A 72,089-nucleotide genomic window follows, 5' to 3' on the forward strand; every position below is an offset into this window, starting at 1 on the left:
AAAAAAAAAAAGAAAAATCCCTTTTCTCTTATCAAGTTGATCGTCTCAGGTATTTGTGTATTTGTGACAGCAACAGAAAGCTGACTAACATAGCATGTAATAGAAACTAGAATTCCTCTTCCCCAAGGCAGGTTGTAGGACTTAGAAATCCTTTTTCCTTAGGCAAACCATAAATCTAGAAATATAACTCTCTGACCTTCTCCTATCTCCCTGAAAACCCTCATGTGATGGGTATTCTGCCCCATAGCAAGAGAATGAAATGCTGCACAGAGAGGTCAAGAAGAATCTGAACAAATAGACCTTGCTGAGTGCTCCTCCCACCCCTAGGTTACCCTATTTAATTTCCTCCCACCCCGATGCTACCTCTTTTTGTCTCAGCCCATTTCTACCAGGCTGCCCATTCTTCATTGAGTCTAAGCGTAATATTGCACTTTCCTCTAGGTCTTTGGGTTTCCATTTCTGAAGACTCCCATGTCAGGCAAAGTTTCATTAAATATACTTTTGTTACACTTTTTATTTTGAACCTGTCTTTTGTTAGCCCTGACTCTTGTAATGAGTGGGGAAAAGATTTTAACTTTTTGCCCCTATACCGGCCATGCAATGTCCTTAAAAAAAGGCTCTGATTTAAGTGTTAGGAAAAGCTGAGAAAATTACATTCAAAAGAACATAGCTTGCTTCTCTACTGACTCCATCCTCACAAACCATACATTTGTTCAAGACTTTTGTTGAAAATAAAACATAATGAAGTAAAGCAAACTAAGTAATAAACATAAAAATCACCTCTCTCAACTCTTCATCCCCCCCAATCAAATCCTCTCTCTCTGATTTATCAGCTATACTTAGAAAAAATGTCAACAATTTTCACCATTTGGTGTCCTGTCCTACATTTTAAACTCACTGTAATCTGTCTCTTACACACATTTATCCCTGTATCAAAAGTGTTCTGCAAAAGTTAATGCCTACACAGTATCAAATCCAATGGATTCCTCTGTCTTCCTTTAATTATATCATAAAAAATTTCTATCATTCAGAAAAACTTAAAGAACTGTAAATACCTATATACCTAGAATATGAATTCCATCATTAATATCTTACTCTTTTTTTATTACATCCATCAGTTCATTTTTTTACTATAATTACAAATAAGTTGCAGACATCAGTATGCTTAGTACAAAGCATTTCCGCATGCATTATTGACTATAGGTCAGTGCATCTGTTTTTAATTTGTCATTGTACCTTGCTACATCTCTATGTTAAAATTCCTAAATCATCCTCAATCTCCCCTAACCTTACTATCCAAATGCCTAGTGAATAGCTTGAAATCAGTCTTCTAAATCTCTATTCCCTGTTACAGTTTTTAAAAACCTCTATGGTCTTTTTCTTTCAAATATTTTCTATCCTCTTTTATCCATTCCTTAAATATTGGTGTGTTTGATCTGTCTGGATTATGACTATATTCTTTCATTATCTCTTCCATTTCCCTGTATCTTAGGTTCAGTTCCCTAAGAAACAGATGATAAGATGGAATTTGCTTGTAGGAAATTTATTAGGGAGTGATCTTAGAAACAACAGAAGGTATAGTTGGTCCCAAGCAGAGCCCTGGAGTTTGGGTAGTGCTTCAGAAATGTCCTAAATCAAGCCAAGATGGCTAAGCCTTTCACCCTTTCATTGGTGGTCCAATATTCACCTTGGGCCTTTTTACTTAAGCCTATATGGTGTTTTGCTGAACTACAGTGGGACATGCTCTGCTGTGAACTGTGTATTATGGTTTACCCTAGTTAGGGATGTACTGTCTCAAACTTCAAAGGAAGTTTTTTTTGGTGTATGTATGTGTGTGTGTGTATACACTCAGAGTTACCAAAAGGAAACTAGAGGAATTCAAGAATAATTTGAGTCTGTGGACATATATTTATAACTCAATAGCAGAGAGACATTGAGGGTTCTTGGACTGGGAAATGGAATTGTCATATGTAATGATGTTGGATCTGTAACTGCAAAACTCCAGGGTTGTCTTTTTCATAACCAAACCTGTTACTGTCCCATCCAAATGATTTGTTTTCCCCAATTATTTAATGTGACAAGTCCACACTCCTAAACTTCACATTTTATTTTTCCTCATTTTTTCCATATTGACTTTTTATCTACTTGTTTTTATCAATTATGGAGAAAGGGTATGTTGAAATCTCTGACTACAATTGTGGGTTTACATATTTCTCCTTTCAAGTTCTATTAGTTTTTGATTATGTACTTTTAAATTCTTGTTTTAAGTGCATTCATATTTATGTCCTCGACTTCTTTATCATTATTAAATGCCTCTTCTTATCCTTGATATTTCTTGCTCTGATGTGTATTTTCTCTGATAAGATAACCTCTTCACACTTTATTATAGTGATGCATCTATGTACGTTTTCATCCTTTTATTTTTAACTTACACATTTGAAGTAAGTTTATTGGATTTTGTCTTCTTATCTAATCTGACAAAATCTGCCATTTAATTTAAATATTTAAACCATTTACATTTAATGTGATGGTTGTTATATTTCTATTTTAACCTATCACCTTTCTATTTTTTTCTACTTGTCTTTGTTTCCTGTTTATTCTTTTCTTTTGATTTGAGTACTTGGTATGATTGTGTTTCTTCTTTTATTGACTTATTGATAATAACTCTTCGTTTCATATTTTTGACAGTGGCAGTAAGATATAAAATGTGCACATTTAACTCATCACACTTCATCTTTACATAATACTATGCTATTAATATTTAGCATAAGGATGTTAAAGATAATTTTCTTCTCATCCTTTGTGGCATTTTATATAAGACCCACAATACATCATTGTTGTTTTAAACAGTTACTTATCTTTAAGAGAGATTAAGAAGTTTTTCACATTTGCCCATATGTTTATTATTCCAGGTGCTCTTTATTCCTTCTTCATTCATCTTGAATCCCTCCTGCATAAACTATTGTCAACTCTAGATAGAACACACATGCACACACACTGACACTTAGTATTCAGAAATAACACAGTCTAGTTCTTTATGAAAGGAAAGAAAATGTTCCTCAAGTCAATTTTATCTACCACAGCATCTTACATAATCCTGAGGGACTCATTCAATTCTTTTCTTCTTATATTATCTTACCTATTCATAAAAATTAGATAAATAGATAATAGACTTATCTTCTAACTTCTTTTTTTGTTTATAGTAAGAAGTGTCAATTTTTAAAAAATTATGCTTTTTCATTATATTGAACCACATTGAGTTTTTATTCTTCTCTGAATCAGAAGAAATGTGGCAAGGTTGTTTATTTTTTCACTTCCAATTACATTTGTTTGATACTTTCCCTTAAAGTTAGGACTGTTTAGTTTCTCCTTTGGAATCTTATTGTTCTCTGAAGCTCAATTATGATACCTATAACACTTCACTATATTTATTTACTTATACATCAATTTTTATTCTATATATCCATAAAAATTTATTTCTTATTTTTATATTTCCAGATCATTGCATAATTCATGAATACCAACTCTCTAAAGAATATTTGTTGAAATAATTAATTAAATGTTGAAATATTCTACAATTATTTTGGGGCAATCTTCTGAATCCTAAAATTATCAAGAATATGTGATGGCTAGTCTTGTCCAAAGAGTTTTAATTATAGCAATATTGGTATGGTTTCAAAGTATGCACAATCTATTTTGTGAAGTCAATATGAGTATTATATCAAGGAGACTGTTTGGAGAAATAAATCAATAATGTCTGGGGAAAATCTTTGAATGTAACAAAAAAGTGGAGAAATAATTCAGTATCTGCTTTTTGAGTATATCTTCAATTAAAAAATACATGAAAGATGTAGTAGGAATTGCATTGGAAAGAGTATTTCAATTATAATGTGTGAAAGGGGATTGGAAACATAGCAACAGTGCAGATCCTCTGAGAATTCAGGCCTATTTATATAGAACTCTCCAGACTGGAGCCAGAAAGGTCAGGAAATTAAGGCAGAGGAGTCCTTGCTGTTGCCTCTTTTCCATTGCAGGAGTCCAAATGGAATGCTTTGACAGAATTCTGGAGACTAATAGTTTGTCTAGTCTAAATATAAAGTTGCCCTTAGAAGTGAAAAATAGTCTCCTGACTCTTGATAAGTCCTCAGGAAATGTAATTTATTTGCTTTGTAAACTGGTAAAACACCCATTTCCAGAGTTAACATCAGAGAATCAATACAACAGAATATATTCATATAAAATCATTTGCAAAAGAAAAAAGTAATAGAGAACATTATTCTATGCATGTTGCCAATGGACTCCTAAGAGGATGTTTACTGGAGTAAATGGTGATGTTCAAAATTTTGTATAATTTATTTTTGGAGCTGTTTGTACCAAGAGAACCTTGGCAAGGACTACAAACAATGGACTCAGACTTAAATTTGTTTTTTAGAAAAAGAAGTCTTACATGATAATAGAGAAACAGAATTAACACTGGTTGGCCCATTTTTTTTTTTTTTTATCACATCTGTGCTGCAGATTTGACTCTCAGTTGAGTGGGCTTATTTCCTAGAACTAGATCTGGGAAAATGTGGTCACGAGTTATTATGATTACAAATATGATCTAGGTAACTGCACACATGTGTTTAAACACAATTGTGGGTCCCTCATAAATGGGGCCACAGTTCTTCTACAAGATAGAATCTGTACCTTGTTACTTGCATGTTCATTTTTTCTTCCAATGGTGACTGAAATTCAGAAGTTATTTATAAACTAGTCATAGCTAGAAGCAAAAATTCAGAAACACTGAGGATAATGTGTATTTTAATTTGGTGATCCTAACTTCTGGTGTGTATGCTTCAGTTTGTTATATTTTACTGCTTCAGGAAAACATTTCAGATTGTATTTAATGTGGTTCTTTGGCATATGCATCTGATATTCTCGCTCAAGTATCATTGATAGGACAGTAGAGGCCTTTTTGCACATAAAATCTGAGACTTCAACTGAGAGGTCTCAGTGATGGTTCTGTGTGTTCTGTTTGGAGCCATGCAGCTGTGCTTACATTAGGATGTACTTCCAAACATGAATCTGCAAGATAGAGCACACCTCATGATTAAATAAGATTCATTCCTTTTATTATATTTAAAAACATCTTTAGTCTAGAAATTCAGCTTCCTTCTTATCTGTCTTTTTTTTTTAGTACTAGGGTTTGAACTCAGGGCCTATACCTTATTTGCCTGGGCTAGTTTCAAACCGTGGTCCTCCTGATCTCTGCCTCCTGAGTAGCTAGGATTATAGGTATGAGCCACTGGCACCTGACTTTGTCTGTCTTTAAGAGACTAAATATCATGTTCTTTTCTTTTTCTTTGTGGAACTGGGGTTTGAACTCAGAGCCTCATGCTTGATAGATAAGCACTCTATTACTTGAGCCAGTCCACCAGTCCTTTGTGTGTGTGTGTGTTGGATACCTTTTGAGAGAAGGTCCTGCTTTTGTTGCCTGATCTAGCCTCAAACCATAAACCTCCTGATCTCTGCCTCTTAAATAGCTAGATTACAGGTGTGGGCCACAGGTGCCCAGCAAATATCATGGTCTTGACCTTGAAAAATTTGCATAGCTATTTAAAAAGGTGATTTTTTAGAGTTAGAGAACTTGACCTTGTGAGCTACTATTCTTACATGCAAGGTTTCTATTTTCTCATGTAACATGCAGTTATTAATAACATATACAATATAAGGTTATTTTGTGGAGCTTGTAAAATGTCTTCCACAGGGCTTGGTAAGAACTCAAATAAACACAAATATCCTTATTACAATTAAAATAATTATTATTGCACTACTGTAAGGGATTAAGTTATCTCTGTCATCCATTTATTCTAAGAAAGTGTTTAGGACTGCAAAATACTAGTAAATATTGAGCTTCATAGAAGACCAAGCAAGTGTAAATTGTACTTATATACAGCTCACATAGAGAGAAAGAAGCCAGATGTGGCCATAAATTTAACTAGAGCTTTACTTTTTTTAAAAGCATAATAATATGTGAAAGCTAAATAAAGAGCATTATGAAATCAGCACTATTTTAATATCACATTAGCAATTAAAGGGGATTATCCTAGAGTGATTTCCAAATGATTTACTCTATTACCCAAAACCAGTGCATTTTGTACACACATATGCAAGCATCCACTTGCATGTGAATATGTAACATCCAGTTATTGATTTAGGAACAAAGACTCCCTGAAGGAGTTTAAAAAACTCCACTTTGTCCCAGCATGCCGTTCTGTATTTTACATCCATTTCTGAGTCAGCAGAAGCATGTGTAGAATCCTATAAAGTCTGCTAACTCCTCTCCTAGTTCATAAAGTCAGAAGCCACACATGGGGGTGATGTGAATTACTTATCCTATCTTAGGTCTGGAACATATCATTACCACAAAATTCATTGCCTATGCAATCATCAGACCTGATGGTCATATAGGAATAGTTGGGCCATGAAACCACAGTAAATTGTCAGGATCATCTCACATATGGTGGATTAGACACAGAGGTGTTGCCTTATGATCTCTGGGGAAACAATATCATACTGTAGACTGGACAGCAGGCCACTAACTTGGGGGCTGAAAAAGCTAATAATTTCTTTGTCACTAACCTGAGCTATAATCTGCAGCTGGTTGCTTGTTTTCTTTCTATGTAGATTAACATACACTCAGAGGCTTAGCTAGATGGTTGCAGTTAGTTTTTAGTACAAGGTTAAGACAACTAGAGAGCCTCATTCAAGTCTTCTAATTATGAGAGCTGCCATGGTTTGAATATGGTTTACCTGTGTCCTCCAAGGACTCATTGTATTGGAAGCTTAGTACTCAGTTTGGTAATGCTGGGAGATGGTGGCATCTTTATGAAGAGGTAATTAGGTCATTGGAGCACTGCCCTCATAAAGGAAAAACAGAGATCTTGTGGTACCTGAGTTAGTTCCTTTGAGAGCAGGATTTTATAAAAAGAGCAAGACCAGCCCCTTCTCCTCTGGTTTCCTGTCTTGCTTTGTGATTTCTCTTTCTTATACAAGTTCCTGCCATCCACCATGAAGCCTTTGCCAGAGGCTGAGCCAATGGGGCTGCCCGGTCTGTAACTTTCAGATTTCAAAATTGTGAGCAAAATAAGCTTTTTCTTTACAATCACCCCAGCTTAATGTATTTTGTTGTAACAAAAGAAATGGAATAATATAAGGGCCAAATCAACAGAATATTCCAGTAGAGAGAAAAGATAATCCAGTCCCACCTTGCCTACCAAAATGTTGGGGCACAGGATGGTAAGCTGCTGCTCAATTCCATTCATACCGTGGAGTGACACTCTTGCAGATCTGCCTAGTTGTCATAGATCCTCCGGTCTCTCTCAATGGCTACTGATCTGCTCAGGGCAACAAAGGAATCATGGAAATCAGTATACTCTAATAGTAGTTGGAGTGTGCCCAAGGTCAGGCAATGATAAATGGCAGTTGGAATCCAAATCTTTGACCATGGAAAGTTACTTAATCTTTTGAAAACTGTCTATTCATGTATAAAATTGGAGAAATAATGGTATCTCCCTCATGGTATTATTATGTGGATCATATAAATGCTTGGCTCAATATTTATTTTATAATTGTTGATTAAAGGTAAGGATATGCTTATTATTATAATATATTTAAAATGGAAGGAGTCATTACCATTTTAGACTCTGGAACAATAGTCCAGACCTCAAAGGATTAATTCTCAAGGAATTCTAAGCTCTACCTATCAAGAAGAGTCCAGAAATGAAGGAAGACATAGCAAGATTTTGAGTCTAGTGAATAAAGTTAGTGTCAGTACTATGAGGTATTATGTAGAATCTTCAAATTTGAAACAGTTTTATATTTATTCCCAAAAGCTGCTGTGAAGGTTACATGATTATTTTCCTAGCAGTGGGGATTGAATGTAGGGTCCTGTGCATGCTAGGTGTTTTTGTGAAATTTAAATGATATAGGGTAAAATGTGACAATTACACTGCTTGGTATATAGATGCTTGACACAAACATTTTATTCTTCTTCTTTTATTTCTTGGGTGCACTTGCCTTGGGCCTTTGCAGCTTGATTTTGTCTCAGGACAGTTGGAACCACAACAGGACTGACTATATCTCAGGGATTTACAGCAGATGTCTTGGGATGGAGTTTACTTGGAGGATTGCTGGGATATTGGATTGACTAAAAAACTGTTTGGAGACTGGGATTCTGTGAGAAGGCAGCATGATATACTACAAAGAGTCCAAACAAAGTACTTGGAAATGTGTTCTGATCTAGTTTTACCACTTACTGGTCTGGGATTTGAGTGTTTTACTGATAGTCTTCTAAATTTTATTTTATGATCCTTAAAATGGAGGGAATACTCTGATGTCATAGGCTATGGTGATAATATTAAAACAAACTGTGAAAACGAGGCTGCATGAGAGTGCTCTGAAGATGAGAAAGCATAAATAAATGGATGGTGGGAAGGAATGATGATGGAATCCACCTGGTATCCCTTAAGTGGGACAAGGCTAGATTTCTGTCAGGTTGCATGAAGTAGTCAAACTCAGGTTTGTTCCTCCTGGGATCTCTACTTACCCATCTTATATGACTAAGCTTAGAAAGGAGTTCAGCTCAATTGCCATCTTCTCCACTTAGCCTCTTTTGATCCTCTGTTCCCATCCCCTCAATACTGGAAGTATTTTATAGGATCTCTAAACATCTATAATCCTTTAACCACATTAGCACTCTCCAACAGAAATACAATGTGAGCCACAGATGTAATTTTACATTTCTAGTAACCATATTTAAGTGTTAAAAATAAATAGGTTTGAGTATTTTTAATATTTTTTCCATTAAATAAATTAAATATTTTGTTTAATTTTAATATTTTACTTAAACCATTTTGTTTATCCCAAATATTATGATTTTGACATGCAATCAATATGAAACTTTTAAATCCATTTTGCATCATTTTTTGGTATTGTCATCAAAATCCAATGTATCCTTTGTATTTACTGCACCTATCTGTTTGGATAAGCAGCATTTTATTGTGCTCAGTGACCACATGTGGTTAACGGTTACAATATTGGCCAGCACAGCTTTAAAGCTTTTATAGGGTATTGAGGTGTGTCTTGTATTTGAAGTATTTATATAAATGTTATAGATAGATGTATTGCAGAGTTTGTGAATTCTTTGAGGATCAAATCTCTATAAGATTTGTCTTTTTGCCTTTAATAATGCACAGTTCAAAATTTTACACTTAAATAGTGGGTTGAATGAAATTAATATATTAACAAAGGAATAAATGAATGAACAAATAAAAGAAACAAAAACTTTTGAAAAACCAATTTTTTAATCCAATCTGGAAAAGTTGAAATCTGGTATTGGCCAAGAATTACTTCTTGCTACAGTTATATGAACTCTTAGTGTTAGACTTCTACCACTGGATTTAACCAACGTTTACTAAATACCTACTATAAATAAGGTATTGTACTACTGTAATATGTGCTGTAGGATGCACTATACTGGCTAAAGAATTAGTCACTGCTATAAATGATCTTAGTTTTAATGGCCCCCTAATTTAGGGAAAAATTATAATTTTCCATGTACCAGCTTTAAAAAAGGAAAACACAACTCATCATTCTCGTCAATAATCTTGGATCCTGCATACCTAAAGAAGTAAATGTATTTGCCTAGAAATTTGCCAGTTTAACTATGCCAAACAACTTTCATAAAAGCTGTGGATTTCCCTCCCATATCCCATCATTTTAGAGAAGAACAAAGTGAGAGAGCATTTTAAATTCACATTACTAACTTGCAAAAAGTTATCCCTAAGGGAATTAAAAACTGAATATTATTTTGTGCTTCAGGGAAAAAATAGACAGTGTGTACTATAAATATATCAAGAACAAATCCAGTTCAATGGTGTGGGCACATAAATTCCCCAAGGGAGTTTCAAAATCCTGTCCCTGGATACTTGATTGTTTCTTTGGAACTTTAGTCAGCAGGAAACGTTTACTTGTGTGGTACCTTTCCTGAATTAGGAGTTCTTTGAGGGTCAGAGTCGGGAGTATCCATCTGTCATCTATCATCTATCTGTGTATCTATCTATCTATCTATCATCTATCCGTGTATCTATCTATGTATCAATCTATCTATCTATCTCTTAGTTGTCTACCATCTAGCTAATTGTGTACCTCACCTAATTTCTCGCACATATTGGGAGTTCAAGAAATGTGTGTTGGAATAATGCAAAGTAAAATCCATGGTGATTTTTATTTATGATTCATTACATGAGTCCTCTGAGATAAGTTATCTCAGTAAATCTTTACCACAGAAGAAAATGTGAATGACTAGGATTGCCTACCCCATTATAGTCTCTCAGTCACTGACTAACCACGTCCACAGATTTGTGGTGTACTTTCCTATAATGTTTTTTATTTCCTCACACATTTTCCCCTTCATCTGACTCACTTTGTTACAATGCTTACATATTAATCATTTTGAAACCACAGTGCTCTGATTCATTGATGGGTTCTGGGTTTCAAGGAAATACATCCACTAAGACAAGACAGCACTTCTAGGAAATACCTCAGTGCCACGTGCCTATTTTGATAAGGTTCCAGGCTGCCAACCTGGACTCATCTAGAGCAAAGAAATTGAATTGAGATCTTCATTATTTGTGTAAGTAACTAAGAAGTGCAAGCAGGACTGGAGGTGTGGTTCAAGTTGTAGAGCACCTGCCTAGGGAGCCTTGAGTTTGAACCCCAGTACTTCAAAAAAGAAAAAAGAAAAAGGTCTTCCTTGTACCTGTAATGGAAATGGAAGAGCATTTATGAATACTGGTAGTTTCTTAAGGCTTTTGCACTAGAGTGAATGTTCTGCTTTTTAAATTTACTGTAATCACTTATGATTTTTACAGTCAAAGAGTATATAGTATAGGGTTGAAAAATGAGTTTTCATACAGAAACTCTACAGTAGACATCAAACTGTTTGTTTTTTCTGCTCCAGACTCATTTGTACGTCATTAGATGCGGAATTTCCATAGTTTGTTTGTAGACTTAAACTTGGTTGTCAAAGCCTCTTAGGCTAGAAGCCTTTAATCTTCCTATCTAACCATCTTAACATGGGTTATGTTTGTTTTTATAAACATACTAGTAAAAAGATTTTGAAGCAGTTTGGGCTTCATGAAAGACAAAAATGCTGACTGAATAACTGAATGGATTATTGGAGGCTCTGGAGTGGGTGTTTTTTGGTTGTGAAATCAAAAGCTGCATAATCTCAGTGTCATATACCCTGCCTGCAGACCAGGGAGGTTGCTCTAGAAGTTTGAGGCAGTTGAAAGCCCTATGTATGTCATTACTCACCATTAGTATTTCAGTACTTTCATTTTTTTCCAGATAAAGATGATTTTTTAAAGTATTATTTTACTTTTAAAAGGCATGTAAGAGCTGAGCCAATTCTTTGGAAATATTTATAACTTCTTCTGGAATTACAAAGCTCTATGGGATTTCAATATCCTCTCAAGCTAGTTTGGTAAAACAGTATATGATGCCAGAGTACTGAAAAGTGGAACTCATAAGTTTGCACACAAAACAAGGTTATCATTTTGCCATGTTCCATCTGAGCTCATTCTATAAGTCTAGTCCTTCCCTGTCCCTGGCCCCATATATTACCATTGTTTCACAGAAATCTTGTGCTTTGTCATACTTATAAGGTACAGCAGTAGATTGGCACTGATTTTCTGTGGTTGAGGCAATTACTTAAATCAAAGTCTTTGTCCTGTGGGCTTTCCAGCTATGGAGTTTCCAGGGGCAGTTGCCTAGATTAATGTAGCGTGTCACCTTCAGTCATGTGACCTCCCCATGCATTTATATCTCAAGTCTGTTTCCATAGAAATTTCTGGCCTAATATATACTCTCCAGGGTGGTGTTATGAGTTGAGTTGTGTCTGCCAACAGATATGATGAAGTCCTAATTCCTGATACTTGTGTATGTGACCCTGTTTTGGGTAAAAATTTCTTGTAAATACACTTAAAATGAGATCATTAGTGTGAACCCCGATCCAATATAATTAGTTTTATTATAAGGACAAATGACAGAGATAAATTCACAGGAAGAACACCACATGGTGACAGAAGCATTTTGGAGGAATGCAGCTAAAAGCCAAGAAACACCAAGAAGTGCTGGCAAGAGCTACGGAAGAGCCAAGGAAGGACTCCTCCCAGAGCCTTTGGGCGTATTCCCCACCAACACCTTCATCTTACATGTCCAGCTGCCAGAACTGTAATAGAATCTGCTATTTTGCTGCCAAAGCTTGTGCCACGTACTTCATTATAGCAACCCTAAGAAGCAAGCAGTTATTCATATTTATATAGATTACATCATATTCATAGTGTCCACTGACAGTCATTACCAGAAAGTAGGAAGATGCAAAGAAGTATTCTATTAACAGACTCAGTCTGTTAAGTATTCTATTAACAGACTCTTGACTGAGAGTCAGAGATTGACACTTTGATTCCAGACTTTTAGCCTTATCCAGAAGAATAGATTTCTATTGTTTTATGCATGCAGCCTGTTATATTTTATAACCATAGTTCTAAAAGAGAAATAAAGATGGAATCCTTTGTGACATGATAAAATCATGACATTTCCACTTCAAGTTTCCCAGCTGCTCTCTAGGTATTAAGAAATTTCGTCTTAGTGTGGAAGCATTAACTTCCCAGCTCTGCCACTGGAGTCTGTTTTCAAGAGTGAGTCAGGTAGCAGCAGTCCATTGTGTGTCCAAGGCTGCAAGGGGTATGGGAGTGGAGGGAGGCATTGATAGGAGCAAATACTCTTTCATTTCCAACTACTGTAACCTTTACATAGCTTCTCTTTGGTACTAGGCTGCAACTTACACTGTGCTACAAGGTCTGTAAAGTCATTGAGCACCTCACTTTGGAGACCAGGAATATTACATATGTTCTTTCACTTTCTGTAGTAGAACCACTGCCAAAAACTGAAGCAGAAATCAATCCATTGTAGCATTTCAATTTAAGTCTATATTAATTTTTACTAGATTATCAAGCTCGTTGATATTAAGTTGGATACAGTGTTTTAAAAAAACACTGTATTAAAAAATCTATATATTTGTAGTCAGGTTCCATTTATACATATATGTATATTTATATTCTATATTTCTCTGTCTTTTTTCTTTAATTTGCTGACCTTTATTTTGTATACCATGTTAATGTTTTCTATTTTATTGCTAATTTAACAAAATTGCATTTGTCAATTTCACTAGTTTTCATTTTAATTTTTATTAATTCTAATCTTTCTCTGGTTTATTTTGTTGTTGCTTAGCTTCTAGAGTTTGAAGCTTATTTAGTTTTTATTAAAAAATCTTTTATTAATCAATGCATTTTTCCCTGAGTATTAGTTTGACTATACAGTAAACATACACATCCAAAGTTCACCTGCCATGTTATTTCTTCTTTCCTCCTTTTTAAAAGAAGATTGCATTTGCTTAGGAAACTATGTACATCTAGAAATATAGGACTGGTCTGTTAGTTTTTTCCCAGTTTTTGTTTTATTGACAGTAGATTTCTTCTTTATTACGAAAGTTATTTCAAAGAGTTTGGTTTTGTGTTGATGCTCTGGAACTGCTGTAGGCTGCTGTTGTCAGCTTTTGGTTGTTGACCTTTTGATATTAACTTTGAACTTTAATTGGGGCTTACTTTATAGGATTTCAATATAATTTTTTTTATTTCAATGAGTTAAATGCTCTCTATAACTTCTGCTTTGACAATTTGTCACTATTTCTTTTATTTCCTAATACATGGTACATTTGTGAATGTTTCGTGTGTTTGAAAAGAACATGTGTCCTATTTGTTGGGCACAAAAATTTATATTTTAAGCAATTTAATTGTGTATTATAAATTCTCTATATCATTTTAATTTTTTAAAGATAATGTGCCAAATTTTCTGATGGTGGTTGTGGAACTGCTAATTTTTCTTATATTTTCTATGATTTGAATTTCAAAAGGAAGTTATAAGGAGTATAAACATTCAAGACCATAATAATGCTATAATGAATTTTAATTTCATCAATATAAGATATACATTTTTATCCCCCTTTAGTATTTTCATCCTTAATTCTATTTTAATTTAGAATTTTAATTATTACTTTCACTATATCTGCTATCCTTTTGTTAGCATTTGCTTTGATGTCTTTTTAATTTCTCTGTGTTTGTTCATTTTACTTGGGTTTCAGAAGAAGAACAAATAGCTTTTTTTCTTTTAACTACAGGTTGCACATCCCTAATCCAAAAATACAAAATACAAAATTTTAAACTTTTTGAATGCTGAGATGATGCCATGGTGTGGAAAATTCCATAGTATGAAACTTTATTTCATGTACAAAATTATTAAAAATCTTGTGTAAAATTACCATCAGACTATGTTTATTATGTGTATCTGAAACATAAATGAATTTCATGGTTAGACTTGGGTTCTATCCTCAAAATATCTCATTAGGTATATGCAAATATTCAAAAATTGAGAAAAAAACATCTGAATATGGATCAGGTACACTCAACCTGCACATGTCCTTAACCCAGAAATGTTATCATGATACACTGCAATCATGTATTTTTTGCAATCATATTTTATGGTTTTTTGTTTTGTATGTTTTCTTGCTATTTCTTTTTCTTTACTACTTTTTAGGTGATTTAGTTCTTTATGTTCTTTTTTTCCTCCAACTTGTTTGGGAGTAATAAGATTTAATTCTTAGTTGTCAACCTTGGATTTTAACAAACATGCTTAATCTTACAGCAAAATATCAAATGCTAATCGGCATCTACTTTCTACTTATCTTATGGCAAGGGCCATAAGATATCCCTCTCTGTTCTTCTTTGCCAACTTCATTTGCTTCTTTCACTTTCTTTTTTTATCCTTTGCAATACTCAACTTTCCTGTTAGCTCCACCTGATTTTTCTCTTGGTGGAGTAGGATAGGTAAGTTGGGTAGAAGTGATTTTGCTTCAGTTCCTCTGTGCTGCTGGTAGAGGTTTTAAGTAGTCAAAGTTCTTGAGGCTAAAAATAGGTAAGAGAAAACTTTTCCTGGACAATAATGGCAATCTTATAATATTCATTTGATGCATTATTTATTCTAAAATAATCTTTGTTTCTTTTCTCCATCTAATTAAAAATTCAGTCCCATGAACCCAAGAGGAGGGGACATAGAGGGAAAGAAAGGGGAATAAAAAGACAACATCAGTGCCACAGCATTTCAAAACATATATGTCACAAAATAAGCTACAAATAAAATGAAAACAAAAGGCGGAAAAACATTTTCATCAAAATACACATATTCTTGATATCAAGACTGCTGTAATGTTAAACAAAACTTTAGGAATCAACACATAAAATAAAAGGTTATTTGCTGAATTGGATAATTGGCCAATAAACTACAAAAATGATGAACAACAGTAACAAATAATGAAAAACAAAATTAAGACACAGTGAAATATCATGTTTTTATCAGATGGGCAAAAATGTTTTAAGTAAGTGAAAAATTCCTACATCCTTTTAATGAAGATGTAAGAAAACTATAACTTATTTGTTGCTGGAAGGACTGTAGTTTGATATAATTTTATAGACAGATTGAAACAAACTATAAAGAAATCATTTGCTAATTTCTAACAATATATTTTTTATTAATCTCAAATCTATAACATGAAAGGACTGGATTTCACTGCTAAGAATTGATCTATGAAAATAACACTGAGTAACAACATTCCTCTTTTTTAAAATAAGTGTTTTTGACTGCCATTAAATGTTAGGTGTATTTTATGCATTGGTGAATGTCTCTTGTAAGTTACTTCTCCATGGCTTTATAGTTGATAAAACCCATGTTGATCATACTTATTTTGACTAAATTTGGGATTTTTCTGCAAGAAAATAAATCTGGACTTAGCTGAATGACTTAGAAGCCATTACTACCTTTGCCATTAAGTTATATGATGGAGACATTCCATTTATTATATGATTAAAATGTAGCTCCAAAGATGTGAAAAATTTTAAATAAAGTATTTTAATAATTATATTTGAAAAAAATAATATAATTAATAATAAGAATTCATTTTCAGTCCTCTTTGTGTATGTTGTGTTACAGAAAAGGCCTTTACTAAAATGTGACCAATGCAGTTATTAATAACATGATAAATCTTGGTTAAAGGAAGTGAATGGCTCAAATAAATTGATAATAGATTTTGCAAATCAGGTATTTCCTTTTTTTTTTTCAGGTTCTGGTGCTTGAACTCAGGGCCTGCACCTCAAGCCACTCCGCAAGCCCTTTTTCTGTGTTGGGTATTTTCTAGATAGGGTCTTGTGAGCTACTTGCTCAGGCTGGCTTCGAACTGCAGTCCTCCTGATTTCTGCCTTCTGAGTAGCTGAGATTATAGCGTAAACTACCAGCGCCTGGCTGAATCAGGTGTTTTCAATTCTTTGCTTTCATGAGATCTTGATCAGATTGTCACCTATTTGATCAAATAATTTTTAGTAATGATCACTGTGAGATATTTGCTATTGCTAATAATGTAGAATTTTGATTTCTCCTTACTTAGAGTGACATTAGGTAGTGAATAAAAACACCATTACAAGTCAAGAACAAGGTCTCAAAGAAAGAAAAAGCGTGCACTTAATTGGCATACGATATTTTAATTGACATATTTATAAAGTGCAGTGCTATAATTTGATATGCAAACACAACATGTATGATCAAATCAGGATGGGTTAGCATTTCCAAGTCCTCAAATATTATCATTGCTTTGTGCTGAGAACCTTCAAATTCTTCTCCTCTAAGTCATTTTAAATGTGTACTTAATTGCAGTGGACTACAGCAACATACTGTGCTTCAGAGCATAGCAATCACTTTCCCAACTCTGGCTGTATTTCGGTGTACTCATTATTTACCTCTCTCTGTCTCTCTTCTCCTTCTCCTTTTCAACCTATAGTGACATCAATTCTACCCTGTATTTCTATGTGGTCAACTGTTTAGTTTCCACACATGTTAGAGTATGCAGTATTTCTGTGCCTGGATAATTTCACTTAACATAATGTCCTCCAGTTCCATCCATGTTGCCACAAGACAGAATTTTACCCTTTTTATAGCTGAATAATATTCCATTGTGTACCTATACTACATTAAAAAATCCATTCATCTGTCTATGGATATCTTATTTGATTCAAAATCTTCACTGTTTTGCATAGTGCTTCAAAAAGGATGGTTATGCATGTTCAGTATAATAATTTTATTTCCTTTGGAGATATAAAATCTAGTGGGAATTGCAGGGTCATATGGAAGCTTTGAAAAAATTTTGTTGTGTTTCCTAATAGCTGTACTAATTTACATTCTCCTCAAGAGTATATAAGAATCACTCTTTCTGTTTGTGTTGTCATGGCTCTGCTATACACTCCAGGGCATATTTCCAAAGGACTATAAGTTAGCATACAGTAGAGATATGTGCTTATAGCAGTACAATTCACAATCACTAAGCTATGGAATCATCATAAGGAAAATATGGTATGTATACACAATGGAGTATTATTCAGACACAAATAAGAATGAAATTATGTCATTTGCAGAAACAGATGGAACTGGAGATCATCATGTTAGGAAAACTGAGCCAGACTGAGAAAGACAAATATTGTATGTTCTCTTTCATATGTGAAATGTAGACTGAAAACAAAATGATTGATATGAGTGTAATATGGGGACTGTTTGAGGCGGGGACCAGTGCAAGGGAGAAGGGCAAAGGAGAGGGTGATGGGGTGAATATGATCAAAGTGCATTACATGAATGTATAAAAATAGAAAAATGGAATTCATTAAGATTACTTGAAAAAGGGGAGTGGAAGGATAAGAAAGAGTAACAAAGGGGATGAATTTTATCAAAGTGCAATATATGTGTGTATGGAACTATCATAAATGAAACATCTTTGTGTAATTAAATATGCTAATAAAATTCCACCTTTCTCCACATTCTTGCTAATATTTGTTATTTTTTGTATTTTGATAATAATTCTAACTGTGGTGAGATGATATCTCATTGTGGGTGTTTTTTTCCATTTATTTTTGCCATTTGTTTTCACATTTCCCTGGTGATTACTGAAGTACTTGTTCATATACTCATCGGCCATTTGCATGCTGTCTTTTAAGAGATGTCTATTTAAATCACTTGCTCATTTTTTAATTGGGTTGATATTTTTTGTATTGTGTTGAGTTTCTTCTATATTCTAGATACCAACCTTCTATCAAATGAATGGGGTTTGCAAATAATTTCTCTCATCCCATCACTGGATTATTTTCTTTGCTGTGCAGAAAGATGCTTCTTAGTTTGATATGATCCCATATTTTTACCTTTGTTTTTGTTGCCTATGCTTTTGTAGCTTTAGCCAAGAAATCTTTTTCTATGCCAATGCCTTTGAAGTGTCTCCCTTATGGTTTCTCTTAGTAGTTTCATAGTTTCAAGCATTGCATTTTGGTCCTCAATCTATTTTAAATTTATTTTTGTGTATGGAGAGACGTAGGGTTCTAGTTTCATTTTTCTGCATATGCATATTCAGTTTTCCAAGCACTGTTTATTGAAGTGATTGTCTTTTCCTCAATGTGTGCTCTTGACATTTTTGTTGAACATTAGTTGGCTGTAGACATGCAGATTAATTTCTGGATTTTCTATTTTGTTCCACTGGTCTACGGATCTATTTTTTATGCCAATACCATGCTATTTTGATTGTTATAGTTTGACAATATGCTTTGAAGTCAGGCATTGTGTTACCCTCCCTTATTCTTTTTGCTCAGGATCACTTTGACTGTTTTTGGCCTTTTGTAGTTCTATACCAATTTTATGATATTTTTCTATCTAGCCATGAAAAATCTTATGGGTATTTAATGGAGATTTAATTGATTATGTAGATTGCTTTAGGTAGAATGAATAGGTTAATAATACTATTTCTTCCAATCCATGATTACAGTATATCTTTTTATTTTTTGTGTCCTCCATCATTTATTTCATCAAGTGTTTTTTAAAATTTTCATTGTGTAGATTCTTTACTTCCTTCATTAAACTTATTTCTAGTTTTCTTATATTGTGATTGACATTGCTTTTAAAATCTAGCCAGTTTCCTATTGATGTATGAAAATGCTATTGTATTTTATATGTTGATTTTGTGTTCTGCAATCTTCATCAGTTTTAACAAAATTTTTTTACACACAATCATCAGCAAACGGGGATAATTTGACTTCCTTCTTTCTAACTTGGATACCCTTTATTTATTTGTGTTTTCTAAATGTTTTAGCTAAGACTTCCATAATTATGTGGCATAGGAGTGATAAAAGAGAACATCCTTGCTTTATTCTAGATTTAAAAAAAATGCTTTCAAATTTTCTCAAGATAGCATGATGTTGGCTGCGGGATTGTCATATATAACCTTTATATGTTCCTCTATACCTAATTTGTTGAAGGTTTTGAAGAGGAAGGTAAATAAAGTTTTATATATTTTTGCATCTGTTGAGATGATCATATGGTTTTTGTCCTTCAATCTGTTGATGTCCTGCATTATGTTTATTGATTTGAATTTTTTTGAGACATCTTTTATCCTGGGATGAATCCTACTTGATTGTGGTACATAGTCTTTATGACATGCTGCTGGATTTGGTCTGATTTTGTTGAGAAATTTTGCATCTGTGTTCATCAGATATATTGTTCTGTAGTTTTTTTCTGTTTTTGGTTGTGTCTTTGTCTGGTTTTGGCATCATGGTAGCATGATATCATGCTTGTTTTACAGGCTGAGTTACCTCCTTTTCAATTTGTTGAAATGGTTTAAGAAGAATTGGCATAATTCTTCTTTAAATGTTTGGTAGATCAAAGATCAAAGACTGGTTCAATCTTGTAGGTTGTTCTGTTTTTCTATGCCTGCATGGTTCACTATTGTGAATTATATCTGTCCAGAATTTTATCCATTTCTTCTAGATTTTCCAATTTGTTGGTACATAGTTGTTCATAACAGTCCTTAATAAACTTTTGTATTTCTGTGTTACCAGTTGTAATGTCTCTTTTTCTTCTCTAATTTTAGTTATTTGGACCTTCTCCCTTTCATTCTTGGTTAGCTTGACTAAAGGCTTGTTGATTTTGCTTATCTTTTCAAGAAAACCTCTTTGTTTCATTGTTTTTTGTATTTTTCAAAAGTCTATTTTGTTTATTTCTGCTCTGTTCTTTGTTATTTCATTTCTTCTATTAATTTGAGTTTGGTTTGTTTTTGCTTTTCTAGTTCTTTCAGTTGTATTGTTAAGTTGTTTGAAATATTTCTCTTTTCAAATAAAATGTAGGTGCTTAATCTTTTAGCATTGCCTTTGCAGAATTCCATAGGTTTTAGTATGCTGTGTTTTCATTTTCATTTGTTTTAAGAACTATTTTAATGGCCTTTTTGATTTCTTGATTGGCCTACTAGTAATTCTAGAATATGTTTTCTACTGTTCATGCATGTTTAGAACTTCCAAAATTCCTCCTGTGATAGTTGTTTTAATTCTAGTGAAAGAAGATGAATGATATGATTTCAAGTTTTTTGAATTTTTGTTTTGTGGATTAATGTATGGTCTATCCTAGACAATGTTTCATGTGCTGATAAGAGCACAAAGTATTCTATAAATGTCTATTAGATTATTTAGTTTGTAGTATAGTTTAACTTTTATTTTTATTTATTAACCTTTTTGTCAGGTGATCTTTCCATTGATGAAAATCCCCAACTACTATTGTATTGAAGCCTATCTCTTCCTCTAGACCTAAGAATGTTTGCTTTATATAATTGGGTGCTCCAGCATCAGATGTATGTTTATAATTGTTATTTCCTATTGCTGAAATGATTCCTTACCATTATATGTAGCCCCATAGAGACTAGTTCTGCTCTCCTGTTCTTCAATTTTGTAGAAGGAAAAAGAGAAAAGATAAAATGAAAAACATGCACTTTAGCTTGTATGAGGTAAAGGTACCTACACAGGGAGTTTCCTTGTGATATTTCCATATATATATATATATATATATATATATATATATATTATAACCCCAATTGTTTTATCTCCTCTAATTTTCTCCATTCTACTTTAGTCCCTTTCTTGTGGTAGTTTCAGTCATTTTAAGATTTCTATATTCATTCTTGTATAGAGAATATATCAACCATATTCAAGTTCTTAGTTTCTCTACTCCTCCCATGCATGACTTCCCCTTAGTGTGACCAGTGTTTCATAATATTGCTGCATTTGTATTAGGTCTATATAACACATATTTGAGAGATCATGTGTCTTCTGGCCTCAAAAGGTCTGGCTAACTTCACTTAGGTTGATGTTCTCCAATTCCATCCATTTACCTGCAAATGACAAAATTTCATTCTTCTTTGTGGTTGAGTAAAATTCCATTGCATATAAATATCACATCTTTTTAATCCATTTGTCAGTAGTGGGGCATCTAGGCTGTTTCCATAGATAAGCTATTATGAATAGTGCTGCAATAAACATGGGTGTGCAGGTGCCTTTGTTGTAAGCTGCCTCACAATGCTTCAGGTATATCCCTAGGGGTGGATTATATGGCAGATCTATTTTTAGTTTTTTAAGGAGCCTCCATATTGTTTTCCATAGTGGTTGTACTAGCTTACATTCCCACCAGCACTGTATGAGGGTTTCTTCCCTGTGCCCTCCTGCATCCTTGCCAACATTTGTTGTCATTTGTGTTCTTGATGGTAGCTCTTCTAACAGGAGTAAGGTGGAATCCTAATGTGGTTTTGATTTACATTTCTTTTATGGCCAGAGATGGGGAGCATTTTTTTTTTCATGTGTTTTTTAGTTATTTGGATTTCTTCCTTTGAAAATGCTCTGTTCAGTTAATTTTCCATTTCTTCATTGGGTTATTGATTTTGGGGGAGTTTAGTTTTTTGAGCTCCCTGTATATTCTGGGTATCAGTACCTTGTCTGATATATAACTGGCAAAGATTTTCTCCCATTCTGTGGGTGGCCTCTTCAATTTAGAGACCATTTCTTTTGTTGTGCAGAAGCTTTTCAATTTTATGTAGTCCCATTTCTGATCCTTCCTCTTAATTCCTGAGCCACTTGAGTTCTACTGAGGAAGTCTTTGCCTATGCTTATTGCTTCCAGTGTGTTCCCTGCTCTTTTCTGTACTAGCTTTAAGGTTTCAGGTCTTATATTAAAGTCTTCAATTCACTTTGAGTTGATACTTGTACAGGGTGATAAATATGGATCTAGTGTCAGTTTTCTGCATGAAGATATCCAGTTTCCCCAGCAACATTTGTTGAAGAGGCTGTCTTTTCTCCATCATATGTTTTTGGTGCCTTTGTCAAAAATTAGATGCAGCCCATATCTTTTGACTATGTCATTTTATTAATTCTTTTCTGATTAGTTTGTTTATTCTTTTTTCCTTTTTGTCTCTTACTGTTCATTTTTGTGCTTTGGTGGTTTTCTATGGTGATAAGATAGGATTCTTTTCTCTTTTTCTTTTGTGTATCTGCTTTACCAGTGAATTTTATTCTTTTGTGTGTTTTCATGATGGTAGTTACTCTCATTTTGCTTCCTGATGCAGTACTTGCATTAGCATTTTTTTAAAGGAGGGATTAGGGTCCATGTCAGGGTAATTAATTCTGTTTTTTTTTTTTTGCACCATTTTACATTCTCATGAGCAATGTGTCAATTGCTCCACATCCTCACCAGCACTTTCTTCTTTTTGTTTTTATTATAGTGAATGTGAAGTGCTAAAAAAAAAAATTAATTCTGGTTTTGCTTATCTTGGAAAGTAGCTTTCCTCCAGTTCTGAAAGCTTTGTTGGATATAATATTCTTGGTTGGCACTTTTAAAAAAATCTGCCATTAAGCTAATGGTAGCTCTCCTAAATGTAAGTTGGCCCTTTTATCTTGCTATTTTAGAATTTTTTCTATTGGATTTTTGGCAGTTTGACTATAATATGTTGCCTAGAGGATGTATTTTTTTCTTTTTCAAATTATTTGGGAGAACTTTGATCCTCCTGGAACTGCTAGGTAAGTGCTGTACCACTTGAGCCATGCTTCCAGCCCTTGTTTTTGTTTTGTTTGGTTTTCCTTTAGCTATTTTTAGATAAGGGCTTGTGCTTTTTGCCTGGACTGACCTTGAGCCAGGATTCTTGTATCTACACCTCCTGCATACCTGAGATCATAGTTGTGAACCACCATGCTCAGCTTGTTTGTTGAGTTGGGGGGGGTCTCACTAACCTTTTGCCCCAGCTGACCTTGAATCATGGTCCTCCAAATCTCATCCTCCCAAGTAGCTGAGATTACAGGCATGTACCACCATGCCCAGTCTAGCTATTAGTTTCTTGAGGAAGTTTTCCTTGCCTTTTACCTTCTATTCTACTTTTTTAATATTTATGATGCAAATATTTGTTTGATTAGTGTTCTTTAATGCTCTTAAACTTTCTTCTTTCTTTTTCTTCCATCTTTGTTCTCTCTTTTTTCTTTCTTTCTTTCCTATATCATTTATTTTCTGACTTGTAATTCAAAAGACCTTGAAACCTTGAAGTTCTTGGATTCCTCTGCTTGATACAGTCTGTTGTTGAACCTCTTAATTGTATTTTTTAAAATTTTATTGACTGATTTTTTTTTACTGCTAGATTTCTATTTGTTCTTTTTTGTGATCTCCATCTCTGCTTAATTTCTTATCCAGATAATGAATTGTTTCCTCATTTCAATGAATTGTCCATCTATATTATCTTGTATTTTGTTGCATTTTCTTAGGATCATTATTTTTAATTCCCTTTCAGGCATTTCATATATTTCCTTTAGTTTTTGGTCTATTTGTGAGGAATTATTGTATTCCTTTGGGGTATAATCCTGCCTTGTTTTTCTAAGATTCTTGTGTCTCTATGTTAATATCTACACATTTAGTATAAAAGTCACCTCTTCTAATTTTACAGAGTAGCTTGCATAGGGTGATTTCTTCCTGTTAATTAGTTGTAGAGTGTCCCTTGGTTAGGGTATTTGTAGTATCTGTGTGAATTCTTCAGGTGTATCCAATGTTATTAGGGTCTGAAAAGACTGTGAGTGTCTCAGTGGTTTAGACTGCAGGTGTCTATGGAGGCAGTAATTGGAATTTCAAGTGCATGTGGATTTCCATATGTGTATCACCTTAACACTCAGGGGCAAGCTCCAACAACAGCTGAGCCTCTGGTTGTGTCAGGGGTGATGCAAGGGTATGCAGGCTGTGGGGATGTGTCCTTGGGCTCCCCAGGGGAAGATGCTGCTCTGCTGGTACCATGGACTTCTGGCAATAGGAGTGATGGTGCTGGGGCATGAAACTTGATGGATATCTCTTCAGGCCCTCATGGAGTGAGTTTTTCTGGAAGTGTGGGCCTCTGGCAGAGGCAGAAGTGATGAGAGGCATCTGCTATTGCAAGAAAGCTCTGTCACCAGTAGTAATTTCAACAGACTCATAGGGGCAACCTTGACTCTTTTCAGTGGCTCTCAGCAGTGATAGTACCAGGATCATGGAACACGGGGGGAAGTGACCTCAGTACCCATAGTAGTAAGTAAGTATGGTGACAGAGCTTTTTCCCAATGGTATTAACAGTGCTTGATTATGGATTGCAGTGGAGATGATTTCTGGCCTTGTGGTGGCAAGTGTCATTGGCATTGGGGACCTGATGAGAGAGACAACCTTAGGTCTATAGTGTTGTATGCCAATGGTGGTGCTGGGAGGCATCAACAGCCCATGCACTCTGCAGAGTTTGCCCACTCCTTGGCTTACTCTGTACTACAATTTACCCTGGATGGGAGAACTGTTGCTAGTTAGCTCTAGCTCATCCCCAGTGGGGGTTTGCCATCTTCCTCCCTAGTGTGCTAGGCTGGTGCTCCAGTTGCAAAATGATATTTGGCTTGTGTCTAGCTCTCACCACATTAGTACATGAGGTGGTGTGTCTAAGAATGGAGTGGGTTAGGTCATTCCAGAGTTTGCCTACTCCCATGGCTAACACAGTGGCAGGAAGAGGAGAAGTGAACTTGGAATTTGAGGCCGCTCTGGACTACACCTGAGTAAAGTTTTTCTTTTATTCTTTTATGATTCTAAAGTTCAGTATTTCCTGATTTCTCCTGGTCTTGAACTGTTTGTTCTTTTACTGTTGCCACCTTCCCCCTCACCTTTCCTTTTAGCCACACACCTGAGGTTTTATTTCAGGTTTGTGTAGATGCAGGAATGTGGTGGGTGTCTCTAATCTATCCTCTTGTCTCTCCTCAAAAGATCATTTTCTTTCTTTTTTTTTTTTTTTTTTTGGTACTATGGATTGAACCCAGGGTTTCATGAATGCTAGGCAAGCATTCTATCACTGAGCTAAATCTTCAGCCCTTACTCATCTTTTTTCAGAGTGTGGGTAGTAAATTCACTACCTGAGTATGGGAGAAGACTTGATTCCTGGCCACATTCTTCAGTATAGCTGAACCAATAACAAGAAATAGTTTGATGATCATCTGACTCTGGTATTGCCTTCTGAAATAGAAATAAAATTTCAGTGGAAAACTTTGTCTACTCTGTCTCAAATAGACCTCAAATCTGAGAATGTGTTTCCTAAAAATAATCTTATAGAACAATAGAATAACAATCCTAATCTCTTCAGAGAACTTTTGTACTAATCATTATTAGATACAGGGGTAGATTTCATTAGGAAGACAAATGAAAAAAACACCAATGACATGGTTCAGGTATGTTTGAGCCATAGAGAATAGTGGTTAAAGTGGACTTTGAAATTATGGAATAAGCCAGAACTGAACCCAATACAAGTTTTTGCCACTTCTTCAATATGTGACTGAATGCTACTTTTTTCATGCACATTTAGCTCATAAGCATGTTGTGAGGATGAGAAAAGTCAAATGCATAGGATGTGTTTAGCATAAAGTATGGTTATGGAAGTTCCCAATAATTACGTGTTAATTTATTATCACTGGTAAGGTTTGGAAGTAATTTTCACAAAGAAGTGGATGATGGCTTATTCTTCACTCCTTCATCATCCTTCCCTCTGCCTTTGCTCTCCCCTTTCCTTGATGAAGTTACTCATTAAGAATCATCCTGATTGGATGAGAGAATGTGGAAATATATTCAGAACAGCACATATAGGTAAGATAAGTGAAAAGAATGGCTCCTTTACATCCTTCTAGTCCTATGTAATGACTAACTGTATCTCCATGTAGTATGTAATATCTCTTTTCCCACCAATCTTTTCTTTCACAAGCATTTTTTGAGTTTCTGCTTTGTACTAGGTAGCTTCCTTTCACTCAAAGAGGTTGTGGTCTAATGGGTGAACAAATATGTAATTTTAATGATGTGTTACTATGATAGAAGGGACAGAGAGTACTAGGGGAGCATGGGAGATATTGTGCCACTTGTTATAGTCAGAGTGATTTCTAGAAGTCTTCTTGGAACTGGTAATAAGTTAGCTGAATTTCAAAGGAAGCTGAGAAGTTAGCCAGGTATGTAAAGATATAATTGGGAGAAAGAGTTTTAAGTAAAATACATGGAGTCCTTTGAGAATTTTATGGATTTAAGGAAGTAAAAGATTGAATGATAACAATCTATTTCTCCCTTACTTTACTTATACATTTGAATTTAGAATATACAGATTTTATTGTTGGGCAAAGAAAATGCCCTGAATGCATACAGGTAGCCAGCACATGGCTACAAATCTATCCTGGGCTTTCAGATCTCTTTATATGGAACTAAAGCCACAGTTATTAAACATCATCCTACATTTAGTAAATAGCAGATATTCAGTTTGAATCAATAGTTGCATTGAGCTTACTCTGACATTCTTGTATTACTCCATCAGGCTTACTCTAAAATTTGGTTCTTCATAAGTAATTCTTTATCAATAACTGCTAAGATTGTCCTTGACAGTGCATCTTGCACATGTGATTAGTCATGTCCTTCAGTAGTTCTCAGTGGAGTTAGATTGAGTTCAGTTTCCCATGATAGTCAATCCCCAATATTTCAATTACTAGCTCAAATATCTGAATCTTATATTTTTCTCCTTGCATCATTCCTGGCCTCTTACACAATGATGACCCACATATTAGTGTGGATGGACTCACAGTTGCTTCTTGGAGGATGTAAAAGGAAAATTAGCAGGAGAAGGAAAACATCTTTGCTCTGCTGGTCCCCACATTCTTACTTCCAGGACTTTGCAACAACAGCTGCTACAAGATAGGCATAGGAGTGTGGGATCCCCCCATGCCTGCTGTAAACATTTACTGTACAAGATACCTGCCCATATGCAGTCAAAGGTGAAACTCTGCATGCATTTTTCAAAAGAAACTTTAATTTCATGATTAGCTTATAACTATACTGCTTTAGTAAGCTTTGGTAGTATTGTGGAGAAAATGAAGAGTTGTGGCCCATCTTGGAAATGCACTGTCTTAAAAAGTATTTTTTAAAAATATGAATAAAGTTTTTGAATCTATCCAAATTAAACAAACAAACAAAAAACCCTCTGAACTTATCTACTAATAAGAGAAGGGTTTTAGTAGATGTTCTGGTGTGTCACTCAAGTCCTGCTATCAGAACTGATAAACTTATTTTCAGATGCTTGCTGTGTTGGCAGATGGCTCAAAGGAGAGTCCTTCTTCAGGAATTTCTTCCTTTCAAAGTAAGAAGACTCAGTGTCATGTAGAATACTATACTTCCTGTTCGATCAGTCCTCACTTGTGACTTGTAAATGAAAACAAAGGCCTTCTCCATTCTTTAATTTAGGGCAACTTTGCAGGGCCTTTTTGGCTCCCTAAAGGAATTTGTTGTAAACATTCTTCAGCTTAATTCTTCTCTCTGCTCAATCCTGTACCTTCACTCTGTTCTTAGTATCATTGCTAAAACTCTCCTCTCAAAATTTCTTCCAGTTTTTATCTGAGCATGTTTCCCATTCTTTTTTTTTTATATATCATGACATTCATGAAGCAAGAATTAGGTACTAGTGTGTGATCACATAAATGGTTAAAATAAACTGATGAGAAAAAATATCAGCTCTAAAATGATTTTGTTAGGTGTTTCATATGCTCAGAAATGGTGAAAAACGATATCCTAACATTATTTTTTCATATCTTTTTAATTACATGATCTATTCTACATTTTTTGTTTTTCTTGAGAAAAATCAACTTCAGTTCAATATGGTTATGAAACAATGGATTTTTATCAAATGCTGCAATTACCTCATTATAATGACTCATCATTTGAACCTCTGGACTTTATATCCCTTTCAATGACTTCTGTTATTTATTTGTGGAAATTCCACTGACATGGAATGTAATTCTTATTTTTATTTTCAATACAGAATTTTGCTACTTAGTCCTACTTCCCCAACTAGTATATGCCAATCACTTACTCTGTTGTAAGCACTTTGCCAGAAACTGGGAATAAAACCATGAACAAGAAGACTGTACTCAAGCCATGTCTACTTTGTATTTAATTAGGGTGGGGTCAAAACAAGAGTCATATAAGAGGTGAGGATACAGAGAATTAAAAGACAGTTATACTGTACACAGAATGGGCAAGACTGCAGAATGGAGTTAGTTTGTCCAAGTGGGCTAGACATAGGAAAGGCAGGATCAGGCTGGGAGAAGCAAAGACCAGCAAAGTGAGATACAAAAACAAGGGATGCCAGAATCTCAAGCAGACGGGGGCTGAGATACAGGAAGTGGATTATAGGAAAGGAACAAGTGGACCTAAAACATGGACAGGTCAGAGTCTGTGGATCATATTGATGGTATCTATGAATGTAGATCTTTATTTCACTACATCTAACTGAAATTTAATATGCCCTTTAATCAATAAACCACAGTAGTATTAGCAGAATCTATGAATGTCACAAAAAGATTTCGCAATTGTTGTACATGTTGAAAACATCCTTTCCTGTCACTGATATTGTTTAAATTATGGTAGTTTTTAGAACTACCACTGAATCTTGTTACTTAATTAAAAAAAAAGAAAGAAAGAAAAAAAAAAAAAAGACAGTTATAATGCAGCTATGATCTGGGAGGTTGGAGACAATGCAATTGGGTGTTAGACAGAGAAGAGAAAAAGGAAAATATTCCAGTGGAAATAGCTCACCTAAATGATATTAGGGAAGAGGGAAAGATCCAGTTACAAGAAGCTTTTTCTTTTCTTTCCTCTTTTTCTTTTCCTTCCTTCTCTTCTCTTCTCTTCCTCCTCTTCCTCCTCTTCTTTCTTTTCTTCTTCATGTTACTAGGGGTTGAATTCCTAGTGCTCTCCCACTTGACCCATGCCCCTATTACTTTTGCTTTTAGTTTGGTTTTTAAATAGGGTCTTGTTCTTTTGCCAAGGTTGGCCTTGGATGGTGATCTCCTATCTTTGCATCCTGACTAGGTGAGATTATAGGTATGTGCCACCATGCCTAGGTTGTTTTCAAGACAGGGTCTTCTTAACATTTTGTTCAGGTTGGCCTTGAACCATGATCCACCTATCTCTGCCTCCCTAGTAACTGGGATTACAGCATGCACTACCACGTCCAGCCTACAAGAAGCTTTAATAGTGATAATCTGTGTAACTATTAGATTGTAACTTTCTAAGAAGCTATGAGGATGTGAATAAATCCATCATGAACTTTCTGGTACCAACAAATTTCTCAGATAACTACAGGCAAATAAGAGACTGATAGACCATAGGTAGAACCAAGAAAACACTGCACTGTATTCAATCTCAGATTGCAGAACCATGAGCAAATAGATAGTGATTAAATCACTAGATAACATGACACATGAGTTAATTATCCACCTAAGAGTAAGTTCCTTTACAAACTTACTTTCCTGTACCATTCACCTAGAAAATCTCTTTTATAGAATGAGATATTATACTATACCACAAGTCACTTGAGGTTTGAGGACAAGAAGACTTTGGCATTTTCCAGCCCCTCTTTTTTCCCTTCCCTTTCAAGTTTCAGCAAAAACTCCCTGGCCTGAAACACTCTGAAGTGGGGGGAGATATTCAGTGAATATGGATGAGCCCATTCCAAGATGCAATTTTCCTCTTTAGTTTTTATTTGAATGTAGTTTGTTTTATTCCAACCAGAAATGTCACAGCCAAACAGAAGCATCTCTAACTGATGAAAAGTATTGTGTTTATTGCCAAGAAGACAGTATCCTTTCTGAGGAAAATAGGAGACAAGACTCCCTCCCCCTGCTGAAGTTTAAACTGGGAATGTGAGCAACCCTTCAAGGCATCTCTAGATTCTTTGGAAACAAAAGTGGTAAAAGATGTCAAAGGAAGAACCAACCTTGTCTGGGCTGAAGGAAAGAGCACCTCAGTGACAAATCAGTGTTTGTATTGAAGGAAGAACAAATGAGCTTGTCCTATAGAGATCATTTCTACAAATGAAAATGATTTAACTTTCTTAAAGAAACTCAAGTATAGGTAAGGGTAGATATATGGGCCTATCATTTTTTTTTTTTTGAGGAGCATGATTTTTAAAAACCCCTTAATTACATACCCTAAAAATTATGAGTTATCTTCTGTCACAGTTTCCAATAGCAAATGGCAAGTTTTACTCAGGGAAGCAGTCTTAACTATGACTAGGTAGTTCTCCAGAGTCTTATTACACAATAAGAGATTACAGAATCAGCCTTATTCTGGAAATGTGCAACATTTTGTGCTAAAGTGAACTTCCCTGAGCCTTGAGTATCTGGCAAACAGAATGAGATACAAAAGGCAAGACAGAGTTCATCTATTTGTTTCTTTATCAACTAAATGTAACCTAAACAGAATCCAAATGATGACTCAAAAGCTATGAACTAGGTTTGCTTAGCAAGGAGTTGATGAAATATTTGATCATATGATAATAACATTGCATCATTGAAATTTGAGACAAATTTGAAAGAATAGTGTAGTCTTATCATTCCTACACACTAGTATAAAATGGCTTTGTTATTAAGTTCTATTTATATGCTTATACAGTTAATCATCTTTGAGAAAAAAGTTCTTATTGTATCTTGGACTTTATTCAGGGTGCTTTCTGACCTGATGATCTTTTCTGGTAGCATTTTTGATAACCTTGCCCCATGCCCTCCTAACATCATTTACTCAACAAAACTTTAATCACCTCAAATTTCTGTCTTTGCTCCTCCTGCAGTTTGGTTGCCAGAAGTGATAAAATTGCACAAATGATGTTATTGAAAATTTGTTGATAGAGTTCTGTGTAGCACACTGTTTTCACATAATTTTTCAATTCTTATAGTAACTCACTAAAAGAGCAATTCCAAATTGTCATAATTCTTTACAAGCACAAGACACATTGCTACTTTCTTTTCTTTTAACAAATGATTATTTCAGGTAGAACCTGTCAAGAAAACAAAAATCACAGTAGGTGTTTTGGCTGAGGAAATTGAATATAGGAAACTGGTTACTGAAGAATTTGAAAGCTGGGAAAACAGAAGGGAAACTCAGAGATAATCCAGAGGTAATGACTCTAATGAACAACTCTTAAAGCTGGGGAAACTAAAAGGAAAAAAATATTAGGGATATTGAGGAGGCTTGGGGGAGAAACCTGTGGTGCTTAGATCTCAGAGGAGGGATTATGACTAGGATACTGCCAGTACCTCTGAAGGTTGCAACGAGGCTGAGCTAAGTGTCAACAAAAGTGGCAAAGAAATCTGGGAAAGTACATTTGCAGAGTCTCAGTGCTAGCACTATCAAACACAGTGTAGAAAGCACTGTTTGGAGAGAGACAGTAGCCAAATAAGTTGTATAATCCACCATTTTGCTCCATGTCTTAGCCTGTTGTCTTAAAAGCATTAACTTTCAAACAAAAGCTTATATACTATCCTAATTGAGTAGCAGGTAGGCAAGAGTTAGGGAAGAGGCACATACTGTTTTTTTCATTCACGTTCCTTCTTTGAGATCATTCCTCAGCTGTTCAGCATCTCAGCTCTTGAAGGATCATAGTTGCATTGTACATAGAAATTGCCCTTGACCAAAAAAAATTTCAACACCCACAGTTACTCTCTCCCCCAGGGTGCAGTCCTGAGCCCATGTCTGGGCATTTAAAAGCCCCAAACTCTTTTTTTCAATTTAAGACAACTCTGAAGAGTAATTATGGCACAGGAAATTTTCATGATTGAAGTCTAAGTTAAAACTATTGCAAGTCAGCTCAACTCATCACTCTTGTCTTCTTTACTTCCTTACAAGTGTATCTCACAAGAACATTATCTTACCAACATGCATGCAGTCCTCTAATTCTATTTCCAAGAATAAATGCAAGACAGTGGAACAGAGCTGGCCTGGGAAGAAATCTCTAAAATGAAATTTTGTGGATGGATCACTAACTGGTAACCTGGCATTGAGGACATCATTACTGGTGGTAAGTGGAGTGCTTATAACCCTTAGCATACAAAAGAAGTGCAGTTGTTAAAAATTTCAGTGGAATTGAACTGAGATGGCATATAGGTGAAAGAAAACACACCAGGCGGTGTAATTCTTCTGTCACTTGAGGAGTATGAGGGAAATGGTCAATGCAATTAGTTGGTTTTTCTTGAGCAGCCTTGAATTATTTAAGAGATGGTGACAGGCATAGAGATATTATTTACCAATTCAAGAAGAAAAGATAAAATCCAGAATGTATTCTTGTGAGCATTCCAGGAAACTTAACCTGTAGCCAGAGAACAGAAAATAGGAACAGGATGAGTTAATCATTAGAACAGGAAGGCTAGATAGAAGGTTGAATTCTTATTTCTAGCAGATGTTCTACATCAATGTCAAGGAACCAATAGATAAAAGGAGTGGGACCTTGATATTTTGGATGGAGAAATCTGAGTAGATTCACTTCAGAACCTTGAGTAAGTAGTTTCCAGAATCTTCAAAAACCTTAGGCTTTGTATAAATAGTTCATTTCTTCCATTAGAACATAGGGAGCCCTAAAATGAACCAGCTGTTTATAAGAGCTGATTTTTACTGGGTCTAGATAAATTTCCTCTTGGGATACTAGGGCCAATTTTAGAGTCAGGAAACAAGAGACAAAAACCAGCATAACCAGGCTGGAAGATGCTGAGGTGCTAAGGAGAAGAGAGTTACCATGCTGAAGAAGCTAAAGAACTTTTTCATCAGGCTTGGAAAGGCATACATTGGAATGAATCCTGAGGGTGCTGGATTAAAGAAGGTAACATATACAGTTGGATAAGGGAACACTTTCTCTTGGTATAGGATTTAACACTGTGGCAAGAATTTTGGTAGACCATGCTTTCTGCCCACTTACTTTTTCTCCAAACCATTTTGTGCTAAAATTTCTAATCTTTATGAGGGTCCACAGCCTATAAATACAGGCAACAATGCATTAGAATGCAACTCTCAAAAGAAAAAAATGAATTTGGCTTATAAACATTTAAAAATGCATATAGTAACTATATAACTTAAAACAGCAGAGGTTTTTTTCACTTGTAAAATGAACAAAGATTTAAGACAGAAAATTGTCTGTGAGGATATTGGGAACTGAGAATTTTTATACACTACCTATAAGATTTCAAATGGGTATGATATTTCTTGAGAGACATACTAATGAAAATTATGAAAAATTTAAATATGCAGATGTTACATATGATCATGATTGAATAATATTGACTGCAGTTATTTGCACTGTTTTTATATTTTTCTTTAAAATTTATAAAAGTAATGATACCATTTTTTTAAATTTTTACTTTGTTTCTTAATTTTATCAAGACTAGAAGTAGGGAGACAAGGAAAATGTCAGTCATACAAAATTTAAGGAGCTAATCACTCTTGGGCAATGATCTTGCACCACTATTTATGAGCGAGAGGAGAAATGAATGAAGTGAGCCTTATGATTTTTGTGGTTTCTGCCTAATGGGTCTTTGTGATTCCTTGAACAGGGAGAAGATCCCCCCAAAAGTATGTCAATTTCCTTGAGTTGAGAAAACAGATAAGAATTTATGGCAGTTTAAGAAATAGGAATTTGGAAGATAGGGTACCAGGGGACAGAAAAAGCTCCAGAGTTGCATGAGAGTTTCCTTGAGTCTGTTGCTAAATGCTGAGAAATTCATATATGCAATGAAATTGCATAAACCTAGGCAAAGAAATACCAAGGAGTTATAAGGGTGAACAATATATGAACTCACAGAGGGCTGGAAAACATTAAGACTACGCTGACTGGAGAAAATCATAATTGAACAATTAAGTATTAAGTAGATACTGTAGAAGAGTCATTGCTTAATAGAAAAACTAAAGTTCATGCTTATACTAGAGACTACTTCAGACACAGTATATCACATCTAAAAATGAAGCATTGAAGAATTCAGTTTATTTATAGGTAATTTAACTGCCTGTCAAAGCAAATTTCAACACTTTTTAAAGGAAGACAAAAAAAATACAAGTATTCAATGTACCAAGTCAAAACATCCAGCTTCCAGGCAGGTAAAGAAGCATATAATGTGAGCAGTAGCTAGGAGAAAAATCAATCAAGAAAATCAGATGCAGAAGTCTCAGAGGTTATAGAACTATCAAAAATAATATTAGAGGAAAGCAGTAACACCATGAAAAGAAACATGGAAGATTCAATAAAGAGCAATGGGGAACCTCAAGAAGTACAAAATACAACATCTGAAATAATTCATGTGTGTCATTCTCATTAGATCAACTATGCATAAAGAAATATGCTATCCTGAAGACATGTCAATGAAAAATATCTGAGCTGAAGCACTAAAAGCAAAGTGACTGAAAATGATGATTGGAGATTTATCTATCAGGCACTCTCAAGTAGACATGATCAAGCAGTTTAACATATGTATATTTTGAGTCTCAGAAAAGAAGAACAGTAATTGAAAAAAATTGGCCACAGATTTTTAATATTTGATGAAAACTATAAGCCCACAAATCCAGGAATCTCAATGACACCTAAGAAGAAAAAATATCAAAATAAAGCACTCTGATGCATATTATAAATTTCTGAAAGCTCATGTCATAAAAATTTAAAAGTAGCAGGTGATCAAGGATACTTTATTGAGAAACAATGTAATAATTAGCTGGAGGTCCTCATCAGAATTATATAAACCACAAACAACTTCTTTAAACTATAGGGGGAAAAAATAGTTCAGTATCCTCAATGTATAGGGAAAAAAATCTGACAATTCTTTAAAAATCTAGTATCCTAAATCTATTGAAAATATCTTTTCAAATGAAAAAAAAATAAGTATTTCCCCAAGCAAACAAAAGAAAAAAGAAGTCATTACTATTGTATTTTTACTAAAAGAGTTTGTTCGGACTTAAGGAAAATGACATCAGATGGAAATTTGGTTTTTATTGGTGTATATTAATTGTAGAAGGGGGTTTCATATATCTGTACATATTTATAATGTTCTTTGACAAAATTCATCCCCTTTATTACTCTTCCTTATCCTCCTCCACCCCTTTTAAAATAATTTTAATCAGTTTAATTTTCCTATTTTTATACATGCCTATAAAATATATCAAACATGTCCATCCATCTTCCCATTACCATTACCTTTCACTCTCAAGCCCCCTGCTGGACTCCCAACCAAATAGTCCCTCTTTTACATTCCTGTAATTTTTTTATATCTAGATTTTTCGTGTAAGAAAAAAAGGCAATCTTTGTTTTTTTAAGTCTGGCTTACTTCTTAACATGATGATCTTTAGTTATATCCATTCTCCTACAAAGAACAAAATTTCTTTCTTCTTTATGGTCAACAGATGGAAATTTGGATCTATATGAAAGAAAGAAAAACATCAGAATTGGTAAATATGAGAGAAAATAAACATTTCCCTCATTCCTAAATTTCTTTATAATTGACAGCTTAAAAAAAAACTAAGGGTTTGAATTCTTTATAACATATGTAGATGAAAATGAAATTGACATATAGAATTGAAGGAGGAAATTTAAGCACTGTAGGTTCTTACATTTTATGTGAAGTTGTAGAATATTTGAGGGAAGATGTGATAGGCTAAGTATATATAATAAGTTGTTGCACACCTATGCCCACTCACAAAAATAAAACAAGATATAGGCTAGGTACAGTGATTCATGCCTGTAATCCTAGCTACTCAGGAGGTAGAGATCAGGAGGATCATGTTCCAAGGCCAGCGTGGGTAACAGTTATTAAATCCCATCTCAGCCAACAAACTAGGTATGATGGTTCATGCCTGAAACCTTAGCTACATAGGAGAAATAGGATCACAATCTGAAGACAGCCCATGCAAAAAGTGTGAGACCCTAGCTGAAAAATAACCTAAAAAGAAAAAATGACTGGAGACATGGCTCAAGTGTTAGATTGCTTGCCTAGCAAGTGAAAGGTCCTGCATTCAAACTCCAATACCATCAAACAACACCAATATACATAAATAATAAGTCAGTGGTGGTGTCAAACTATTCAATACCAAACAACACAGGAATAAAGAAATAACAAATAGACTGGACAAATCAAAAGCATACAGTGAGATGTAAGATTTAAACCCAACTAAACTGATAATTTCATTTAATGAAAATGGTTTTAAAATTCCTATTAAAATACAGAACTTGGCAGATTAGATATAAAAGCAAGATCAAATAATATGCTGTATAGAAAAGCTATGCTATAAGTAGAAAGACACAGATACATTTAAATTAAAGGATGGAGAGAGATGTAATATGAAAACATAAGTCATAAGATATTGGTGTGATAATATTAATATCAAAATTGAATGGAGAACAAAGGTTATTACCAGAAAAACATATAGAATTTAATATTGATAATAAGATCAATTTATCATTGCTTAATAAAAAAGTTGAGGAATATATGAATTAAACACTGACATATTAAAAGAAAATTTAAAAGTAGTAGGAAATAGAATATTAATAATGATATAATAAGCTCGAACAATTCTGTCAACCACCCAAAGCCTAATAGACTTTTATTGGACTCTCCAATCAACATTAACAGATTAAACATTATTTCCAACTGAACAAGGAACCTTCAATTAGATGGATGATATATTGGGACATAAAATAAATCTCAAAAATTAAAAATAATTGAATGAGTATGTTCACAGACCACAACAAAATTGAGCTAGAAAGGACATGCCACTGAAGAGGACCCTAGCACTTCCCAGCTCACTTACTGGTGAAGTGGAGGGGAATCATTGTAGAAGATGTCTTATTCAAACTTCTCAGCTGGGGATAACAATAGACTTTGCATTTTAATATTTCTAAACCCCAAGCCTTCCTCCTCATCATTGGTCAAGAGATAAGCACTCTGAGGATGAGTGTGGACCCAGAAATGGACCCATGGACAAAAACACCAGGCATCAGCTCTGAACTCTGAGATAGTAGGGATTATAACTACAAGAGAAGATTCTCCACTAAGAAGATTCAAAAAGAAAAAAAAAAAACCTGAAAGAGACATTCATCCCAACAGATATGTATATCACAATATAGAAACATAAGAAATTTGAAAAAGCAAGGAAATATGATTTTCCCCAAAGCTTATAATTCCTCAATAACTGAATCCAAAGATACTGAAATGCCAAAGAATTCAGAAGTCTACTTTAAAAAAAATGATGAATTCAAAGAAGCAGATTAATGAAACAAGGAAGTCAATTCAAGACTTGTATAAGAAAGTTAGCATGAATAAGAAATTCAGTGAGGATACTGATACTCAAAAAACAAAAAAGAAAAGAAAAAAGAAAAAGACAAAAAAAAGTCAAATGGAAATGCTGGAAATGAAAACCTCCAAAAGTCAAATCAAACACAGTGGAAAGCATCACCCAGATTAGATCAAGCAGAAGAAAGAATACTAGGACTGGAAGACAAGATCAAATAAATACTATGTTAAGACAACAATGAAGAAAACAACCTAGCATGAACACAACTTTCAACAGCTCTGGGACATTATCAAGAGAACAAACTTAAGAATTCATGGGGTTGGAGAAGGAGTTGAGGTAAAAACTAAAGTCATAGAAAACCTGTTCAATGAAATTATAAGAGAAATGTTCCCAAGTCTAGGGAAAGATATGGACATTCAAGCATAAGTACAACCAGCATTAGAATTCCAAATAGACATGACCAGAGAAGAACCTCTCCATGTTACACTATATTTAAAATTTCAAGACCAAAGAATAAAGAAAGAAGTATAGAAAGCTGCAATAGAAAAATGGCAGCTTACTTGCCATGGTTAAAGCCATCAGAGTCAAATCAGACCTTTCAGCAGATATCCTAAAAGCCAGGAAGGCATGGAATGATATATTTAAAACCTTAAAAGTAAACAACTGTCATGAAATGACATATTAAAACTTTAAAAGTAAACAACTGTCAGTAAAGATTACTATAGCTAGCAAATCATTGGAAAAATAAAAAACTTCCAAGATAAGCAGAAACTAAAACTACTCAAGACCACTAAGCCAGTATTGCAGAAAATACTTAAAGGAATCCTATATACAGAAGAAAGGCAGTCACAAGCAAGAATAAATTTCATGAGAATAGAAGAAAATTGAGAGTTAGAAAAGAATCAAGCATAATCAACTCAGTACACTAGCAAATGACCAAGATGAACAAGGGAGAGAGAAAAGAACTATCAGTACAAACATCAATGGGAAAACACCTAACAAACCAAAAGAATCAGGAAACACCTTTTGATAATAAACCTAGACAAGAATTACCTTAATTATCCAATTAAAAGTGTTAACTAGCTAATTTGATTAAAAAAATAGATCCAACTATTTTTGTCTGTACGAGACAGGCCTCACTGGCAAAGACACATGTAGAATGAAAGTGAAAGGTTGGAAAATGATATGCCAAGCAAGGAGAAACCAAAAGTGAGCAGGAAGAGCCATATCCATATCTGGCAAAGTATACTTCAAGCCAAATTGGACAAGAAATAAAGAAAGGCACTATAGATTAATGAGAGAATAATCTATTGAGAAATTAATAGAATGGTAAATTTATATGCACAAATATTGGAGTACACAGTTTCATAAAAAAATCAGCACTGGACATAAAGGGACAAATAAATGTAAATACAAAAAATAGTGAGTGACTTCAATACCCCCATTCTTTCATCAGTAGATCATCTGGACAAAAAAAAGCAAAAAAAAAAAGCAAAAGAAACTTCAAAGTTAAACAGAACCATAGATCAAATGGACTTAACAGACATCTGTAGACTATTCCATTCAACAGCACCACAGTACACATTCTACTCAGCAGCACATGGAACTTTTTTGAGAGTAGATTACATTTTAGGCCACAAAACAAGTCTTAACAAATACAAAAAAATTGAAATGATTTCTTGTATCTTATAAGGTCATAATGGAATAAAACTAGTCATCAATAGCAAGAGGAGCTACACAAACATATGGAGCTAAATCTTTAGAATGATCATTGGGTCATTGAAGAAGTCATTGAGGAACATTTTAAAAGTCTTAGAACCAAATAAAAATGAAAGCACCATATACCAGAATCTGTGGGATACAGCAAAGGTAGTTCTAAGAGTGAAGTTTATATTTATGAGTTCTTAAAAGAAGATCAGGTTGGGTGCAGTGACTCATGCCTATCATCCCAGCTACTCAGGAGGCAGAAAGATAGTAGTTTGAAGCCAATCTGGGCAAAAAGTTAGTGAGACCTCATCTTAATCAATGAAATAGGCTTGGTGGTGCTTGCCTGTGATCTCAGCTATGTGGGAAGGTAGGTAGGAACATGGCCTGAGGCTGACCCTGGGCAAAAACACAAAACCCTACATGAAAAGTGACTAAGAAAAGGGTCTGGGAATATGGCACAGGTGGTTGAGTATCTGCCTAGCAATGTGATGCTTTTAGTTGAAAACACCAGTACCACCAAAAAACAAAAACAAAAACACCAAAAACAAAGCAATCACAAACAAATAAGATAATGATGCATGTCAGGCTCTTAGAAAAAACAAGAATAAACAAAACCTCAAACTAGAAAGAAATAATAAAGATCAGGACAGAAATCAATGAGAAGAAAGCTAAAAGAACGATACAAGTAATCAATGAAACAAAGAGTTGATTCTTTGAAAAGCTAAGAAAGATTAACGGACCTTTAGTCAAACTGACTAAAAGTAAAAAGAAGACCAAACACTGATAAAGCTAGAGATGAAAAGAGGGATATTACTACAGATCCCAATGAAATTTAGAGGGTCATTAGGGAATATATTAAAAACTGATGTTCCAATAAATTGAAAAATCTTGAAGAAATGGTTACATTTCTAGATACATATGATCTGCCATCATTGATTTAAGAGCATACAAAAAATTGAATAGATCTAGAATGAGCAATGCAATAGAAGTAATAGCAAAGAGTATTCCAGCAATGAAAAAGTGCAGAACTGAATACATTCATGAATGAATGCTACCAGATCTTTAAAGAAGAAAACCAAAACTCCTTAAACAAATTGATAAAATAGAAAAGGAAGGATAGAGGATTCCAAGATGGCGGCTAGAGGGAGGAAGCAGAAAGCGAGCCTCCTATAGTGAAATCTTGGAGAAACTCTGGAGACACACCTTGCAGGCATAATCACTGAGAAGAGGCATAACTTTGACCCCTCCACACCTCCAACTGGCACAGAGAATCTCCACTTCACATTAAACGGAGAAACAAGGAGGGCCCCCGGGCTGCCAGTCGCCAGCTCCCAGATGGCTTGGGAAGACACAGACCAGGTGAGCTTTGTGGTACCGCAGTACTCCCACAGACAAGCCTGGGCCAGAGCAGCATAGCACCCTGGACAGACTGACCTCCACCCAGGGAAAAAAGAGAAACTGAGTAATAAGCAATAAGAACAAATAAGACATGCAGGAAAGAGGGTGGGGCACCCTGAGCGCTGAAGATTGGGGGAAGGGAACCCTTCCCGGGACTGTAAATAAACAAGCCGGGCAGGCTGGAGAGCCTCTGGCAGGAGCGGGGGCGCGCACCCAGCAACCAGGAGTGGGAAAGCTTGTGAGAGTGGCGGAGGGAGGAAAACTCCACAGGAGAGGAGGGAAAACCCACTTCTCTCGTGAGCTGTAAACAAACATGGCAGCTGGCAAGAGCAGCAGCACCTCCCAGTAATCAGGAGCAGGAAAGTTTGTGAAAGCGGAGGTGGGAGGAGAACTGCACAGGAGAGGGGGGAAGACCAACCTCCCACATGAACTGTAAATAAACACACAGGCCTGAGAACGCAGGTGCAGTGTCACCTTTCCTAATGCTTGGAAAGGGGAAAGCTTGTAGCAGAGGCTCATGCACAGGAGAAATCTGAGCAAACAGAGCCTGCAGGGCCAGGTGAGTGCTAAGCTCATCCCTGAGATCTGCATAAATAATGCCTCCAGCAACAGCAGGCTGACAGCAGCAGGCAGGCAAGCCACAGTTACAGATACCATTCTCAGAACTGTCTCCAGATTCTTTTTCTTTTTTTTTTTCTTTGTCTCCCTACCTTTGATGAGAGAACAACCGAATTACACCTGCAAGCTGAAAAACTTACTGAAACTGTATTGCATTTGAACTTGGGACACTTGGTGGGGTATTTTTTTGTGCGTGTGTGTGTAGTTTTGTTCTACTTTATGCGTCCCCTTTGAAGAGACAAATACAGAACAACATCTGAGGCACCATCTCCAGGATTGGAGACTGAGACGGACACCCAAATTATTAAGACTGAAACTTCATTGCAATTGAACTTGGAGGTTTTTTGGTTTCTTAAAATTTTCTATTTTTTTATTTTATTTTAATACATTTTTATATATAGATTTTACTTTCATTATTTTTTATTTTTATTCTTATCTTTTTTTTTATCTTTGATTTTCAATCCTCTCTCTGTCTCTCTAATGTCTGTTCAGCTTACTGTTGATTAGTACACTAAAGCTCCCTGTTTATACCTTTGAAACCTTCTTGTCTAATACCTTGTTCTGTTTTCTCCCTCCAGTCTGTGTATTTGTTTTTCCCATTTCTTTAACTTCTTGCTTTCCATCTCAGCTCACCCTTCCATTCTAAATATTACCATTGTTATTATTACAAGCTAGAAAATACTTAATTGCATACAATACAGGGACAGTAACAACACCAAAGACAATGACGGGAAGACAGAAAAAACAGGGAAACCAGTTTCCACACAGCAAAAAATTAACACAGGAACCAGAGGGGAATGAAGAAAACAGGTACTCAGATCCAGACTCCAACAAAATGAAGATAAACTATGCCAAAGGACCCAATGAAGCCCACAAGAATAATTTAAAAGAAGACATATTACAGGTACTCAATGAGAATTTTATAGAGATGATACTGGATAGGGTCAACCAAAATGTACAGGAGACACTCAAGAAATTCCAAGACAACAAAAATAGAGAATTTGAAAAAGCAAAAGAAGAAATAAAGGAAACCATAGAAGCACTGTATAAACACCAAAGTGAAAGAGAGAACACGATGAATAAACAGATAAATGAACTCAGGACAAAAATAGACAACATTAAAGAGGAAAACAGCCAGGATATGGAAAACCTCAGAAAAAAGAATGAAACAGAACTGCAAAACAAAACGGAAGGCCAATCCAGCAGAATAGAATAAACAGAAGACAGAATCTCAGAACTTGAAGATGAAATGGTAATTAAAGGAAAAACTGAAGAACTATTAATTAAACAACTCAAGACCTGTGAAAAGAAAATGCAAGAACTCACTGACTCCATCAAAAGACCAAACTTGAGAATCATGGGCATCAAAGAAGGAGAAGAGGTGCAAGCAAAGGGAATGTGTAATATATTTAAGAAAATAATAACAGAAAATTTCCCAAATCTAGAGAAAGATATTCCCATACAGATGCAAGAAGCCTTCAGGACACCAACAGACCAGATCAAAATAGAACTACCCCATGACATAGCATCATTAAAACAACAAGTTCAGAAACTAAGGAAAGAATATTGAAGGCTGTAAGAGAGAAAAAACAAGTAACATACAAAGGTAAACCCATCAAAATCACAGCAGACTTCTCAACAGAAACATTAAAAGCAAGAAGAGCACGGGGTGAGATCTTCCAGGCACTAAATGAAAATAACTTCAACCCCAGGATACTCTACCCAGCAAAACTATCATTCAAAATAGATGGAGCAATAAAAGTCTTCCATGATAAGCAGAAACTAAAACAATATGTGACCACAAAGCCATCACTACAAAGGATTCTTCAAGGGATTCTGCACACAGAAAGTGAAACCCAACTTAACCATGAAAAGACAGGAAGCACCAAACCACAGGAAAAGAAAAAGCAAGACAGTAGAGAGTAACCTCAACTTAGGTACACACAATCAAACCTTCAAACAACTAAGACAACTAAATGACAGGAATCACCACTTACCTATCAGTACTAACACTTAATGTTAATGGACTTAATTCACCCATTAAAAGGCACCACTTGACGAAACGGATTAAAAAGGAAGATCCAACAATTTGTTGCTTACAGGAGACCCATCTCACCTACAGAAATAAGCATATGCTTAGGATGAAAGGCTGGAAGAAGATTTACCAAGCCAATGGCCCCTGAAAACAGGCAGGAGTAGCAATACTTATCTCTGACAAAGTAGACTTCAAACCTACATTGATCAAATGAGATAAAGAAGGACATTCCATACTAATAAAAGGGGAAATAGACCAAAAGGAAATAATAATCATCAACCTTTATGCACCCAATGTCAACTCACCCAATTTCATCAAACATACCCTGAAAGACCTAAAAGCCTATATGAACTCCAACACAGTGGTTGTGGGAGACTTTAACACCCCATTTTCATCAATAGATAGGTCATCCAAACAAAAAAATCAATAAAGAAATCCAAGATCTAAAATATGCAATAGATCAAATGGACCTAGTTGATGTCTACAGAACATTTCATCCAACTTCTACACAATATACATTCTTCTCAGCAGCCCGTGGAACCTTCTCCAAAATAGATCATATCCTAGGGCACAAAGCAAGTCTCAGCAAATATAAGAAAACAGAAATTATACCATGCATACTATCTGATCACAATGCAGTAAAAGTAGAACTCAACAACAAAAGTAAAGACAAAAAACATGCAAACAGCTGGAAACTAAATAACTCATTACTTAATGAAGAATGGATCATTGAGGAAATAAAAGAGGAAATTAAAAAGTTCCTGGAAGTCAATGAAAATGAAAACACAACCTATGGGACACAGCTAAGGCAGTCCTGAGAGGAAAGTTTATAGCTATGAGTGCATATATTAAAAAGACTGAAAGATCCCAAATCAATGACCTAGTGATACATCTCAAAGTCCTAGAAAAACAAGAACAAGCAAATCCAAAAACAAATAGAAGGAGAGAAATAATAAAAATAAGACCTGAAATCAATGAAATAGAAACCAAAAAAACCATACAAAGACTTAATGAAACAAAAAGTTGGTTCTTTGAAAAAATAAACAAGATCGATAGACCCCTGACAAACCTGACTAAAATGAGGAGAGAAAAACCCCAAATTAGTAGAATCAGGAATGCAAAAGGGGAGATAACAACAAACACCATGGAAGTCCAGGAAATCATCAGAGACTACTTTGAGAACATATATTGAAATAAATTTGAAAATCTTAAAGAAATGGACAGATTTCTAGATACATATGATCATCCAAAACTGAACCAAGAGGAAATTAATCACCTGAATAGATCTATAACACAAAATGAAATTGAAGCAGCAATCAAGAGTCTCCCCAAAAAGAAAAGTCCAGGACCTGATGGATTCTCTGCTGAATTCTATCAGACCTTTAAAGAACTGATATCAACCCTCCTTAAACTGTTCCACGAAATAGAAAGGGAAGGAAAACTGCCAAACACATTTTATGAAGCCAGTATTACACTTATCCCAAAACCAGGCAAAGACACCTCCAAAAAGGAGAACTATAGGCCAATCTCCTTAATGAACATTGATGCAAAAATCCTCAACAAGATGATGGCAAACCAAATTCAATAAAACATCAAAAAGATTATTCATGGGCTGGGATGTAGCTCAGTGGTACAGCCCTTGCCTAGCATGCCTGAGGCCCTGGGTTCGATCCCAGCACCAAAAAAGAAAAGACAAAAAAAAAATTATTCACCACGACCAAGTAGGCTTCATCCCAGGGATACAGGGGTGGTTCAACATATGAAAATCAATAAATGTAATAAACCACATTAACAGAAGCAAAGACAAAAATGACTTGATCATCTCAATAGAAGCAGAAAAAGCCTTTGATAAGATCCAACATCATTTCATGATAAAAGCTCTAAGAAAACTAGGAATAGAAGGAAAGTTCCTCAACATTATAAAAGCTATATATGACAAACCTAAAGCCAGCATTACACTTAATGGAGAAAAGCTGAAACCATTCCCTCTAAAATCAGGAACCAGACAAGGATTCCCACTATCTCCCCTCCTATTCAACATAGTACTGGAATTCCTAGCCAGAGCAATTAGGCAAGAAGAAGGAATAAAAGGAATACAAATAGGTAAAGAAACTGTCAAAATATCCCTATTTGCAGTTGACAAGATCCTATACCTTAAAGACCCAAAAAACTCTACTCAGAAGCTTCTAGACATCATCAATAGCTATAGCAAGGTAGCAGGATATAAAATCAACATAGAAAAATCATTAGCATTTCTGTACACTAACAATGAGCAAACTGAAAAAGAATGTATGACAACAATTCCATTTACAATAGCCTCAAAAAAAATCAATACCTATGTGTAAACCTAACAAAAGATGTGAAAGACCTCTACAAGGAAAACTATACACTTCTGAAGAAAGAGATTGAGGAAGACTATAGAAAGTGGAGAGATCTCCCGTGCTCATGGATTGGTAGAATCAACATAGTAAAAATGTCTATCCTCCCAAAAGTAATCTACATGTTTAATGCAATTCCCATCAAAATTCTAATGACATTCATTAAGGAGATTGAAAAATGTACCATTAAATTTATATGGAAACACAGGAAGCCACGAATAGCCAAGGCAATACTCAGTCAAAAGAACAATGCAGGAGGTATCACAATACCTGACTTCAAACTATATTACAAAGCAATAATGATAAAAACAGCATGGTACTGGCACAAAAACAGACATGAAGACCAGTGGAACAGAATAGAGGACCCAGATATGAAGCAACACAACTATAACCAACTTGTCTTTGACAAAGGAGCTAAAAATATATGATGGAGAAATAGCAGCCTCTTCAACAAAAACTGCTGGGAAAACTGGTTAGCAGTCTGCAAAAAACTGAAACTAGATCCATGTATATCACCCTATACCAAGATTAACTCAAAATGGATCAAGGATCTTAATATCAGACCACAAACTCTAAAGTTGATACAGGAAAGAGTAGGAAATACTCTGGAGTTAGTAGGTATAGGTAAGAACTTTCTCAAGGGAACCCCAGCAGCACAGCAACTAAGAGATAGCATAGACAAATGGGACCTCATAAAACTAAAAAGCTCTGTTCATCAAAAGAGATGATCTCTAAACTGAAGAGACCACCCACAGAGTGGGAGAAAATATTTGCCAGCTATACATCAGACAAAGGACTGATAACCAGAATATATAGGGAACTTAAAAAACTAAATTCTCCCAAAACTAATGAACCAATAAAGAAATGGGCAAGTGAACTAAATAGAACTTTCTATGGCCAAAAAAACACATGAAAAAATGCTCACCATCTCTAGCAATAAAGGAAATGCAAATTAAAACCACACTAAGATTCCACCTCACCCCTGTTAGAATAGCCATCATTAGCAACACCACGAACAACAGGTGTTGGCGAGGTTGCAGGGAAAAAGAAACCCTCTTATACTGTTGGTGGGAATGTAAACTAGTACAACCATTCTAGAAAAAAATTTGGAGGCTACTTAAAAAGCTAGACATTGATCTACCATTTGATCCAGCAATACCAATCTTGGGGATATACCCAGAAAACTGTGACACAGGTTACTCCAGAGGCACCTGCACATCCATGTTTATTGCGGCACTATTCACAATAGCCAAGTTATGGAAACAGCCAAGATGCCCCACCACTGACGAATGGATTAAGAAAATGTGGTATCTATACACGATGGAATTTTATGCAGCAATGAAGAAGAACGAAATGTTATCATTTGTTGGTAAATGGATGGAATTGGAGAACATTACTCTGAGTGAGGGTAGCCTGGCCCAAAAGACCAAAAATTGTATGTTCTCCTTCATATGTGGACATTAGATCAAGGGCAAACACAACAAGGGGATTGGACTTTGAGCACATGATAAAAGCGAGAGCACACAAGGGAGGGGTGAGGATAGGTAAGACACCTAAAAAACTAGCTAGCATTTGTTGCCCTTAACGCAGAGAAACTAAAGCAGATACCTTAAAGCAACTGAGGCAAATAGGAGAAGGGGACCAGGAACTAGAGAAAAGGTGAGATCAAAAAGAATTAACCTAGAAGGTAACACACACGCACAGGAAATTAATGTGAGTCAACTCCCTGTATAGCTATCCTTATCTCAACCAGTAAAAACCCTTGTTCCTTCCTATTATTGCTTATACTCTCTCTACAACAAAATTAGAAATAAGGGCAAAATAGTTTCTGCTGGGTATTGAGGGGGGGGAGAGGGAGGGGGCGGAGTGGGTGTTAAGGGAAGTGGTGGGGGCAGAGGGGAGAAATGACCCAAGTCTTGTATGCACATATGAATAATAAAAAAAAATCCAATGTTTAATAGCAAAAAAATAAAATAAAATAAAATAAATCATAGTTGAATTAAAAAAAAAAAGAAAAGGAAGGAACATACCTAACTTATTCTATGAAGTCAGTATTACCATGATAATAAAATATATATATATATATAAGGACACAACAAAAAAGAAAACTAAAGACCAAAATAAACCATTTTCACTGAATATCTATCTATGTATCTATGTATCTATCCATCTATCTACCTATTATCTATATATCTATCCATCTATCTCTTTATCTGTCTATGTGTACAAATATTCTCAATAAAAAATTGCAAACCAAATTCAACTTGATCACACACCATGATCAAGTTGTCTTCATTCCAGGAATGCTAAGTTAATTCAACATTCACAAATCCATAATTTAATACAGCACATAAATAAAAATCAGGAACAAAAATCACATGATTATCTGAATAGATGCAGAAAAAGTCTTTGACAAAATTTAACATTCCTTCCTGATAAAAGCCCTGAAGAAAACAGGACCTAAAGAAACATACCTCAGTGTAATAAAGACTGTATATGAAAAATCTATAGCCAATATTATGCTAAATGGGGAAACTGAAACCATTTCTTCCAAAAAAAGGAAAAAATCGAGGGTGTCCCCTCCCTCCACTGTCAGTTAGTGTAGGCATGGAATACTTAGCAAGAGCAATAGTGCAAGGGAAAGAAATAAAAGTGGTACAAATAGAAAAAGAAGAAGACAATAATTTGCAGATAATATGATCCTGTACTTAGAAAACACCAAATGCTCCAGTGCAAGACTCTTTTATCTTACAAACACATTCAGCAAAGCAGCAGCATATGAAACCATCATGCAAGAATCTGTAGTTTTTCTATATACCAACAATCGGCATGCTTAGAAAAAATTAGCAAAGCAATACCATTCACAATAACCTCAAAAGATACCTAGGAGTAAAACCAAGCAATAGGCGGAAAAAAATCTGCAATAAAAATTATAAAACATTGAAGAAAGAAATTGAAGAAGACACTAGATGATGGAAAGGCCTCCTATGTGTCATGGATTAGCAGAATTAATATGGTGAAATTGGGTATACTACTAAAAGCAATCTACAGATTTAATGTAAACCCATAAAAATTCCAATGCCATTCTCCACAGAAAAACAATCCTAAAATTCAAATGAAAACATAAAAGATCCCAAGTAGTCAAAGAAATTCTGAGTAAAGAAAGCAAGGCTCTAGATCATAATATCTGACTTTGAATTACCCTACAGAGTTGTAAGAACAAAACCAGCATAGTACTGGCATGAAAATAGACATGTTGCCAATGGAATAGAAAAGAGGACCCAGATGTAAACCCATGTAGCTACAGCCATCTGATTACAGACAAAGGTGCCAAAAACATACATTGGAGAAAACACAGTCTCTCCAAACAAATGGGGTTGTGAAAACTGAATATTCATGTGTAGGTTACTGAATTCAGATCCCTATATCTCAACTCCTACCAAAATCAATTCAAAGTACATCAAAGACCTTAATGTAAGAACTGAAACCTTGAAACTACCAGAGGAAATCACGGAGAAAACATTTCAATAGTAAGAAAAAGACTTCATAACTAGGCTTCCATTAGCTCAGGAAAGAAGAGAAAGAGGTGACAAATGGGATTACATCAAAGAATTAAAATGTTTCTGCATGGCAAAGGAAAAACTACCAGACAGACGAGAGCCTATAAAATGGGGGAAAAAACACCTTTGCCAGCTGAAAAATGATTAACATCTGAAATATATAAAAACTCAAAAGATTAAACACCAAAAGAATAATCTATCTATAAATGAGCAAATTAATTGAACAGTTTTCAGAAGTACAAATGGATAATAAATACATGAAAATGTTCAACATCTTTAGCTATGAAGAAAATGCAAATTGGAGATCCAAAAAGGAAGCCAGGGTAGGGAATCAGAAGTTCTAAGCCCTGGGACTCCGGAAACCTCCTTGAGACATTGGAGCTACACTTGGGTAATTCTGATTGCTTCTAGCCAAAATAATAACCGTTCCATCTTCTAGTGTCTTCTTCAATTTCTTTCTTCAATGTTTTATAGTTTTTATTGCAGATTTTTTTCCACCTATTGCTTGGTTTTACTCCTAGGTATCTTTTGAGGTTATTGTGAATGGTATTGCTTTGCTAATTTTTTCTAAGCATGCCGATTGTTGGTATATAGAAAAACTACAGATTCTTGCATGATGGTTTCATATGCTGCTGCTTTGCTGAATGTGTTTGTAAGATAAAAGAGTCTTGCACTGGAGTATTTGGTGTTTTCTAAGTACAGGATCATATTATCTGCAAATTATTGTCTTCTTCTATTTCTATTTGTACCACTTTTATTTCTTTCCCTTGCACTATTGCTCTTGCTAAGTATTCCATGCCTACACTGACTGACAGTGGAGGGAGGGACACCCTCGATTTTTTCCTTTTTTTGGAAGAAATGGTTTCAGTTTCCCCATTTAGCATAATATTGGCTATAGATTTTTCATATACAGTCTTTATTACACTGAGGTATGTTTCTTTTGGTCCTGTTTTCTTCAGGGCTTTTATCAGGAATGAATGTTAAATTTTGTCAAAGACTTTTTCTGCATCTATTCAGATAATCATGTGATTTTTGTTCCTGATTTTATTTATGTGCTGTATTAAATTATGGATTTGTGAATGTTAAATTAACTTAGCATTCCTGGAATGAAGACAACTTGATCATGGTGTGTGATCAAGTTGAATTTGGTTTGCAAGTTTTTTATTGAGAATATTTGTATAGATAGATGGATAGATAGATACTCAGGGAAATTTGTCCATATTGGTTTGTCTTTGTTTTGTTTTGTTATCATGGTAATACTGACTTCATAGAATAAGTTTGGTAGTGTTCCTTCCCTATCTATTTATGAAATTGTTTCAGGAGTATTGGTTTTCTTCTTTAAAGATATGGTAGAATTTATTCATGAATGTATTCAGTTCTGCATTTTTTTATTGGTGGAATACTCTTTGATACCATTTCTATTGCATTGCTCATCATAGATCTAGTTAAGTTTTTGTATGCTCTTAAATCAATGATGACAGGTCATATGTATCTAGGAATTTATCCACTTCTTCAATATTTTCCAATTCATTGGAATATAAATTTTCAAAATATTACCTAATGATCATCTGAATTGTGCCTCTTCCAACCTCTGCTTGGTGCAAGCTGCTCCTCTGGGAGCTTGGGTTGTTGCCTCACCCTGACTCTTAGCTTTTGCTGCCTTACCCCTGTTCGTTCACTGACAGTTCGGTCAGGCAGCTTTTTTCCAGGGCTGGTCATGCCTTGTTGGCTGTGCCATGCAGGTACACTTAAAGGCTGATTTAAGGGTCAGTCTTTGAATTTCATGTACACTTAATGTGGTTGTGGTTATTATTTTGGCTAGAAGCAATCAGAATTACCCAAGTGTAGTTCTGATGTTTCAAGGTGGTTTCTGGAGTCACAGAGCTTAGGCTTTCTGATTCCTTGCCCTAACCACTATCTTGGATTCTCATGAATATTAATCTTTATACCACACACAAAAGTTATACAACACACAAAAAAGCTAATTTAAAATGGATCATAAGCCAAATATAAAAACTAAAAATATAATACTGCTAGAAGTAAACAACAGAGAATGCCTTTATGACTTTGAAGTAGTCAAAGATTTCCTGTTTGAATAAGAAAGGTTTTGAGTAGTATATGACAATTTATATATATATATATATATATATTCCATATATAGTACCCTGGTTTGTTTCATGCCCTCCATTATTCTCCCTTCTACCCGATTTCCCTTCTTAAATTGCTTCAACAGGTTTTAATATTCTGTATTTATGCATGTATAGAAAGTACCTCAGCCATATTCACCTTCCTTTAGCCTCTTCATTTACTCTCTCTCTCCTGCTATTACCCTCCCCTTAACATGACCTGTTTTACATTCCTGGCTTCATTGTTTAAGTGTCTGTTCATTTTTCAGTGGAGTTTTGCCTTGGTATTTTACCTGTAAACATATTGTACTTCAGTCTAACCCCCTCAATCACTCTTACTTACCCTTTTCTCCCTACCCTATATTGTTTGGCAGTTTTCAGTGCCTTTCATCAAGAATACTAAAAGCATGATCTGTTAAAAAAATTATAAATTGGACATTAATAAAGTTAAAACTTCCTGTTTTTGAAAGACATGATTTTTAATAGTAAGAGAAAAGTCACAGATTAGGGGAAAGAATTAAAGTACATATATTTTTCACAGGACTTGTATCCAGAATATATAACAAATAGAATGGAAGAATTCAAATATCTCTGTTGAAAAGAGGAAAATCTGAATAGATACACTAAATAGAAGATATAAAAATAAGCAATGAGCATATGAGAATATATTAAATAACATTTTATCAGAAGAATATGAATTAACAGCAGAATGAAACACATTATGCTACATCCTAAGGTAAGCACACACAGAGTCTAATATTTTATGCATCAATGTAGCTGGTGCCCAGATATTTGTTCAAACTTTACTTTGTATGTCTCTGTGAAGTTTTTTTAAATGAAATTTACATTTAAATTGATGGACTTGGGGAAAGGTAGATTGCCCTCCACTATGTGGAAACTTTTGTAGCACAAAAGACTGACCTCACCAGCAGAAGACATCAAAGTTCTGCAACATCTGCTCCTCCTGGTTCTACAGAAGACACTTTTGGACTAGCACCGCAGCTCTTTCTTGGGTCTCCAGCCTGCCAGCTTCTCCAATCAAATTGGTACTGACAAATCCTACACAATCAGTTGAGGCAAATCCTTAACATAAATAAATAAACCCAATAGATGTCAGGGTTCTGTGGACAGGAAATATCTTTGTATGTGTGTGCTTGCCTTTAGGAATATCACTTTTTCCTTTTAATGGTTTTGGAGTGATTAGTTTTTAAAACCAGGAGCATTTGATGAAGATATAACCAGAAAAATCAAGATCGTTCTGCTTATATTTTATTAGCTGTTTTAATTGCATTTATTTTTAAAGTTATTTTTATTGAAGTAAAATAGGAGTAACATAAAATTGAACATTTTTACAATTTTGAAGCACACATTTCATTAGAATTAACCACATTCACATAATTGTGCAATCATTACCGCCATCTACCTCCAGAACTTTTTATTCTTTCCAAATGAAATTTGTTTGTTTTTTTAAGTGTGGCATTAACAAGGCAAAAGAAATCATATAAAATGTCAAAATCTTATTTTTCATTTATTTATTTTATTATATATATATGTATAGATATATATTTGTAGTGCTGTTGATTATACATGGCCTTATACATGCTACCAAAATGCTCTAGCACTGAGCTATGCACCCAGCCCAAGATTTATTTTTCTTTTTTGCTTGGTGGTACTGGGATTTGAACTGAGGACTTTGAGCTTGCTAGGCAGGTATTCTGCCACTTGGTCCCTTTTTGCTTTGGTTATTTTTGAAATAGGGTATCGTGTTTTTGCCTGGGCTAGCTTGGACTTTGATCCTTCTACCTGCATTTCCCAGGATGATAGATGTGTACCACCACAACCAGCTTTTTTTGTTGTTGTTGAGATGTGGTCTTACTTTTTTTGCCTGGTCTGGCCCCAAACCAAGATCATCCTGATTTCTGGCTCCCAAGTAGTTGGGATTATAGGTGTGACCCACCATGCCCAGCTCATAATTTTACTTTTAAGGTGAAAGTAATTCTATTTGCTTGTATTTTGTCTCATTTCTCCTTCCATCTCTTTTATAGTTAGCTAGTCCATTGCTGCTATGCACAATCTTTCAGAAAAAGAAACTGGGAGTCTGCGTTACGTTTTATTATAGATAAATGATTATTTCTCATTCCTACTATTTACTTTCATAAAGAAGAATTTTCTATTAAAATAATCTTGGCCTCTTTCTGACCTTTTTCTCACTCTTCCCCAGAAAGGCACAATTACTTTCTGATCTGGTTGGTGAATCTGGATGGAGGACCTATCCCTGTCCATGAGATCTGCCTGTCATGGAGAGCCCATCTTTCTCCTGCACTTTGTCCATTTGATACGAAGGCCCTTTGTCTGCTGGTCGGGCCTGTAGCTTTCCATTCTGTTTACTTCTGGAGTTTGGATTCAGAAACTGCTTTTGCAGCAAATGTAAGCCATGTTATTCACCATCAACTTCTACTGAATATCTGCTGAAGGTGGGTATTCAGCAGAGTAGGTCAGAGTAATAACTCTTTTTTTCAGGAGCCATCAGATGTAGATAATAGTCTTCTCATCACTGTGACCAAAACCTGACAGAAACAATTTAAAGGAGGAAAGATTTCTTTTGGCTCACATTTTTAGATGTTCCAGTCCATAGCCCTTGGCTCTGTTGATTCTGCTTATTACTCAAATTTTCTCTGTAAACCTGGCTGAGCAGCCAGCAATACCCATGCCACTGCCTGAATACTTGACTGACTTGAAATCTCCTCCACCAGATCAATTAAACTGGCCTCCACAAAATCTCAGGACACAGACAATGCAGACAACTTCTTTGACAGAATATAACATGGACAGCCTCTAGGTAAACTTTCAATAAAGTCCTTGTTCCCATCTGAAACCTCATGAGTACAGTCTTCATCAGCATTCTAGTCTTCTGAACTCTTACCAGAATCACCCATTAAACTCTGCTTATAGCAGTTTAGGCATTCTCTAGCCTCATTCTCCAAACTTCCAAATTCCTCCTGCAAACCAGTTCCAAAAGTTTAAGAACCACATAGTCAGGTTTAGTCACAGCAATGAGAAAAATAACACACACAGAAACTGTGTGAGTTCTAATGTTGATGCTTATACCAATAAAAAGAAAGAGTAAGGTATGAAAATTTCTTTTGTAATTTTAACTCAACTCTTTTTATCTGAAAACAGATTTTTTACAGTATCAATATAGTTAACCCTCTTCTTGTTTTATAGTGGGTAGAATTGAATAATAGGTAGAGAAAACTATATTCTTGATCACTTAAAAAGTTTTCTTTTCAGTTTGCCTATAAAATTATGGCTTTTATATAAGATATATATATATATATATATATGTTACAATGTAATCATATTCAAGAAATGTGTTCTTAAATAAAATTGGAAGAATATGAACTCAGCAGTTTACAAGTGTGTTACCTAATCAAAGTGTTAGAAATTGGGGACAGGATATGAAAGTCCTAAATTCATGTGTAACCTATTCAACTACTCCATTTTTCTCAAACTAGATAGAATTTTAAAAATTCCATCTACATTATTTTGTGTATTCAAAAAGCTTGCCAGATCTCATAAGTAGACATCACATTTTATTAGCCCATTTTTGAGCAACGTACATTCCAATGAAAATGTCCCCAGGTACCAAAAATGAATATTGTTATTATCCAGTCATCCAACACAGATCATTAACATTAGAAAATCAGTGGGTGGCTATTGGTAAGGCAGTAGTATCAATATTAGTATTGTTAGTAATTGAGTTGAATATTACATGCCTTGGGAACTATGTTTGTATTACATGTCAAATCCCATTACAAAATATGTCATAAGAATGGAAAGATTCATAACAAAAAGGATGTCCACACCCCTGGCAGATGGCCCATTTATTTCAAGCAATATTCAATACAAAACAGAGACATTTCCACTGTCTTTGGAATTTACTAATAAATTTGGCTTGTGTAGCTATATACCTCTGGCCAAAAGGTTCATATTTAGTGCACATTTTCCTATGCATAGATCCTAGAGCTGCATTCTTCATGATCTCTTTCAACATTCCCTTAAATTCCCTCTCCACATTCCTGCTAGAATCTTGATGTAGAACATGTATTTTACCTATATTAAAGTTTTCAAAATGGGTGAAAAGTATTTGAAGCAAGCCAGAAGTTCTCTCAGAGCTTTTCTGAGATCTAATTATTCCAGATGATAAAACATTGTCTTCCAATACATGTCAGAATTTGGTAGCATAATCTGCTGATATCTGAGTAATGCAGCTTGGCTATTGCTTTGGGTTTTGGGCTTTCAGAGTATTGATTTAGATGGGTAAAGGTTCCAATGCTGAATCAGAACCCAATCTTAATGATAATTTCAGCATCTCTGGGAATAAAATGGAGACAAGTTACAATACAAATGTACAATTGAAAAAGTCCCCAATAGAAAAATAGAAATAAAGAACTCTTAGAACCCAAAACTTCTGCCTGAATTGAATAATTTTATATGCAAAGGTTGCCACTTAATTTGGAAAGTGTCACAACTGAAATACAAGAAACTAAATCTCGTGAATAAAATATTCCTTGGCATTCAGATTGACACAAATAAGAAAATAGTTGAATGACATCTGAAATGCTTGATTCAAAAGAACAGCCAAAGCATGGATGCAGCTGCTGTAGGACAGGGGTTGCAATTGTCAGTACTAACTATGGGAATCTTTCCTGAATAGAAATTACTGGTGACACCTTGGGAAAAAGTGTAGACTAAGTCTTGATTTAGAATTATCAATCCATTGTGTTATTCTCAGCTAAACATCTAACATTTGCTTTACAAATGTGTCTCAATGCTCTCATGGAAAAGGTATAGAAAATTTTAAAATATTTCATAGTTGCAAGTATTTTTTGTTGGCAGTACTAGATTTGAACTGAGAACCATGTACTTGCTAGGCAGGTGCTCTACCACTTGAGTGAGTCTGCCAGCCTGCAAGTGGCTCTTTTCCTCTTCTTTTTTTTTTTTTTTGATGGGACTGAGGTTTAAACCCAGGACTTCATACTTGCAAAGCAGGTACTCTACCACTTGAGACACACCTTCAGTGTCTGCAAATGGTTTTTGTGAGGAAAAATGTATAAAGCAAAACAGAAGCCTTTTCTGATGCTTCTTTTTTTGTATGAATATTCTATGATATCATGTTGAAGCTATGCAAGCAGATTTTCTTGAGTCATACAGCTCTGTTTCTCAGGTCAATGATGTCCCAGGAGACAAACAAATAGAACTAAGAAATGGACATTTCCAGGTATGTATTTGCTCCACATTATCACTTACTCTCTCAGTGGGTTCCTGAGGTCATTGCTTTTCAATCAATCATAACATGATTTAGTGTTCTTGCTGCCCACTAAGGCTTTGTCCTAGTTTTCTGGTCCAACAAATAACAATAGTTCATTGGGTCACTCCTGATTTGATAGGGACCTTGGGATGTTTCAGTTATACTTACTTGTCATTTGATCACCATCATATCAAAATGCAAATCCAGTTCAAAAAATTAAATCCAGTTCAAAAAAAAAAAATCAGTTCCAAAGACTTTCTAGACTAACTCTTGACAGTTCTCAAGAGATACAAGGAAAATACAGCTTCTGTCCTAAGGATTTGTTTAATATTTTGCTAATGAATATTTCATGGAGATTTTTCTGAATACACATCACTCCTTACTTAGCAACCTGTTCATCTGAAATCAGTCTTCTTCCAACATCACTTAGTATAATTTCTTGGGATAGTTGGCATGATTTTATTTTTCTTGTTTGAGTTTTCAAACTTCTAATTTAGACATTCAGGACATTTGGTCATTCTGTATGTCTCTCTAAAATTGACTAAAGAATAACTTATGCACAGTATTTCACAAATCAAGGGAAGTAGACCATATCCTCTATACCATTATTTGGTTACTCATTAGTCTTAGAGTTGTTTAGGGGTTGGCTGTCATCCATAAAACTTATTTGTGTACAGGGCTAGTGGTGAGACTCAAGTGGTAGAGTATGTGCCTGGCAAACACAAAGCCCTGAGCTCAAACTCCAGAACCACAAAAACAAGCAAACAAACAAAATACTTACTTATGTACAGATTCTGATTTAAAGACACCTTTTCTTATATACATTTGCAGTACTACTATTGTAGTTTTCAAAATATAAATATCAAGCAGCTAAGGATGGAACTTACATCTATTGTATTGCAGAGCTGCACAGTAGCTACTAGTTTCACTAGTTATATGTAGCTTATTGAACTAAATTAATTAAAATAATGTTAAATTAAGTTCATCAGTCACACTAGCCACTTTGCATGTGCTCAACAGCCCCCATGTGTCTAGTGGTTGCCATGTTGTATAACACATATACAATACATTTTCATCATCATAGAAAGGCTTTTTGGACAAGCTTTTTGTTTTCTTTTTATGAGAGAAACAAAACCAACATTATACTGTTGCATTTTTAGGGTATCCCAAAGCAAATGATATGAGTCTCAACTGGTAAAATTCTAGGCAATCAATAAGAAGTCCAGTCCCTCTACAATCATGTGAGTCTTATTCTGCATTGTTTATCTTATTTTACACATCAGGAAACATCAATAGATCACAGGACTTGTCCCATTGTCTTCGCAAGGTTGGTGAGTGGTTCAGGTAGAATTAAAGCTGACAGCCCAGACCACTTAATCTGTGGAAAATTAAGGGCCAGACACAATGTGGATAAGCATCACAAGTGAAGACAACCTCAAATAGGCCTCTGGAAAATTGTTGATACACCCCAAAAGCTCTTTTATAATAGGCTGCAATAGAAGTCTATTTATCTGATTTTCTTAATAAGTTATCCTTAGAACTGAGAGCTTATTTACTATGTTACCTCTAGTAGACTTTTACTAATTAGAGAATTTATCAAGTTACCCTACATGGAATGGAAATGTAGAAGATGATTTAAAATTTTTAAACTTGAAAGAGGATGTTCAGAGAATAGTATTGTTGAATATATGTGTGTCACCAAAATAGATTAAATAGATTATAAATGTGTAAACAGAAAGCTGTGGGCAACTGCCCTAATGGGAAGCTACACTCTCTTGTCTCACTTATATGCTTAGACATAGAACCCATAAACTGGGCAACTGCCCTAATGGAAAGCCACACTCTTCTCTCACTTACATGCTGAGTCAATGCTTAGACATAGAACTTGTAAACTGAATAAATGGCTAGAAATCTACAGGATTTCTATACTCAGCATCCCCAGAATTATATAGAGAAGTGATACACTGAGTTCTTCCCTCAGGGGCCTACTGTCTTTTCATTGGTCAACTATACCCTCGGAAAAAGATATACCATGACATTAAAAGGAGTGATGGATGTGGGTCTGAGATGATCCTGATACTTTGTGACCCAAAGTCTCTCAATCATCCTCTGATAGAGCAGAGTCACATGGGATTAGGTAAGAAAGTGAAATCTTGACCCATGCCTATTTCTTTGTGGTTAGAGGGGTCAAAAGCTCACATAGTGGTCATTTCTTTTATTTTTGAATGCATAATCAGAATGAACATACTTAGTTGTTAGCAAAATATTCACATTAGTTGCTTTACGTTTAAGTAAACACTATTAAACTCAGAGAACCCAGGTAGAAGCCCTCAAAACTGCCTCCACTTTGACAAAAAGAATAAATAAAAAATAATATCACTTTTGAAGAGGTTGGCAGATTAAAATTTTAAGGGATTCAGAGGTTGCAATCTTTATATCCCCAATTAATATACTAGTCTGGTTCCTGCAAAAATTGATGGCACAGGAAAAGATGACAGTGGACAAATATACACTTAACTCTTATAGCTGTTGTGTCAATTGTATCTTTATAAGTACAGAATATCACAGCCTCTTGAGTTGGTGGGAAGGTACTGAGCTGGCAAATGCTTTGCTTTCAATAACTCTCAGAAATGAATATCAGAAGCAGTTCACACTCATATGGGATGGACAACAGTATACATTTATAGTCTTACCCCTGGGCTAGGGTCATTCTTCTCTCTGTCACAAAATAAACTGAAGAAAGCAGGACCATGTGAACTTTCTGAAGAACATTGCACTTGTTCACTTTATTGATATCTTGTTAATTAGACCTGATGAACAAGAAATGGCCAATATATGTTTTGGCAAGATGCTTGTGCTTGAGATGGAGCAAAATAAAATATAAAAAGATTCAGGGACCTGTCATGTTAATGATTTGTTCATGAGTTTCAGCATTGTAAGGCATGTTGGAACATCTTTACACAATTGAACTCTATACTTCCTAACACTAAGAAGGAAGCACCATTTGATCCAGCAATACCACTCTTGGGGATATACCCAAAAGACTGTTACTCCAGAGGCACCTGCACATCCATGTTTATTGCAGCACTATTCACAATAGCCAAGTTATGGAAACAGCCAAGATGCCCCACCACTGACGAATGGATTAAGAAAATGTGGTATCTATACACAATGGAATTTTATGCAGCCATGAAGAAGAACGAAATGTTATCATTCGCTGGTAAATGGATGGAATTGGAGAACATCATTCTGAGTGAGGTTAGCCTGGCTCAAAAGACCAAAAATCGTATGTTCTCCCTCATATGTGGACATTAGATCAAGGGCAAACACAACAAGGGGATTGGACTATGAGCACATGATAAAAGCGAGAGCACACAAGGGAGGGGTGAGGATAGGTAAGACACCTAAAAAACTAGCTAGCATTTGTTGCCCTTAATGCAGAGAAACTAAAGCAGATACCTTAAAGCAACTGAGGCCAATAGGAGAAGGGGACCAGGAACTAGAGAAAAGGTTAGATCAAAAAGAATTAACCTAGAAGGTAACACCCACGCACAGGAAATCAATGTGAGTCAATGCCCTGTATAGCTATCCTTATCTCAACCAGCAAAACCCCTTGTTCCTTCCTATTATTGCTTATACTCTCTCTACAACAAAATTAGAGATAAGGGCAAAATAGTTTCTGCGGGGTATTGAGGGGGGGAGCGGGAGGGGGTGGAGTGGGTGGTAAGGGAGGGGGTGGGGGCAGGGGGGAGAAATGAACCAAGCCTTGTATGCACATATGAATAATAAAAGAAAAATGAAAAAAAAAAAAAAAAAGAAGGAAGCACATTCTTTGGTAGGTCTCTTTGGGTTTTGGAGGCATATATTTTATACTACTGTGATCCATTTATTGAGAAGACAGAACACTGCTAGTATTGAATAGGTCTCAGAGCAAGAAGGGACTCTATAGCAAGAGCAGGCTGTGGAACAAGGCTATGGTAGATTCAATGGACTGGAAATATCTCTAGGATAGACAGGTATTACCTGGAGACTTTCTGGAAAGAATTGCATCACAAGGTCTAAGAGCAACATCATGTCATCTGCTATAGAAAGTCACATACCATTTGAAAAATAAATCCTGATATGCTATTAGTCCTTTAGAACTTGAGCATCTATTCATGTGATCTCAAGAGGCCGGTCAGTCATATCATCCCCTTACATGTTGGCTACCATCAGTCCACCAAATAATAAGCTTGGGCCCAGTAGCAATCCATTATAAAATGAAAATACTAGATCCAACATGGGACTTGAGCAAGTTGAGAGAGCAAACAAGCTCATGATACTTTCATGTCACATGTTAGCATTTCTCCACTCAGCTCAGCTTTAACCTCTGGGGTTTCTTATCAATGGCTAATGGAAGAGACAAAAGCCTGAGCTAGGTTCATGGATCATCAGCTTGGTGTTCTGGTATAAGCCAAAAGTGGACTTCTGCTCTACCACAGTCACATGCAGAGATGGGACTAAGTGATAGTAGTGAGTGAAAGCCCTTAAAATGGGCAGCTCTTCAGTCAGGGGCTTATTTTACTCATCTTATTGGAGTGAGAAGTAGATAGATATAAAATATTCCCAAATCCTTAGGCAATGATAAATGGCTTAGTTGGTTATAAATACATAAACTGATTGACAATGGTGAATGATTTAGTTGGTGGGTCAGAAATTTGGAAGGAGTAAGATTAAAAGATTAGTGATAAGCATATTTGAAGAGGAGGCAGGTGGTTGGACCTGTATACATGGGCACAAAATGTAACTTCATGTGATACAATACAGAAGAGGTGCTAAACAACAGTGTGGACAAGACAGACTTCAGCCTGTCTATGTCCGTTGTCATCACAGAGCTTATGCAATGAGTTTTTGAATTGTGTGACATAGTGACAGAAAGGGACGTTTTGAATGGGCCTAGCAGAATGGGTTCTCTCTCCTTCACAATGGTTAATCATACTACTTCTGTAACTAATATCTAGTTTATTTGTATCTAAATCATTGCTGCATCCTTACCAAGATATCATTTCTCAAAGAGATCAAGCAGTTACTTAGGAGTAGGTTCTTACTTTGTCCCCTTTCCATCCTAAAAAGAACAGTGTTTCATTCTGATGAGAGTTGGCCTTCTATGCCTGGACCAGCATCAGTATCCAAGGGTTCATGAAGGATATAATCTACTGACATTGGATTTCATATAATATTGCCTTGAACAAAGGAACCAACTGTAGGGTAGAAATGTAATGATGATCACATGACCATGGGATCTACTAGTCCTACCTCATAATATACCATCCAAAAACTGGATGTCCTGATAGACAATAGTGTGTTCTTCTCACCAACTTGAGATAACATCTTGAAAGGATGGGTGCCATCCTTTAGGATGTGTTATGTATATTAAATCAGTGGCCATTGGCTGCTCACTTAATAGGTACAATATATGAGTTTGAGAACCAAACACTATATAATTATAAGTGGTCTTAATCATCATCATTCCAATGGACTATTTGGGGATTCATGCTTGTCATTACTGTGTACAAGCATGTCAAGGCCTGTGGTTCTGGAGTCACTGGTTCTTAGAAAGAGAAACCTTTCTCCTAGACAACACAGTAAGAATTCCAACAAAATATTTTATGCTTAATCATTTTGGGGCTTCACATGCCAGTAGAACAGCAGGTTAAGAAAAGGATTACATACTATAGTAGGGTAATTGATCTCCATCATTAATAGGAGGTTGAGCTATTTCTACAACATAAGGGCACAGAAACTATTTTTGTCACTAATTTGATCCATTTTGGCATCTTTTTGTTTTTCCATTCCTTCTTAGTGATAAATGCAGCCATAGGGATAAATGCAAATAGTCTTAGAGTAAATGCAACGATAGCAACCACAATGTAATAAGGACACAGTTACCAGTGTCTCAGAATCCACAGGTATTAATGACCACAAAGCAAATCAGTTAGACCAGCACAGATGCCAGCTAAGGGAAGATAATTAGTATCAGTTAAAACCTGGGAGTTAAAAGTAGATATTGAGATTATAGTTTGTCTTCTTAACCTTCATTTTGATGTTTTCCCAGAATCTTTTTGTTTAATTTTTATTAGCATAAATTGTTTGTACAAAGGGTTTTTATTGTGATATTTACAGCATGCATATAAAATACTTTGATCAAATTCACCCCATCTATATTACTCTTTATTAACTCATTTTCCTCCTTACCCCATTTATTTAACAGCTTTTGGTGAGACAGTTTAAGGTTTTCAATTCAGTTTTCATTCCATTGTACCCAGAAATGTTATTTTATCTGGCTCCAATATAGATATTTTAATTTTACTCTAAACACTTTTGAAATAAAACAAATAAATGAAATAGGGAAGCAGTTAGGCCTGGAAATATGTTATCTCATGCTTTGAGTCACTTATAAACACTTGCTCACTTTGAGTTTCCACATATTTCTTCACTCAGATTATGCAATGACCAAGTTCATAACATATTTCTATAATGCTGAATGCTATCCACCTTCAATGATAGTCCATCACTATCACTCCTAAAGAATTAACCCAGAAAGATTTATCTTTAATCATCCATCAAGCCCACTTAAAAGGAGACATTAACTACCCCTTTAAAGGGAGAAAGACACTGTCAAAGAGGTAAATGCTGATTTATTTCTTTCTTAATTTGATTTGACAAAAGATAGTCTTCTGCATACCCAGCACATTAGATGTTTCGTCAGAAGTCATCATAAAATAAACATTCTTATGTGTCCAAGGTTTTTTTTTTTAAGTAAAGATGCAAAACATACAGAAAGATGGCTCCACTGTCACCTAGAAACAGAGGCCATTCCTGTATCAAAGAAGCAAATATATCGTGTTAAAGCATTCTGATGGTTGAAAATGTGGTTACCAGAATCAAGACTACTGAAGTGTGAATCTTGGCTCTTACTTACTATCCCTTTCTATCTGTGTCCAATCTGCATAATAAACTAATAATAACACCAGTCACTATTAGGTTTTCTGTGAGAGCTAAGTGTACCAAAAATGTCATAAATAGGACAAAGGTAGCAGGCAGTAAGTATATGCTGCTATGACAATTGTTTCTTTCCCACAATTTTTTAAGTGATATGAATCTTGGAGAGAAACTACCTGGAAGGAAGGTGAGAATCAAGTGGATCTGAGTATCATGAGAGGTGGATTTTTGTGGTGGTGTTGATGCCCTGCTCAGATCCAGTTTAAAGGAAGGTATACTTAACTCTCAATCTGTGAATGTTGTTCAGCTTCCTCATTCTCTGGAGATTTGCCATTAGCCAGATGAGAACACTCTTTCCTGAGAGATGATTCTCTTCCTCAGAAGGCTAATACAAAATATGGCTATGAAGGTACAAAAATATGGTTCCCTTGCCTCAAGATGGGAAAAATTCTATGGTGTAATACTTATTCCTGAGCTCCCCATGGGATCGGGCTAAAGCTAGTCACCAGCTGCAATTGCATCTTTGTTTAGCTTTCCTCTCCACCCTAGACTTTTGCAATTAGAGCTTTTACATGATATAATAATTTGTCAATAGCTGAAATGAAAAGGAGAGAAAAAAAATCATTTGCTTCACCCTACTTTTCCTATTATCCCTCCCCGATATGATTTTCTCAATAAATCTCTGCACAAGAATTTTTGTCACTAGTTTTGTTTCTACGGAACCAGAGCTAGGATGAGGTATGAAGCAAATTTCCAAGAATCTTAATGGTTAGGAATTCCAAACATAACCAGTCAAAGCATTTCTCAGTAAGGGAAGATGTGTGTGTGTGTGTGCATGCACACATGTGCACACACACATGTGCACACACACACACTTTGTATGTTTTGGCGAGTAAGTCTACTTTTCCCCCAAATGACTGAGAATCTTGCCCTTTCAGCAACCAGGAAAAACAGAGGCTCAAATCCTAAGTGATGGACATGCCTGCTTCAGTGACTTGTGGGCACATGTATCTTCTCCTTGGAAAGGCATGTAGCTATATGCCTGCATGGGAGTGCCTGGGATGAATACACAACTCAATCACATGCCTTGGAAAAGAACCAGTAGGCACATAGCCTATTAAGCAGAACACAGGTGAAGCAGGTTTGGACGATAAATGTTCTTTGGAAAGACTTTTATGTTAGGCAATAAGCAGGATCTTCAAACTCATTTTGGATCTAATTCTTTAGACTTGGATATTAGTGGACTTTTGCAATTAGAAATATTACATTAGGAAGATAATTTATAAATCGCTGAAAAAGGAAAGGAGAGATAAGACCATCTGGCGTGTAGACAGAGATGTGTGCACATTTTCTAAATCATGATGATAGAGAAGATATTCAATGGCTTGCAAAAAGGCAACATCACAGCAGGAAAAACCAAGATCAATCAGGAGAGCTGGATCTAAAAGCTGTCTAAAATCAGGAAAACACTTTATTTGCCTGTTAGAAACTTTACTGAAGCTACATGTGTGGCTATTGAAATATTTGATAAATGTCAAAGTGAATCTGGCCCAACATTTTAGTATATTTGGTTTAATTTATGTTAACTATGTAATTTTGAAGTTGGTCTTGTCAACAAACTTCCAAATGCCAAGAATATCTAATAAAACCTCAGAAAATTGATTTTAACTAATAATAAATAAAAGTTGCTTAGGGCCTTTACTAGGAAGACAAGGATGCTTGAAGTCCCTTGGAGGGATTCCCCAGCAAGTTACCTGAGGTGAAAAGAAGAGATGACAGGAATGTCCAAGATGGGGCTGATATGTAGCATAAATAAGACGCCATAAGAGAGAAGGGGACCATGAAACAATGTGTGACTGTTTGCTCTACATGGGTGAAAATTTTCAGCATAAAGAACAAGTTTTATGCTGCATTTTTTACAGATTCCACTTCTTAAGTATCCTGTGGAATTTCAGTTAGGTCTTTGAAATTCTGTCTTAATAGCTAGCAATCCCCGCCACCGAAGTTTAGCTATATGGAATTGCCCTGAATTTTCTTCTTCCTTGACCATTTCTCACCATATTGACCAAGAAAATATCATCCAGAAAAATAGTCATAGTAGGCTTTTTCTTTGTATTACAGGGCCACTCTGATTTCACAGGTCTTGTTTTCTGAGTCACCCAGCATGAGTTGGAGGTTTGGAATCTGGACAGGGCCTGATCTAGACAAGTGATAAGCTGACATCAAAAGGTTTTGCCGCTCAGGTCTATGGAAGCACCTAAGAAGACAGATACTACTCCAAACCCCAAATGTTTTTTAGAATCATCAAATCTGGGCTGGAAATCTTACAACAAGATTATTTCCCATGAAATGTCTGGTGCTGTAGCTTATGCTTCCCATCAGGTTATAAATGCCACAAGAACAGCTTTCCTTGCTATATTTAACTTTGTTCTGTGCCAGTTTTAGTCTTGGCCCAAAGATTCAAAAGGGTGAGACATTGATAAGAAGAGAAGGCAATTGACCATATTGAAAGAGAGCTTCATGCAGATTCTGATCTAGGGGATGCTGAGGGGTGTTGTTACTTTTATAAGCTAGTTTTCTACTTCCTCTAGCAAATGAAGAAGTGTGTACAGGTGATGACTCCCATAGACTCTAGAAGAGTCACTGGTGCTGAGAAACAGCTGTCTCAAGTCAGTAAAGTTAGAATGCTGACAGAAGACTCTAACTGGTACAGAAAGGTTAGACTTGCATATCCTTAGTCAAGTGTAAACAGCACACTCTGATGAATGTGAGGAGCCCTAGGTTTGCAGAGTGGAACTTACAGAGGTAAAAAGACAAGGCAGTATTGTGAAAGTGAAACACTGTGCTTAGAAGGGTAAGGGTAATAGGTCTGGTGAGGAGGATGTCTGAGCATGGGAAGAAATCATCTTGTCCAGAAGCCCCTTAATTCCTAACAAATTACTGGATTCTGTCTCTAGAGACTGGTACTTGTTGGAGAGTCTTCTTTTCTGACTTTTACCTTTTTAAGAATCTCTAAAATAGACTTTGACACATGAAAGAAGAAAACATCTTTTAATTGATTGAATTCACCATATATTTCATATACCAAGAATTCAAGCAAGATAACTGTACAATGAAAGCACATTAATATTTTTCCTTAAAAATGAATTTTACTTTTCTCTATAGGACACTATAAAATTTTAGGGCTTGATTATTGGTTCAGTCTTTCAACATTCACTTACTGAGGTCTTACTCTCTGATCCTGTAATACTTTCTGGGTTTATAAATATGAATAGGAACTAGATTGTTGCCCTCAGAGCAGGGAAGACTTCCCAGAAATGATGTAGTCACACAGAGCCCCCCTTTGAATGTCAGGTGTCTTTATAGCTTCATGTTCACATGTCACTGTCTAGAAATTCTTAAAGAAGTTTGAACAAGGGACCCTGCATTTTCATTTGCTCTGGGTCTTGCAGCTCAAGCCTCAGAGGCTTATAATAATGTTTTATATAATGTGATAATGTGAAAAAACAGCAAGTACATCACAAGTTCTGTTATGAATCCCAGAGGTAGATGTATCTACATGTGTTTGTTAGAATTCATATGCATTAATTTAGGATGTGTTATTTTATTGATAATTTTAGTAAGAATTTACACCTAACAACTGTTTACATTTTGCTAAGACAATGCAAAATTATGTTAATTTGTGCTAGTTAGTTTAGCCTAGCAAAGCCCATAGTAGAGAGAGCAGAGATGATTTGCTAACAAACTTTACTTCTAACCCACCAGAAATTATTCTTACTTCCCACTGCCTACCAGAGAGAACAAACTTTTCCTTTGAGGTATCAGTGGCTTGAGTTGGTGAGGAGGTAAGCAAATTTTAGGGATTTCAAATGACTAGATTGTTGGGAGAGAAGTACTAGGAGTAAGTCAAGTTGTAGATTTGATGTTGAGAAGATCCACACATGGAGACCAAAATTTGGCAGAGGTAAGAATGAAGACAACAAGAAACTAAAAATAATGATATTAGTGGTCCTATAGTAATTTCATATTTTGTATTCTAATTAGTTTCTTTGATAAATTAATAACAATAGCACTTTGGTTTTCTATCAAGTGGATAGATTGTTTTTACTGTGGTCATACTGGGGTTTGAACTCAGGGCTTTGTGCTTGCTAGGCAAGTGCTCTACCACGTGAGTCACACCCTAGTCCCTTTTGCTTCAGTTGTTTTTCAGATAGTCTTGCACTTTCTGCCTGGGGCTAGCCTTGAACTATGATTCTCTTACCTTCACCTCCCATGTAGCTGGGATTGCAGGCATGAACTATGCCTAGCTTGCTCTGTAACATAGAGTATCACTAACTTTTTTTGCCTCGCTTGGCCTCATGCTGGGATCTTCCTACCTCTACCTCTCAAGTAGCTGGGATTATAAACTTCATGGATTTTTTTAAAGGAAGAAATTTAAATGTCAGCATTGAGCACTGCGATATCAAAAAATTCCATGCTTTCCTAAGACCATTTTTGAAGCTGTAGACATACAGATTGTTTTTAAAGGTTTTTAGTGAACAATTCTTAAATTCATTTTATCATAGTTTCTTTTCATCTTGTCTGACACAACCCCTTTTTAAGAACTCAGCCCCCTTTATCACTTCAAAAAAGAAAAGAAAAAGGGCATTAATACAAATGGAAGGATTTTCATGCATTTATAAAGGAAGAGCAACATTGCCCTTTCTTTTGTTTTCATTTATTTTTAGACAATAGAGTTTTCATATGACCTGTAGTATACATATTGACAATCATGTTTGGTAAAAGGAATAAGATTGGATTTTGAAAGAATACATAACTGAGAAGGAAATACAAAGACCTAGATAGCTACAAATACTGGGAAGGAGAGAGTTAGGCAAAAGAAAGGAGATATAGTCAGGCACAGTTTGTCTAATACTCATGATAATGGGCATCGTCTACAGCAGCATTTTCAGATCCAAATTAAGAGGTGAACTGTTTGGCAGAGATAAGTTTTGATGAAAGGATCATATTTTTAAAAAGTTCCTACAAACTTAGCAAAGATAAATCCTATAAAATGTTGCTGTGCAATACTGAAGTATACCTGTGCCAGTAAATTCTTGGAAAATAAAGTAGCATGAATAGTTGTTATAATTTTGCATATCAGAAAGATGATTGATTAGAGAATGTGTTTATTTGAATAGAATAGAAGTTTCAATCCCAGTTTCACGGGAATGTGTGTGCACATTTGTGGTTTTAGAACCAGGATGCCTGAAGGGTGGAGCATGCAGAAGGGGTGGTGCTCTGGTACCTTCATCATTAGCCATCACCTTTACCAGCAGGCAATCAGGACACTGTAAATTTTAGGATGTTGAGCCCTACAAGTGTGGTACAAATACTGGTTGCCCAAATACTTCCAAATCTTCTGGACTACTGAGTTCCCCTTGACCAGCTCCAGTACCAACTAGGAAACCAACATCCTCTACCACATTCCTTATTGCCAAAATTTCTGAGGACTTATGGGGTTGTTTCTTCTTACTATTCCTGGCCTCTGCTCTGAATTTTGTTTTGCATGACCTTTCTCCCTACCACTTTGACCCATTCTAGAAATTCACTTTCCCTGATTCTCTCAGAAATCCCAAAGTGCCAATAACCCATGACTGAGTGCATAAGCAGACTTGTACCTTGAGGGTAATTGCTAAGGACCAGATGTTTGTGTCAACTACCCAATTCATATATTGAAATTCTAACCCCAAATGTGATGGTTTTTGGAGATGGAACATTGAGGAAGGAATTAGTTCATGAGAGTAGACCATTCATGAGTAGATTAGTGGCCTTATAAGAAGAGACACATGAGAGCTTGCTTCCTATCTGTATGTGCACACTAAGAAAAGGCCATGTGAGGATATAATCAGGAAGGGGGCCCACACTGAAAACCTGATCATACTGGCATTTTGATCATGAATTTCCAGCCTCCAGAACCATGGGAAATAAATAAGCCATCCAGTTTATGGTGTTTCATATACCAGCCCAAACTGAGACAGTAAAGGAATGATTACACAGTATCACTGAAAAGACAGCACAATGAATAGAACACTAATCATCACTGATGTCACATTCATTAACAATTTCCTGCCTTTCTGCATTTTTTTTTGCCAACTATATTCCACTTGAGCCACTCTGCCAGCCTGCCAACTAAATTCCTTCATAAGTTTTGCCTGGCCTTTATCTTGTCTTTGGTCGCATTCTTCCTGCTACCCTCTAGCACTCAAATTCTCATTAACTTTTTTGTATAATATAATTTAGCATCACGCCTCCTGCTCTTAACTAGGCATATGATTGAGCATGTTTTAATATGAAAGGCTTTCTACTGTCAGTGAATGCTATTTCATAGCACAAAAATTTTATGGAGCTCTGCTTGTCTATGAGGCTTTCTACTATGGGTGTCTAAAATTTCACAATGTGAAAAACTATTCTCTCACACACAAACAAAAAAATAACCAGCAGAAGTTCTGAAATTTTGATTTTTTAAAATGATCAGTAACTTAGACAAGAGTGCTTCTCCCTGGTTAGGGGACAAGGCAAGGAATATTTTATGTTCCTTCCTCTAGAACCACAAAATGAACACAATTGATCTTATAGTCTTAATGATACCAAGCAGAAGTAATTATGCATAAGTTGGATAAAAAAAGAACAATCTATTAGTACAAAAATGTCAATATTGAATTGTATACATTACAATTATATATGTATATATATAATCCATGCTTTTAGTCCAGGCTAAAATTTTAATTTATGATAGGTCAAATCTAACCCCAATTGCCGTAAGTTCTATGTACTTTCTCCTTTGGAATTATGTCTGGAATCAAGATAATTCAGAGTCAAATTATTAATTAAAAAGTTTCACAGCCAAGCCATTAGTCATAAATATATAATTAGAAAATAAAAAATGAGAACTGGGGGCATGGATCAAGTGGTGAAGTGCCTGCTTGCCAGTCCCACTCCCACTCACAAAGAAAGAAAGAAAGAAAGACAAAAGAAAAAAATCAAAATAGGAAGATATATTGCTGGAGACATTTTTTTTTTTTTTTACTTACTTTCAGAAAATCTTGATGAACTTTTACTATCCCAGTGTCTCTTCTAAGGAGATATTTTCAATGCAAGCTACCTTCTTTTCCTTAAAATCAGTTAATATTACAGATTAATATATAATTAGGTCATTAATTCATGGAACTGAAAAAGAGCCCACTCCTCAGACTTCTACAGTGACCTCCAAATCATGGATTATACATACCACAGAAGAAACAGAAGTTTCAGATTAAATGTCTTGCTCAGTGTCCCATGGGGAGCAGGTGCTAGAGCTGAGCTTTGCTGGAATGGTTTCTTTAAAAATTACTGCTTTTTGCTTCTATACCCCAGAAGGAGAGACACTATTTACAGGCTAGAGTATCAGGAGGTATTCTAGGGGATAAATGTAATCAACATGAATAAGCAGGCCCTTTATTTATGAGATGCACAAAATTATTGATGTGTAATTTGGACAGAAAGCATTACTAAAAGTATATTTTAGTTTGTTCCTGCTCCCAGTTTTATGTGGGATTTCTGCCTTCTGCATCCATTTCTGGGCTCCTCTTGGGGTAGAGACTTTTACTAATGGGAAAAGCAGAGAAAAAATTGAAAGAAATCCAAGAGGCTGGGTTGATTTACACAAGAGCTGAGAAAAAGTGTGTAGGGGGAGTAAAGGAGTGAAGACGAAGAAAGAAAGCAAAAAGCTTTATGGGTTTGGTATTAGGCAGAATATATTTTGCTAAAAGTAGTAAGTGAGGAGAAAAGAATAAAGATCCTAGAGAGGCCTCGATGAGACAGAATTTGATAGTAGAAGACCAGGAGTTGAGTTGCTTTGTGTCATGAATTAGATAAACAAAGAACAAAAGTCTTTTAAATTATTTCCTGTTTCTTTACTGGACTTTTTCCTTGAGTGAGACACCTTGGTAAGGCTTGGTCACTTGTAGCTCTGGGTTTATTTGGATCCAAGTTGGAGGAAAGATAAATGGTTCCTTTAGATTGATTCATTTCAAGAAAATTTGGGCTGGCTTCATGGTCATATGGTCAGCACAGTGGCAGAGGACCTTGAGCTCAGAAGTACCTTATGTGTTGCCAGTCATTGTGCTGAAATTATTACTAATTTTATCTGTGAATTTGTTATTTGTAAGCAAAATCCCGTGGGACAAGGGAGAACGGATAGGGACCTTGGTCTGGGTAAAGGGGAGGGGTAGGTTGGAGGCAGATTGCATCTGAGAGCAGGGTCTGGTCAAGGTTATCCAATAGGGTACAGCACAGCAGG

The 72,089-nt window shown here is 35.4% G+C and overlaps 1 long non-coding RNA gene across 1 annotated transcript; it reads left to right on the forward strand.

Annotated features, from left to right (window-relative positions):
- Positions 1-31,457: 31,457 nt before the first annotated feature.
- On the forward strand, positions 31,458-52,139 carry LOC141423931 (uncharacterized). Its single transcript, XR_012448697.1, has 3 exons — positions 31,458-31,512; positions 32,241-32,412; positions 52,019-52,139. It is a non-coding gene; the product is annotated as an uncharacterized lncRNA (long non-coding RNA).
- The last annotated feature ends 19,950 nt before the right edge of the window (positions 52,140-72,089 follow it).

The sequence above is a fragment of the Castor canadensis genome, chromosome 6 (assembly GCF_047511655.1).
Source record: "Castor canadensis chromosome 6, mCasCan1.hap1v2, whole genome shotgun sequence".
In the NCBI taxonomy this organism is placed as follows: Eukaryota; Metazoa; Chordata; class Mammalia; order Rodentia; family Castoridae; genus Castor; species Castor canadensis.